The following is a 72089-nucleotide window of genomic DNA, read 5'->3' on the forward strand; positions in this document are numbered from 1 at the left end:
GGGAAGATACGAACATTTTCCTGGCTATCATTAAATCCAACTGCATTTTCATTGTTGAAAAAGGTGACAGTGGCTTTCTATTTATGCTAGACACCCTGTCTCTCAATTGGTTCTGCGTTGTTAAAGTTACCTCCAGCAATTGGGACAAAGTAAATCAATTTAGCAATTGTCTTTAATCTGTCTAAAAATTACCTAGCTAAAATTGTTTAAACTTTAACACTGACTCCTTGGTCAGTGTTGGACAGAAAGGATTATATAGGCCTAATTATCCAGCAGGATGGGGGTAGGGAGCAGGAGTTGAAGGCAGGGGTGGGAATTACTACTCCTTCTCTTCTCTTCTCTTCTCTTCTCTTCTCTTCTCTTCTCTTCTCTTCTCTTCTCTTCTCTTCTCTGCCCTGCCCTGCCCTGCCCTTCCCTTCCCTTCCCTTCCCTTCCCTTCCCTTTCCTTCCCTTCCCTTCCCTTCCCTTCTCTTCTCTTCTCTTTTTTTTCCTTAGAGAATGGTAGGCTCATTTGAATGTCCAAATTTTATAGACCATTGGTTGAAAAATAGACATAAATCATGAAAGAAGAAAGAACAAAACTTCCTTTTCCCCCTTTTGGTGTTGCTTAAAGCAGATGTGGGGGTAGAGGGAAAATGTTCCTCAGGGAATTATTTCCCCTTCCTGTGTACATTCCATGTAGATAGTAGATGGCCCGAGAGGAGAGGCTTGGCCCTCCTCACTTCCACACAGGAAACTGACCTCTACTGAAACAAGCAAGCTCTCTGGGTGTAGGACAGAAAGTAAAGAAGGCTTTATTTAGGGGGGAGGGTGCCTCTGCATGACCTGGAAGAGCTCAAAAGATTTGAGTCCCCAACAAGAGGACACAGGTCTTAAGCTAGTAGGGTGGGGTGATTACAGCAGAGAATGTCATTGGTCAATATGAGGAAACAGAATTGATACACACACACACACACACACACACACACACAGAGCGGGGGAGGGGTAAAGAAGACAAAAGACAACCAGGAACTAGGCAGGAATTGCCATGCCACATTCATGCACCTGAAAAGGGAAAATCTGGTGACTTCTCACACAGACCTCTCTCCTAAGTGTCTAACCACAAGGTGCCTTAACCAGACTTACCCCTGGAACTGACAGGCCAGGTAACCTTTAGGGATGGAGGTGTCAGAGTCTTCTGAAGCATTAGGCACTGACTCATCAAAGAAACCTGGAACTTCTCAGGTTGCTGACTCCTTACAGCCTCCTTGATCACCACACTTTTCTTCACTCTGAGGGGATCTGAGATCCCTGGTGTTTCCAGGTCTTGTCTCTGAGAGCTTGGTGGGACCTCTGGAATTGTGGGGTGTTCGCCAGAGAAGACTGCTCAGACACCGGTTTAAGGCAATGGAAAGTCTTTATTTGCCAGCTGGCAACTACACTGGGTATTCAGGATCCCAGTATAATCCAAGCCTTTTTGGGGGTGAGGTTTTAAGCACAAAAAAAACAAACACTGTGTTGGCATACTTCAGTGAACAAGAACAGTTAGCCGGAATCAGAACTATAGAAGCCAAAAAGCAAGGTTAGTACATTTAGAGACTTTGCCAGAACGATGGACTTTCATGGATTAGGCCTTTGTTTTTTGTTTTGGCAGGTGATACTGTCTTTGCGATGTCTGTTATCTATGCTCTGAGTTTTATGGCTTCCATGGCATTTCCATCATAGAGTCAGGCAGGAGCCTGATAAAGACTGGGGTCTGTTACAACAGTTCGGCTAATGCTTTAGGTATTGACAGGAGCAGTTTGCCAGATGCAGTCTATTAAGTACCTGGAGGCAGTAGCATGTGACAGGAAGAGACGGGGAGCTTTGTGTGTTCAAGACCTTCCTGATCTACACAGAAAGTTCCAGGGAACACAAATAGAAATGATTCTTTTTAATTTTTTCCACAATTTTGTGTGTATATGATTTGAACATATTTTTAAAGATTTAGTGTGTGCGTGTATGTGTGTGTGTGCGTGTGCGTGTGTTATGTGTGTAGGTGTCCACAGAGATCATAAGAGACTTGAGCCCTGGAGTTACAGGTGCTTTTGAGAAGCCTGACATGAGGATTGGGAATTGAATGTAAGTTCCCTGGAAGAGCAGTGAGTGCTCTCTCCAGGCCCAGAATATTGAAAAAATTTTACAATTTGACCATATTTACCCTTCATTACCCTTCATTATCCTCTCTTATCCCCATTCTACTTGTTGTTTTCCCAATAGATCGATTCTTCTTCACAAAAGCCTCTTCCTCCTCCAGATACACATCTACGAATGCAAACGCACTTACATATGCACACACACACACACACACGCACACACAGAGGTGTGCATGAATTACATGAAATTCTTTATAAACTTTCAGACATGTCTTAGTCACTGTTCTATCACTGTGAAGAGACACCATGACCACAGCAACTCTTATAAAGGAAAATATTTAATTGGGCTGGCTTAGAGTTTCAGAGGTTTAGTCCATCATCATCACGGCTGGAAGTATGATGTCACACAGGCAGACATGGTGCTAGAGAAGGAGCTGAAAGTCCTCCATCTGGATTGGCAAGAAGCAGGAAGAGAGAACAACATTGTGATGCCACTCCCTATGGAGGCCACTTTCATTCAAGCTACCACAAGACTCTTTTTGTTCTTCTTACTCGGAGGCTTTCACCTTTTGGACCTCTCTGTTTTATTCTGGAAACCTCGAGATACACCTGCCAATAGTAACAATGGCTGCTTGGCTACCCCGATGACCACAGCCAGGGTGAGGCCAAGGTCAGTGCTCTGGAAGGCAGAGCTCTCTGTGTTGCACTCAACAGTGCTGTCACGAGTTACATAAGATGGAGCTCACCCTAAAGCAGTGTTTTTCAAGCTTCCCAAGGCTGTGACCCTTTAATATAGTTCCTCATGCTGCTGTGACCCCAGACCATAACCTTATTTTGTTGCTACTTTATAACTGTGATTTTGCTACTGTTGTGAATCATACTGTAAATATCTGATTGCAGAATATACAATATGTGAGCCCTGTGAAAGGACCATTTGGCCCCAAAGGGGTTGAGAACCGCCGCCCTAGAGTAATGAAGTTAGGCAGTTGTGACAGAAACTATATAGCCCACAATGTTCAACATACTACAGAGCCCTTTTAGGAAGAGGAGGCTCGACTGTAAAAAGAATCCATGGGAAGGAAGTATTAGAGAAATAGCTAAGGAGTTCAAGAAGGCATGTCTAATTTGGCTGTGGTATCAGAGAGAAAGGATCTCTGAGCTCTAGTCTATCCGAGTTCCAAGACAGCCATGACTACATAGATCAAACCTTGTCTCAAGATAGAGAGGGGTGGGGGAAGGAGGGAGGGAGGGAGGAAGGGAGGGAGGGAGAGAGAGAGAGAGAGAGAGAGAGAGAGAGAGAGAGAGAGAAGATTGAGGCAAGGACAGGAAAGGAAAAGAGGCAGGCATGTTTGGTTTTGAGACAGGGTCTCACCATGTTGCCCTGACTGGCCTTAGCTCTTGGCCTCAAGCAGTCCTTTGGTCTAAGCCTCCTGCATAGCTATGACTATGGGCACCAGCCATGAATACCAGATAGAAGTGAGAATTTAATGAAGAAGAAAACAACATTTTAAAATGCTGGGTGGTGGTTGCGCACGCCTTTAATCCCAGCACTTGGGAGGCAGAGGCAGGCAGATTTCCGAGTTCAAGGCCATCCTGGTCTACAGAGTGAGTTCCAGGACAGCCAGGACTACACAGAGAAACCCTGTCTTGAAAAACCAATAATAATAATAATAATAATATAAAAATAAAATAAAGTAAAATAAAATGCCCTCTCAAAAGTTGAATAAATTGGGAGGCAGAGACAGGTGGATTTCTGAGTTTGAGGCCAGAAATTCTGGTCTACAGAGTGAGTTCCAGGACAGCCAGGGCTATAAGAGAAACCCAAGTGCTGGGATTAAAGGCGTGTGCCACCATCGCCTGACAATTAATTTTTTAAAGGCATTTATTTTGCCTGCGTGTATAAAGGTGTTGAATCCCCTGAGACTGGAGTTACAGATAGCTGTTAGCTGCCATATTGGTGCTGGGAATTAAAACCTGGTCCTCTAGAAGGGCAGCCAGTACTCTTAACTGCTGAGTCATATCCAGCTCCAGAGGGCTAATTCTTATAGCACGTTCACAGGCCTGGGAACCCATTTCCTTTACTCTTGTCAGGTAGTCTTTAGTAAATCACTGCTCCACTTGAAGGAAACCACACACAGAACCTATCTATCATCTTGTCAGGAAGTTGAATCGTTGACCAAGTAACCCCACTCCTGGTACCTTATTCCACACAGATTTCACACTTGTGGAGATGCTCATTGCTATGTTGTTTGTGAAGGTGAAAAACTGCACTTGACCTCAATGCTGATCAGAGACTGATTCAGATATAGCAGGGATCGAGTTAAATATTGTGGTGCATTCCTTGCACCATGCAGACAAGAAGAAAGTGGGTCAGCATAAGCTGAGATGGAATGTTTTTCAAAATAAGTTAGCCGAAAGGAGCAAGGTCTCATAAGTCATATTTTCTATTGCTGTGATGAAACACCATGGCCAAAAACAGTTTGGGGAGGAAAGGGTTACTACACATACATGTTCATATGACACTTCAATCATTGGAGGGTAGTCAGGACAGGAACTAAAGCAGGACAGGAACCGGGAAGCAGGAACTAATGTAGAGGCTACGGAGGAATATTGCTTCCTGGCTTGCTAGCCCACTTTCTTATAGAACCCAGGACCTTCACTCAGGGATGACCCCACCCACAATGGGCTGGGCCCTCCCATATCAATCATGATTTAAGAAAAGCCCTACAGTCCTATGTACAACTGGATTTTATGAAGGCATTTTAAAAATTGAGGCTGTCTCCTCTCAAATGACTCTAGCTTGTGTTTAGTCGACATATAAACTAGTCGGGACACAAAGCAAAACCATCTCTACTGGGTAGATAGTATAAATTGTTCAACATTTACTTCTAGTATCTGATCTTCATATTGCTAGATGAGCTTGTTTGTGTTTCTGTTTGGTGAGTCTGTTACCAGCAGAGGGCGCCCTCTCCACACTTCATGCTCCAGTTAGGTCACTTTCAAAACTTGCTGGATCATTCATTCTGTTTCATCAGGCCAGGAATTCTTATTTTCAAAACCTCTGTGAGCCTGTATGGTTCTTCTGCCCTCTTTTATTTATTTTTTAAAAGTATATGTGTGTGTGTGTGCGTGCATGTGTGTGTGTGTGTGTGTGTGTGTATGAGGTGGTTTTTGTTTTTTGCTTTTGGTTTTGTTTTGTTTTTTTTTGTTTTTTTTTTTTTGTTTTGTTTTGGTTTTGGTTTTTCGAGACAGGGTTTCTCTGTATAGTCCTGGCTGTCCTGGAACTCACTCTGTAGACCAGGCTGGCCTCGAACTCAGAAATCCACCTGCCTCTGCTTCCCAAGTGCTGGGATTAAAGGCGTGCGCCACCACCACCCGGTGTATGTGGTGTTTTCCTGATAGTTGAAATGTTGGGTCAGACACAGGGTCAGTTAAGTGGGTAGTAAGGAGAATAAAATAAGTGGTTAATAAGGGGACTAATAGCTTGATATAATTTGGATCTGGATCTGCAACATTCCAACTCTGCAACTCACAAAGTTCTCTTCAGCCTATAAAATCTTTAACATGGGTATAATTGCCCTGGGAGCTTCATCCCTCATGGGTAATGACTTCTCTTACTGTTTCTTCCTTTCTGTCCAAGGCCATTTACCACTTAACATCTCAAAAGCTGTCAGAGGACTGCCTGGACAAGTTAGGATGTCATAGTCTCCTGAGGGTCCCTTTAGGTGTTCCTCCTGTAAATGATGAACCTTCAGGTAAGGGTGGGTGGCCACATGTCTTAAGGGTATCTATACCTAAACCACGAAGTAGTAACATAAGATATCTAAGACCTAGAAATGGTTGCACACACCTTCAATCTCAGCCCTCAGGAGGCTGAGGCCAGGGAGTTGCAGGCCTTAAACCAACTTGAGCTAACATAGTGAGCTGACAGCAAGCCCAGGATATGGGCAAAGATCTGTTTAAAAGAAAAAAAGCAAGCAAGAAACTTTAGTTTTTGCATGTACAAGGCAAGGAGAAGGCCTAATAAGAAACTCTCACTGATAACTCCTTGATCTTGATCTGGACTTCTAGCCTCGAGAATTCTAAGCAAGCTGTGAGCAACAGTAGCAGCTGGGAAATCCCAGCTGGAATCCTAGCATGCAGTGGTCTGAGACAAAAAGGCTTTGAGGCCTACCCTGAATGTACCAGACCAGCTTGGCTACATAGAGAAACCCAGTCCCAGAAAACACAGGACTGGGGATTTGCCTCAGTGGTAAGATACTTGCCTAGCATGAGCAGTGACTGAATTCTGTCTTCAGCAGGAACAACAACAGAAGGCATTGTGAGAAAATAAATTCGGGCTTTACAGGCCATGGACTCTGAGGTGCAACTCAAAGAGCAGAAGAAAGATACACAGGTAGGTACATACAAGTTATGCTGTCCTCTAGCAGGTTCAAGAAGTCCAACCTGAGAATGTACAGCTTATGATTTTGTTTGTTTGCTTGTTTGATTTCAGGGTCTTGTTCTTTAAGCTAGGCTATGTAGCACAGGCTGATCTCAAACTCAAACTGTTCTCTCTCCCTCTTCTAAAATGCTGGTACCAGAGGTATGAGCTAGCAGGGCAGAGCTCGTGGCTTCTATGGCTACACACTTCCCTGTAGCACACCTTTACAACCCATAAACAATGAATACACTATTAACAGATCAAAATAATATATCCTCTCAGTATCATAAAAACAAGAGGCAAAAAGTCTTTTATATAAACAGTTACCCTCCATTACTCTGCCTGACCTAAAAACACCTATGAAGTTGTTAATGAGTATCCATTAATTAAACTTATTTTGTGTAAGTCTGGGGGGAGTGTTTGTTTGTGCTGTAGTTTTTTTTTAAAGATTTACTTAAAAAATTGATGTGTATGAGTGCTCTGTCTACAATGTACACTTGCATGCAAGAAGAGATCATCAGATCCCAGTGTAGCAAGCCAGCATGTGGTTGCTGGGAATTAAACACAGGACCTCTGGAAGAGCAGGCAGTGCTATTAACAGCTGAGCCATCTCTCCAGCCCCATTGTTGTTTTGTTGTTGTTGTTGTAATGGGTGCTAGAGAAAGTGCTGTCACCCTGAACAGCACTCCCAACCTCCCAAGGTGTTTAAGTTAACTAGGGACCTTAGATAGCATCAAAGTCGGTGCATTTCAGAATGTACCTACTATTGAAACAAAGCTCACTGACACAGTTATTCCGTTATATTTAACACATTTATATTTCCACAATATTTTCTATCAACTTTTCACATCCTTTTCTCTCTGCTACTGCTGTCATGTGTGACTAAGCGCTCGGGTTCTTGCTTTGAATTACCTCAGTGATGGGCTGCAACCTGGACACATAAGACAAATCAACCCTTTCTTCCCCTATGTTGCTTTTTATCAAGTGTTTTGTCAGAGCAACAGAAGTGAAAGGAGAACTCCAAGGCTAAATTTTGTGATCGGGAGCTGTGGGTTGGAAAACTTGGGGGAGGGCCACAGGCATGGAGAGGGTGGAACTAAAGGAAGACAGATCAAAGAAAGCAAGGCAGTTAAGGCAAGGGGGCTGCTTGCTTGTCTAATGTGGGCGAGGGGCTCTTCAACTATAAGATCTGGAGTGTTTGGTAAGGTTGGGTAGGAAAGAATTTTTAAGAAAGAGTTAAAAAAGCCAGGCGGTGGTGGCGCACGCCTTTAATCCCAGCATTTGGGAGGCAGAGGCAGGCAGATTTCTGAGTTCGAGAGTTCAAGGCCAGCCTGGTCTACAGAGTGAGTTCCAGGACAGCCAGGACCACACAGAGAAACCTTGTCTCGAAAAACCAAAAAAAAAAAAAAAAAAAAAAAAAAAAAAAGAAAGAAAGAAAGAAGGAAAGAAAGAGTTAAAAAAAAAAACACCCTCTTAGCCCAGAGGTGGTGGCTCACACTTTTCATACTAGTACTTGGGAGGCAGAATTGGACAGATCTATGAGTTCAAGGCCAACCTGGTTTATAAAGTGAGTTTCAGAAGAGCTAGGTCTACATGGAGAAACCAGGACACAAACACTCTTAAAAATTCTTTCTCCTTTCTTTGTTCTCTTGTTTCTTTGATCTCAAAGCCATGAACCATGCTAGAAAGGACAAGTCCCAGGGAGTGGCTTGGGCAGGAGGTAAGCCTGGACAGAGACTAAGAAGAAGATTCATTCCTGGAGAGCAGAAGATGCTTCTTGTCAGGGACCCTTACAGGCTTTGTCCTGCATTTCAATACTTCCTCAGGCTGAGGGTGGGTGATCCAGTCAAAGGCTGGGAAGAGAGCTAGACTAAAGTTTGGTCCAGTAAAGCGTTTTGACCAGTTCAATAAGTAAGGATATAGGAAGGAGCTCATCGTTTGTGAGATAAGAGCGAGAATTGAAGATCCGTGTGAGACCTCATCTGTAAGCAAAGAGGTTACCTACAGGTCTTACCTAAGTCACTTGAGGACGAGTTAATCTCTGCAAGAGGTGATTGTTGTTTTTAAATCTTCCCCACCTTTCAGGAAGTCAGGGATAGATCAAGTTCCACATTGCTTCAGAGGAGAGCACACTGGGGAAGCAGCAGAATGCTCCAGAGTAATGGTTGTCAGAAAAGTGTCAAGCCTTGAGTTACCTTAGTTTATGCAGAACAATTTTGACCTAAGTCATTCCATTGTGATCATAAATGCCAAGGTAGAATGACTCCATCTTGGTTATACAAGCGCCCAGCTGCCATCTGTCAGCACACCAGGGGCCGAAATCTGTTAAATAATTTATCTGTGCTGATAAATAATTACACACGAGATTATGTCGATTCACATCAGAAGCTCCAGACAGTCAAGCTTCTCAATCACACCAGATGTATCCCTCCCCTGAGATGGTAAAGGGCATACCTTAAGACAGACATAGCAAGCACACTGACATCACCTGGTCACTCGTGAGCTTTATCTAGGAAAACTGCCACAGCAAAGAAACTCTGTTCATCTGTGGACTTAAAGCATAGTTTCTCCTGTGTGATCTACCCAGGCTGGCACGTAAAAGCTTCTGCCACCAGATCTGCAGGCACTTTACAATCCTGTGCCTGTGACCTGGTTTGCAAAACTTAAATGATCCTTTACAGAAAAAAAAGTCCTCGCATCTCTATCGGCTCTCTGCCTTTGCCTACAACACAGCCTGGGTGATGCATTAGCCACACACAGCTTGGTGATGTGTGCTGGGTGAGCTTGTAAAACTAAACTGTAAAACAAAGGCTAGGTTTAACATGAACATTACAGTTAGAATGGCAAAGTTAAGGAGCATTTAGAAAGGTAAATATGAGGGCTTGCATCTGGCTAGTCAAGCTGACCCAAAAAGAGAAAAAGAGGAAGAAGGACTGGACTCTTAGGGAAGAAAAAATCAAAAAATAAAAAACAAAAAACAAAAAACCCTGAAGTTGGTTTGGTCTTGGTAGGTTCCAGCCATCAGGGGGCACCACCCCCAAACCCCAGCCTCAAGAAGTCTTCAAGGCACTGCTACTCTTTCCTCTAATATTTCTCAATACATTTGAACACATTCTTGTATCTGATGCATATGATTAAAACAGACTGAATTATGGATAAGGGCAGCTTCTAAGGCGGCTTTTGCTTCTTTCTGGGAGAAAACCACTGCAAGCTGCCCCAAGGATGGGCAAGAGGAGGAGAAATGGTTGACTAGGGTCACAAGTCCAGGTGTCAGGTAGCCCTATGCTGCTGCACTCTGTTACATCTGCCCTTTGCTTTGGAGGATGCACTTGCTTTCTTGCCTGTTGAAATAACCCCCAATTACTTGCTTGCCCTGCTTGCATCCTGCTGTGAATTCTTCTGGATCAGAAGTTAGAGATGGAGTTCAGGAAGAGACACATCTCCCTTCCCACAACATCAGTAATATTAGTAATTATGTTTGAAGTAACCAGACGGTGGTGGCGCACGCCTTTAATCCCAGCACTTGGGAGGTAGAGGCAGGCAGATTTCTAAGTTCGACAAGGCCAGCCTGGTCTACAGAGTGAGTTCCAGGACAGCCAGGGCTATATAGAGAAATCCTGTCTCGAAAAACCAAAAAAAAAAAAAAAAGTTTTAAATAAAAGAAGTTATGATTGCTGAGGGCTGTGGATAACAAGTAAAATCAGGAATAAATAGAGAATTATAGCCAATGAAATGGACTTAGGGTGTTGAATTTATATCCTTTTAATACACTATGACATGGAGAACAAAAGACAAACATGTCTGTGTCTCTGACATATTCACTGAGGAGTGTACTATATATACTGCAGTTCTCTGGTAATATTTATAAAAGATATTGCTGGGGGGCCGGGAGATGGTTCATCGGTTAAGAGCACTGATTGGCTGCTCATGAAGGCGTTATGCAATTGTTAGTTTCCTCTCAGACTGAAATAGTCCATTCTACAGGGAAGCTCCTTAAGCAGGAAAATAAACGACTCAAATTTGCTGCAGGACGTCCCTCAGACTGACCAGATTCACTAGGTCTCTCCCTGCCACAGTTAGCAATAGAACCTGAGAGCTCCTCTCAGGAAGCCTAGATGCCAAGAAGACTCTTGAGACCAGACTAGCTGCCCGGAAGAGGTTTAGACCAACTGGGGTTGGAAAGGAAACTCCATCCTGTTGAGCTCCCTACAGGCTGTGTGGTGTGCTCCAGGCACCTGTAGTTGTCACCTGTACTGGGGTGAGCTTTGATATCTGTCTTCGAGTCATTTCTGCTCCTCTAAGTAACCCCAATAAAACTTATGGTTTACCAAATTAGACTCTGATTGCATCCATACTTTGGTCTATAATAGGCTCCCAATCTGGCTGAGCAGACATGTGTGTGACATCTCTTCAAGAAAAGCTTATCACACACCAGAGGACCTCTATTTGATTCTAAACACGCACAAGGATGCTCACAACTGTCTGTAACTCCAACCCCTGGGGATCTGTTGTCCTCTTCTGGCCTTTGTGGACACTGGACACTCATATGGTACAGAGACTACAGTCATAACAATCGTACACATAAAATAAATTATACATATACATCATATATATATACATATATATATCACTACTAGTGTACCAGCATGTTGTATGTAGTATAACAGTTGTGCCCCTTAGACATACTCCACACCAATATTAGAAGTTTGCGATAGTGAGTTAGTTTGTGATGCTTATGAAAACAGTCTGGAAGCTCACCTTTCTACACTGTGTACTGGGGTTGGGCACTGGATTTTCTGGAAAGTTTTGCCAGTAGAGGGCACTGGAGGAGTTGGAAGGCTGGAGGAGCAAGGAGGAAGTAATCCATCATATTTCCTTGCTCTTCCTCATGGTGTTAGCAAATTGTGTGTCTTGATGGCTGCAGCGGCTGATTTTGATCTCTGGGATTTAATCCCCCTTCTGTATCCAGCTCCAGGGCTGACCTTCAGAAATAAGGTCCCAGGGCAGAACCACTACCTCCTCAAGGGTCTGAATCCCAGCAGCCCAGGGTTTCCCTCTCCCTAATTGAATGGCAGATGCTTCCTGCAGTTAAGTGTCCCTGCCTCAGCACTTGGTCCTTCCCAGCTTTCCATATCTTTCCCAGCAATTCCTTACTGCCTCTGGAAAAACAACTGCTTTGAGGTCTGTTTTCTGACCAGATCCCAATTCACACATCCCAATACTCCAATCCAGAAACATAGTATAGAAGGATGCATATGTCCTATTGCAGCATTTAAAGCCAAATAAATGATTGCATATATGGTATACTGATTTCAATTGGAAAATAAGATTCACTCTTTTTTTAATGTTTCACTTATTTTTTTATTTTATATGTTTGAGTATTTGCTTGCATGTATCTGTATGTGCTATGTGTGTCTGGTATCCATGGAAGTTAAAAGAGGGAACTAGATCCCCCGAAATTGAACAAGAGTTTCAAGTGATTAAGAGTTGCCATGTAGGGGCTAGAATCCAACTCGGAATCCTCTGCAAGAGGAGCAAGTACTCTCCCACCTTACGTAAGACTTATTCTAAAAGCTGACTCTACACATTAAAGTTAGAATTTCAGGGGCTGACTCGGAGGTGTAGCTCAAGTAATCAAAGCATTTGCCTAAGTCCCTGGTTATCATTACAGTACCCAAACTGAAACCAAACAAACAGAAAACAACACAATGGAAAAGGGAGGTGTGTGTGTGTGTGTGTGTGTGTGTTTCTTATAGATATTGATGGTTCAAAACACACTTAAACTACAAGGAGTAAACCTTGGCAGAGGAAATGAGTTCAGAGAGGATGGGGGAGACAGCCCATTCTCATGAAAACAACTGACAGGCTGACTTTCAGATGTCACATTGTGACATTCCATATTTGCCAGGAGGCTTCACTATGCATTTTCACTTACAATCATTTGTCCCCTAGTAAAGAGAAAAGTGGATTAACAATAGAGAAAAGAAATCACAGTTGCTTTTTATCTAGTTGGAACAGAATGCAAACTATGTGCATTTTGTAAAAGATACTTGTTATATTTTTGTTTCCATGACAAAATAAATTATAAACCTCACACTAGAAAGGGCTCAATGTCCTTTCTCTGTTCTAGACCTAACACATAATCCATTATAAACGGAGCTGGAAGACCTTCCAGATTATCCCAGTTCAATGTCTACCACCAGTGTGGAGACTCACGGCTATCTGTAACCCCAGTTTGAGAGGACCAATGAATGCTTCTGGCCTTAGGGGAACTGTATGCATGCGATGAACATACACACACATAACATGTAAAATAATAATGGAATAAAACTTAAAAATGTGTTAAAACATTACTTTTCTGCATAAATTAGAGCCAGAGTTTGTAAGGCTGTCACAGGAGGGGAAATCTCTTAGGGAAAGGGGCAAAGTTCAAGGAAGGAGTCAGTAACACCTAGTTCATTGTTTCTGCAGGTGGCCAGGACTGAGGTTGCTTTCCCCTGTGAGGCTCCAGGGAGGAGGGAGGGGGAGGGAACAGGGACAAGGCAAACAAAGCAATCTTCCAAGAGTCAACCCCCAGAATAGAAGAAGAAGGGCCCAAGCTTAGCAGAAAGGACACATGGGGCAGAGTTGACATGAACTGGAGTGCTATTGTCCTACTTGGTAGACACTGCTGTCTACTGTTCAACTGTAACACTGTAGCAGGCTGTCCTCAGGGCAAGCTCTTCAGATCTACAGCCCAGGAGGGTGAACTGTACAGATTGGTGCTTCTAAGACAGCCCACCCTTGCTCACCACACTCCTGGATAATGACTCCTATCCTCGAGGGACACAGAGCAAGCTCACCTAAGGCTCACATGCTTGCAAACTTTTATTTTCTGTAATCTGTGTATTTGTGTATTATTTACTGTGTAAAGCATCAGGTGTAAAGTGAGTTAGTACTGCGAGTTAAAATGCGAAAGAGGAACCAGCTTTTAAGTAAAATCAGGATTACCTGGCAAATTGCATCCAAAAAAACTGACATTGTGAATATATTGGATATTCAATAAATTCTGACATTCTGGTGACACAAAATGAGATACAAGGTTTATCTAGAGAATGATAAGGCATGGGCATCTCTAAAGTTTATGCAGTATAAACTCGTTGGCATTTGAACCTTTTACATACTTTTCAGATCAGACATGACAACAGTTGGCACATTTTCTGCCTCAGAGGAAGAAGACATAAAAGTTCTTAAAAGATCCCACTCAGGTATCTTGTCTTTGGCTCAGAAAACCAAGAATTCTTAGGACGCAAGAGGAAGTTCAGATCCTAGCTTTCTTCCGGGACCACTGCAACGCCCAGAGGGCGCCCTCACCTCGAGTCCGGGCCGCAGGTGGGCGAAGTGGGACGGGGGCGTGGTCTCAAGGGTGGGCCCGGGGCGTGGTTTAGAGGGTGGGTCCTAGGGCGTGGCGCTGGCCCGGAGGTCTGGAGCGTAGAAGGCTGAGCGCGCCAGTATCCGCTTGGCGAGCGGATCCAGCGGTCTCTCGTGCGCCCTGCAGGCACAGGCTCCAGGTAACCTAGGTCGGGCCAGCGGTAGGGTAGCCCGGCAGAGTTGGACAGCACCGAGCCGGATTTAACGGGCGGGACGGGCTGTGCCCAGGAGGGAGTGGAGCTGGAGCAGGGAGAGAGGTTCCGGGCTTGGTCCGGGCATCCCGGGCTAGGATGGAGCAGGAGTCCTCTTCCCACTCTCCTTCCGGTCCCTCGGTGGGACTCGGATACACGTGGCATCTAGAAGTCACTTTCTGACCACTCTTTCCCGGACTGGTGTAATGAGTAAGGGCTTAGAAATCTGGGTTGGTTGCAGGCGTGCAAAGTAAAGGCGAACGGTTACAGCGGTGTCTTGGGCGCCAAGGACTTAAACTTCTTAAGCCCATAGCCCATCGTAGAGACCATAGAGATGTTTGTGACTCCCTGTTAGAGCACCAACCGAGAAGCCAGCGCTGGGGCAGAGGCAACTGCCTTAGGGTGATTGCAATCAGTCCTGCCAGTCTGGGGTCCAAGCAGTCGCCGCTCTTCTTCTTGCCTTGGGCTGCAGGTCTGTTACGAAAAGAGGTAATTCTTCTTAGACACGTTACTTCTTTAGTTTTTGCTTTTTCTTGAGTTATTAGTTTTTCTCTTCTTTTTTTCTCCCTCCCTCTCCCCTCCCTCTTTCTTTCTCTCTCTCTCTCTTTCTTTCTTTCTTTCGTCTTTCCTTCTCTCTTTCATCTGGCTCCGAACTCAGAGAGATCCTCCTGCCTCTGTCTACCAAGGTTAAAGATGAGCACCATCACACCTCAAGAGTGAGAAGTCCGTCTCACTTGCAGCTGCTCCCAGTCTCAGTTCTTTCACTGCAGAACAAAAAATGCGCTCTCTCTCCCCCCACCCCCACGCACAACTGTGAAGGATCCTCCTCCTGTGGAGGATACGAACTTGGCTCTGCAAAAACTTAAGTGTCAGATTGATGTGTACTCTTTATCTTTCCTTTTCACTCCAGAAGGGAACTGTTTTGTTACACATAATGGAGCTAGAGGCAAACTGGGAGGAGGTAGGGTTTATAAAGCACCCGTGCGTTGACTTGAGAAGGAGAGTGGGTGGGGCTGTGACCTGAATTTGGTGGTGGTGGTGGGGTAGTAATATGGTTTCTTCCTCTGGCCTGCTGCCCCTATTTAGAGCTGTTCTGAAAGGCAGGTTTGTCTTCTGGAAAGGAAGAGGAGGGGTAAATGGTTTTTTTTTTTAAAGATCAGAGTAAATTATCTGTTAGTAGACAGGGGCCCCTCTGCAGGAGGATTGGAAGAAGATTTCAGTTCTGGAAAGATGGAAGAAAACTACAGGTATTTCTACTTTGCTTCTTCCTTCCTTCCACCTTCTTTTCTTTTTCAGGCTTTAAGGGTGGGAAACCTTGCTTTCTTAGAAACGGCCAATTTAGAAATTATGTGGTAGAAAAAAAAAATAGTACTGTTGGAAAGTCTTTTCTGAATGTCAGATGCAGTTTTGTATTAGTTTGTTCGAGACAGGTTCTCATTGTATAGCTCAGGCTGGCCTCAAAGTCTGGGTCGGCTTCCTAAGTACTGGGATTTCAGGCATATGTAGCACGGCTGGCTCAAATGCTGTTTGCTATGGAGTATGTAGTACTTCAACTGCACTGAGTAATGTAGCCTTGTATATGGACAGATAAGGATCCCTGAGGCTATTTCTAGTATTCATCTTAATAAACGAGCAATGTGCTTACAATTCTGGGTCAGGATGTCAAATACCCAACTCTGCTGAAAAGAGTGTTTGTTCCCAGGTGACTGTTGTTGTAAAGCAAGTGTGGTATACTCTTGTGGGGACTACTGGGGACTATATTCTTAGCTTTGACGATGGAGGTGCGGGTTGATACTCTCAGGTTTCCTTTGGAGACAAATGTCACACGTGTTTATAGGACTGTTGACACTTTTGACCAAATAGATTTCATTTTGTGATGGAGTCTGTACAACCTGCAACTCACTGTGAAAGCTGAGAATGACTTTGAGCTTCTAATCCATCTGTACTCACTTTCCAGGAGCTGGAATTGTAGATGAGCACCACCAATCCCCTTATATGTATGGTATTGGGAAGAAAACCCAGAGCTTTCTTCCTGGCAAGCTAGTACTGTACACATCAAGCTGTGGCCCTAGCTTCTGGCTAGATGTGCGTGTGTGTGTGACAGGAGATTGTTGTGTACTTTATAGGACTTTTACCAGCATTCCTGTACCCACCAGGTGCTCTAAGACCCTCCCCTACTCCAGTGACAATAAACTCATACGGCTTCAGACATTGCCAAGGATTTCCCTGAGGAGCAAAGTAGAACACTGAGGGTGGAAATTGGTTTACATAGGAAATGCTCTAAGTATCAAGTGGACTATTGGTTTAAGTACTTCCTATCAACGAGTAGAGAAGCTATCAGTAAATTAAAATGCCTCAAAATATGAGTCTTTTTTTTTTTATTACAAAGAGCTCAGCGTTCTTATTCCCTGTAAATGGTTTCTGTACCCTGCCAAGTTTTACCGCCACAAAAATTTCAGGTGTTTATGCCGTTGTAAAACTTGGTAAGAGTCTAGCATTAGAAACTCAAAGCTGGAGAAGAAATACTAGGGGATTGGGAGATCCATCAGTGGTTAAAAGGGCAGTTGCTGCTCTTACAGAGAATCAGAATTCAGTTTCCAGAACCAGTGTTGAACAGCTCACAAGTGACTGTAAGACCAGCTTCAAAGGGTCCTATGCCCTCTTCAGGTTTTCTTTCGTTAGCTGCATGCACAGGCACAAAGTTATAAACACACACAGACATGAGCACATAGGCACTAAAATAAATAAATAGATAAATAAATAAATCTTTTAAAAAAGGAATAGTAAACTAATTTTGATATTTCTTTTAATATACTTATTTTTTCTTTCAGCTATTTGAAGTTAGAGAAGTATCTACTGGCGGTGCACATTGAATAGAGAAAGTTGACAGTCTGAAGTAACAGCCCCAAAGAAAACTAAACAAGAATACCGAGTGCACACCTTTAACTCTAGTTCTCAAGAGGCTGGAATAGACAGATTAATGGTTCAAGGTTCTCCTGGGCTACCTAGAGACCCTTCTTCAACAAACACACAAGATCAGCTGAGACTCAGTGTGAATAAAGCCATTGTGGTGGCTCAGCAGGAAGAGATGTCTGCTGCCAAGCCCGACTGCCTGACTTCAATCCCGGGCTCCCATATGGTAGAAGAAAATCAACCTTTAGCCAACAGCATTCTGCTGTGCATTTCTGTAGTCTGAGAACCCAAAAATTAAGGGAAAGAGTACCTTAAAATACCCGTAATAACTGATATGGAAAGGAATTGTAGGCCTTAGAGCAATAAGCTCAGGGAACTAACAGCATAGCCCAGGCTATGAAAGGTGAATTCTTATCCAGGAGTCGGTTGGAGTTGGCCCCTTCAGAAATTAATTTGTAGAACTCAGAACTAGATACATAATTTGGGAGATTGTTTGTTTGTTTGTTTAAAATGTAAAAAACGTAGGCTGGTGGCAACAGAGTATTTAAGGGGCCCCATGTGATGGACTCACAGGTTGTGTATCAAGTGACGTTGGCTCCATTAAAGCTCTCTGTCCATAGCTAAATGGAGGATGGTAACCCTCAATAGCAAATCTCCCAAATGCAGTGGTGCTACCACCGAACACTGGAGTCTCTTGTTTTTGCTTTTCTCTGTGCCAGGAGGGGATCAAACCCAGGGCTTTGCTCCACCTAGGCAGGTACACCTCCTGTGGGCTTTGTCCCCCCTACGTGAGTCATTGATCTGTAATTTTCCATCCAATTAGGAAATTCCAAAGAAATCCCCCCCATGGTTCAATTTTGTGTGTGTGTGTGTGTGTGTGTGTGTGTGTGTGTGTGTGTGAGTAGTAGTAGTAGTAGCCCTCATTCCTTGGGGTTCTGGGTACCTTCATTGCTTGTTCAATCAGGAGTTCACTGAACAGCTGTTTGCTGACAGGTGTTGTTGGTTCTGGGCCTCCAGCTGCGACCATGACTGAATGAATGGCTCTGCAGTTCTTCACTGCATCCTTGAGTCTGTTGGCTAGAGAAAGGCAGACAAGCACCCAGTCACAGGTTATCCTAATCCTAAGTGGCAGTGTTTGTTGAAAAGGATGGGGTGTTGTTTGTTGAGCAAGGGCCCCTTGCATGGTTTAGGGGAGACCTGGAAGGTCTCTTTCACTGTAAGTTGTGTTTGATATTTAACATACCCAAAAAGTGAACAGGAATCAACCAGATAAGTTAGGAGATGGGTTTCTAAGAGAAGAATGTTGCACTCAAGAGGAAAATGGCTGGGATGAAGGCTTTGGGTCATTTGTAGGATCTTGGATATGATGGTAGTAGTCATACCCACTCGTGGGTTTTCAAATGGTCATCCTGCCACTGTGCAGAGTGCTGTTTGAGGAGTGGGTACTGCTGAGACTTGTGGTGCCCTTGTGGGGCACCAGTGTGAGAAACTCCTTTTTACCCCCAGAGAGAGCAGCACCAAAGGCTTCAGCTCCTCATCCAGACATATGGCTCAGCCTGTGCAGTCATGTGCAGCCACCCAGGCCAGTGCCACCCAGTGCCCCTACAGTCACCCAAGGATAGTGTGATGGATGAAATATAATAACAGAGACAATGAGACTTGGTTTGTGGCTGAAATCAGAAATAGAGTGGAGATTAACTAATACTGCTGACGGGGCGGTGGGGGTGGGGGGACAAGATGACTCAGAAGTTTGTGGTGTGAACATCTGAGTGGGGGTGGGGATAGGGAAAGCATTTATGGTGCTGGAAGCACCAGTGTAGGGGTAGAGGTAGGTGGAAGGGCAGGATGAGGTTGGCACCAGGTTAGGGAGAGAAGGTAATTTCCCTCGGGAGCTGTTTTGCTTGTGAAACAACCAAATGGAGCAGAGGAGCCGGCAACTAGGAAGATCTGGGATGGCAGTGTCTGTAGACCTTGGAAGAGTCTGCAGACCTGGGTATTAAAGCCTTCACAGAGAGGAAAAGTCTTTTCCAGCAGCTAAGGACCATTCCTTGTGCTGGGAAAGAGGCCAGTTACGACTGCTGTTCATAAGGAACCGGGTACACATGCAGGCTAGGCAGAAAACCTGGCGTCTGTGGTTTCCGGGGTTGTTTGCTTTTGGGTTTTTTGTTTTGTTTTGTTTTGTTTTGTTTTGGTCTGGTCAGAATTGAGCTGGGAGACATTGTTTGTTCCTGGAAACATCTGGTAGATAAGTGGCTAATAAAGTATGGGGAAATAGAGGGTGGGACCAAATTCCAGAGACAAGGACAGTGGGGCAGGGGTGGTGGGAGGGGGGAGGATGGATGAAGATGCTTTGTATCTGGGACTCAAACTTCATCTCAATTTGCACAAAAGAAAGAAGTAAGACCATTAGCTGAGTTTGTTTCTGAAGTAGTGTATTTATTTCTTGAACTAGTGTATGTTTTTAAAGCTTCTTCTTTTTAAAAATATTAATTTTGCTGTGCTAGGGATTGGGCCCACGAAAGACAAGCACTCTTCTACTGAACTGCAGTCCAGCCTGCTGGAGTATTTTCTGGTGCCAAAGTCCATGACTGAGCTCTAGGAAAAACCGTTCAGAATGGTGTTCAGTGCTATTGAGTTAATTTGTCCTGCGAAGAGGTGACCAGAAACCCTGCTCACCAAAGGTGGGGCCAATGAGAGACTGCAGGGTCCCACCTAAGTCTGTCTTGATGAGCCAGTGGGAACACCAGTGAGGGGTAAGAAATGTGGGTGGACCAGAGAATGGCCTCAGTCCTTTCTGGACCTAGGTTGTGGCCTCACTCTTTGGACACTTTCTGGACTAGTCACAGACTTTTGTTTACACTGTGAACTTCTTAGCTTCCAGCTAACATGGTAATCTAGGGCTTTTTCCTACGTCATTTTGTAAACAGTGAACCGTTTGATAAGTTACTTCATATGCCACCAAAAGCTTGTCTATGGTTACTGTAAAGACAAGGAAGTACCACTCTCCCTTAAGAAGCCCACACCCAATCTTGGATCTATTTGTAGTCTTCCTCTAAGAACCTCTGTGTCTGTCAACTCCTGTGCTTAAATTCCAGTAGTGATCTCTGACAGAACTTCGTGAGCTGCTGTGGTGACCATGTTTAGCTGAGTGTCTGCCCTACATTGAGCCCTGCTTCCTGCTTGGGTGACTTAATGTCAGTTACACCTTACATGGATCTTAGCAATTTTGCCAAGATTGCCAAAGGACAGTCTTGAGTGCCATTCCTTAGAAACTACATTTAAATTTTTTGTTATTGTTTGTTTTGATTTTTTGATTCAGGATTTTTTGTTGTTGGTGGTTTTTTTTTTTTTTTTTTGGTATAGCTCTGGCTGCCCTAGAACTCATTCTGTAGACCAGGCTGGCTTTGAGCTCAGAACTCAAATGATTCTGCTGCATCTGATTCCAGAAGGCTGAGATTAAAGGCGTATACCACCACTGCCTGGCTACACTTAGATAGTTGAGATATAGTTTGTTATTGATCTAGTGCTTGGTGATAAGGCTAGGTTAGATTTGGCTAGGCTAGCTGTCCAAGGAGCCCCAGAGATCTGCTTGTCTCTTCTCAGTGCTGAGATTACAAATGTGTGTCACTATGTCTAGCTTTCTCTTCTTCCTCTTCTTCCTCTTCTTTCTCCTCCTCTTGTTCTTTTTCTTAACATGGTTTCTGGGGGTGGAACTCAGGTCTTCATGCTTGTTGAGCAAGTACTATACTGACCCTGACAGAAGCACTCTACCTTGATGCCTCAGGCTTATAATCAAGGCAGTGGGGTTGGGGGCGGGGAGGAATCAGTGGATCCAAGGAGCTTGCTGGGCAGAATCTGCATCCGTACTTGAGGTTCAGTGAGATACTCTGCCTCAAAAAAGGAAGCAGGGGACTGACTGACTGAAAGATACCTAAGATTGACCTGGTTTCTACATGCATATGTAAGTACATGTCTGTGTACCTGCCTATCCTTACATGTGAACATGTACACACATAGTGCCAGACTGTGAAGAGTGATTGGTACACTGTTTTTTCCTGGAATATATAACATATATTATATAGCATTGTATATAGTAATATATCTAATATAATATATAATATATTACACATGTATAATCTCTCGTGTATCTCATTGTGCTTATAAATGAAATTATTTGCCAACTAGAGTGTATTTATAGGGTGGGAGTATCACTCAGTAGGATACTTGCTAGCATGTGGAAGACCTCAAGTTTGATCCCTAGCTCTGCCCAAAAGTAACATAAAAACTTCCCATGTAAACATATGGCAATGTTACAATGACTTAAACATCTGGTGATGTGATATCTTATTCTATTAGCTACTACTTTTGTCACATGGTGGTCACATGCTGTTGTTGAGAATCAGCCTAAGCCATTTTGCTTGCTTTCTTAAGCCCATCGGTGAGGGGTCTTGCTCTCTGGACAGCAGTGTGAGAACAGGTAAAAGTAAACATTGACAAGCAAGTCTCAGGTCAGTGCTGTTATCAGTGCAGGCTCTGACTAAGCCTTCTGTGAAAGGTCAGCTGTAGGATTCAGCTGGAGTCAGGTAGTCAAGAATTTTCTGGAATCAGCCACTGGACATAGGAATGTGTCTAGGGTACTGTCTCACTAGCCAGGTTTGCTTGCTTTGTCGTTGTAAGGGGAATGTAGAATTGTCGGTATGTATGTCTAACCTTCAACAGTTGGAGCATAAGAGCTCAATTTATTAATTTGTAAGATGGAATTTGCCAGTGGGAGTGAAGTCTTCTTCCTTTCCCTGGGTAATAGAACCATTAGGACTTAGGAAGCCTTGTTGTAGTTACCATGTGGCCTTTCCTAAAACTGCATGAGCCTTAGTTCTCATATACCACAGGCTGTAGGTGGAAACCTACACTTAAGTATGTCATATAGCCTGTGTGCATGTGTGCATGTGCGTGTGTGTGTGTGTATGTGTGTGTGTGTGCATGTGTGTGAGTCTGTGTGTGTGTGTGTGCATGTATGTATGTCTGTCTCTGTGTGTGCGTGTGTGTGCGTGCATGTGTGTGTGTGTGAGTCTGTGTGTGTGTGTGTGAGTCTGTGTGTGCGTGTGTGTGCATGCATGTGTATGTGTGTGTGTGAGTCTGTGTGTGTGTGTGCATGTATGTATGTCTGTCTCTGTGTGTGCGTGTGTGTGCATGCATGTGTGTGTGTGTGTCTGTGTGTGTGTATGTGTGTGTGTGTGTGTCTGTGTGTGTGCATGTGTGTGCGTATGTCTGTCTCTGTGTGTGTGCATGTGTGTGTGTGCATGTGTGTGTGTGTGAGAGTCTGTGTGCGTGTGTGTGTGTGCATGTGTGTATGTCTGTCTCTGTGTGTGTGTGTGCATGTGTGTGAGTCTGTGTATGTGTGTGTGTGTGTGTGTGTATACTTTTGTACTCTTTTGTACTCTTGTACTCTTTTGTACTTTTGTACTCTTTTTTATGCAGGGATCAAACACAGGACCTCAGGTATGCTTGACAAATATTTACTATTGATATAAATTTTATCTTTCTGATAAAATATTTTTGAAGTAAATTATATAAAATGTAATGATCATATAAAGTGTAGCCAAAAAATGCATTAAGAAAAAAAAAAAGCAAAAAGATGGGGCTGGAGAACTTGGTCAGTAGTTACAAGCACTTGTTTTTGCAAATGACCTGGTTTTAATTCCCAGCATCTACCTGGAAGCTCAACTCCTCCTCAGGTACCACCATGCATGTGGTACACAGACATTATGCAGGCAAAACACTCATATACATAAAATAATAATAAAAAATTAAAACAAACTTACACAATTGTCGTTAACATCAAGTGTTTTATTTAGTGTCATAGGTATCTCTAACATTTAGAAGAAGTGTGTCCTTTGTGCTAAATCACTCCCATTGTGAGGGGAGCTCTTCTTCGGTAGACATGATTTTGAAACAAACAGGAAGTTAGTAGTGGTCTAGAAGGATTGCTCAGTGGTTACTGCATTTGCAGAGGACATAGTTCAATTCCCAGCACCTATGCAAAGTAGCTTATGATAGATGGTCTGAAACTCTAGTTCCAGGAAATCAGATGCCTCTAGCCTCTCTGAGTCCCTATACTCACATGCACACACACATACACACTCACATGCAACACGCACATGCACACACACAAATGTGTACCTTAAAAATAGATACATAAGAAGTTTACATTATAATAAAGATTGATAGATTGATCATGGCCATTAATATTTTATGTCAAAAATGAATTCTATTAATTTATCTTTGAATAGCCTAGTTGACCAGTACAGAATTATTTGTTGTTGATAGTAAAAGTTATCTGAATTGAAAAGGGAATGTAGGAAGAGAAGCCATATTTGAATGATAATGACCGCAAGAAAATGTCAGATTTCATTCCTCCCAAAGTGCAGAACTAAGCGGTGACCGTGGAGAGGAGTGTGGAAGGACACGGTCCAGGCTGGGTGTAGCCTCTACATCCCACACCATCATGACCTTTAGAAAGCCATTTAGAACTGGGTGTGGTTGTGCATGCCTTTAATGCCAACATTTGAAGTCAGAGGCTAAGAGATATCTGAGTTCGAAGCCAGCTTGGTCTCTAAAATCCAGCCATGGCGAAAAAAGGAGCCCCTCTTTACAAAGCAAACAAGCAGAAAAAAAGTCATTTAGACCTTCATGGTCTCTTTTCTCATCAATTAAATCAGCACTTGGATCTTTAAACTAGAACAACTTTTTTTCTTTAGGATTCTGGACATGTAAGTTGGTGAAATGCTGTTATGTGTTTCTGGCTTTAAATGTTTGCCTTATTATCTGAAGGACTAAGAAATAAACCCAGAAGCATAGAACCTTGTTTCTTTATGGCAACATTTTTCTTAAATTACAGGACAGCAGTATGTACCCACACCCAAAAGACCCAGTAACTATGCCTGGGACTCTGTTCTCCAAAGTTCTTTTCAGTTTTACAATGACACATTGTTCCAAAAATAATGTTTAATTACCCTTATGAAGTCTGCAATTTTCTCTAGAAGGCTTAGCAAATAAACACTGTGAGTTCCTTGAGAGCTGGTCCTATGAATTATTTATTTTATATTTGGAACCTGGAGTCTGTTTTGAGTAAGGTGCTCAGTGTGGAATTATAATTGAATACACTGAAGAATTTCATAGTAACTTTGAATTACATTGGAGTATCTGGTAGCATGCTGGAAAAAGAAAGGGTTTTCTCTGGGTTGGAGAGATGGTTCAGTGGCTAAGAGTGGACCCAAGTTCACAACCCCAGCACCCATGTCAAAGCTGCATATGCCTGTATTCACAGCAGTAGAGAACAGAGACTAAGGGACCTAGGAACTCACTGGCCAGCAAGCCTAGCCAAATGGTGAACTTCTGTTTCCCTGAGAGACCGTGTCTTAGGCAGTGAGGTAAGAGAGAGGGTGATAGAGGAAGATATCGCCCCTCCCATGTCTTCTTCTCACCCCTGAATGTTGGGGGTTGAGGCTAGCCTGCATTACATAGCTAGACCTGTGAAAGAAATACATTTAAATTTCTTTTTTTTTTCCCCACATGCCCCTTAAAATTTTTTGAAAGTAGACACTGCAGCGTAGAGACCTTAAGGCCTATCTGGAGTCTGAATTATTACTTAAGTGATGGTTTCCAGGGATCCGGCTGTGTCTGGCTGGCTCCAGAGGTCATTGTGATCAGATTCTCCTGTTCCTCATTTGTGAGCAAACTCAAGAGAAAGTATTGAAGCCATATCTGATTGTGAAGAATACGGAAGGGAACCTTGGTGAGGGACCTACCGCATCACAGCTGAAACGGCGACAAATGTCTTAGAGTCTATGCATGTGTTTCGTGGAGTTAAAATAATTTCAGAACGTTGCAGATGAAGTGGTACTATGTAACTTATGGTTCATTTGGAAAGCATTCAAGGTGTACAGAGATTTATAAATACTGGTATAGGAATGCTTTTCCTGGGAATTCCAAAGAAATCCTTTAAAAGAAAGCAAAGCTAGAAGTGTACTAAGATATTTATAGCAAATGCTCATAACAGTGTAATTTGGAATTACCCAAATTCAGCTCCAAGACACAAGTTGTGGTGTAAACAGTAAAGATTCTTGATATCCAGGAAATGAAAAAGGCAGAAGATAATGCCCACAGCCTGTTAGTGTGAGCAAATAGGAGAGTCTGTAACATTCACAGGTACTTATGGAAAGCAGTAGAGAAGTGTGAACCCGGGGCCAGGGAAGGCTCAGTGGCCTTGCCTGTCGTATGCAAGACCCTCGGTTGGATACCCTGCAACCCTCCAAATGGAGTGAATCTGAAAAATATGAAATGGTACCATTGTGAATTTGTTTTTGAGAATATATCATGGTGCTTTGTGAATATTTGTACTGGGGCTTATGTTGGAGTATTGATTCCTGTTTAAAAATTTAAAACTTCCTTCTTTGAGAATTTTACACATGTGTACTATGTATTTTGATCATGTGCATTCCCCAGTCCTCACCTCCAGAGCCCCCACCCTCTACCCCCAGAATTCAACTTTAGTGACCTCTCCCTTTCCTCTTTTAAAACAAATGTAACTCACTGGATCCAAAATCCCTGCTATTCAGACCTCATGGCTGTGGAACCATTGGAGCATGGACAACCCACCAGACTCCTCTAGTTAGCATCAATGGCTTGAATCAATGAATTCCTTCTTCATCCATGCTGGAATGTTGACTGGCTTGACTGATGTCTTCCATATCTCAGTCTATAATTTTTGTTGTTTTGTTTTTTGAGACAGGGTCTGTCAGTGTAGCCCTGGCTGTCCCAGAACTTGCTATGTAGTCTAGGCTGCCCTTAAACTCACACAGATCCTTCTGCCTCTTGGTAATTTTCTGTTTTGTTTTGGTTTTTTGATACAGGGTTTCTCTGTGTAGCCTTGGCTATACTGGAACTCACTCTGTAGACCAAGCTGGCCTGGAACTCATTCAGTAGACTAGGCTGGCCTGGAACTTGGAGATCCACAAGCCTCTGCGTCCCAAGTGCTGGGATTAAAGGCCTTAATTGCCTAGCATAGTTTATAATTAAAAAGCAAAACGCTGGAATGAAAATCTAAAATGCAAATATAAATTTAATTTTAATTAAATTATTTAACTCAAATAAAATTCCTCTATAGGGAAAAAAAGGTGCTCACTGAATAATTTTGAGTATGTGCTTCCCACCTTTTTTTTTTCATTGTGCATGTTTGATATATTTACCTGTATACTTTTTTTAATGATCATATTAGAATATAATAACTAATTATGATTTCGTCTCAGGAACATTTTAAGATGTCATTACATTGAGAAATGCTTGGTTTTGGAGATAGGGTTTTTGTTTGTTTGTTTGTTTGTTTTTGTTTTGTTTTTTTGAGATGGGGTTTCTCTATGTAGCCCTGGCTGTCCTGGACCTCACTCTGTAGATCAGGCTGGCCTCGAACTCAGAAATCTGCCTGCCTCTGCCTCCCAAGTGCTGGGATTAAAGGCGTGCGCCACCACCACCTGGCCTTTGGAGATGGTTTTAAATTTAACAACTGTATCTAAAAGTGAACATGGTGGGTGACGTTTCCCAGTTGGATTTTGAAGCAATATAAAGTCATATGCAGAGGCCAGGTCATGAAGAAGCCTCTAGGGGCTTGGGGATGATACTCTTCATAGGAGAGTTTATGATATCCAACCTGCAGGAAGACTGGAGTAGGGAGTGGGGAGTATGTGGAAATCTAGGGGACACACAGGGAGCCATTAATGATTGCCTGCTGTGTGGTTCCTGGCTATAAATAAAGCCTGTGTTTTGGTCTCTGTCCAGAGTGTCGGCCCTTCCTCATCCCTGACTGTTGCTAAACTAGAGCAGATGATCACAAGGTCCTGGAGAACAAAAATGGCTACTCAGAGGGTTATGATGAGGACTAAATGAGAATGCATATGAAACTCTTGCTCATTACTAATGTAACCATTCCTCTAAGTGGTGGGGATGGTAATGCCTTTAATCCAAGTGCTTGGGAGGCAGGGGCAGGAGCAGGGGCAGGGGCAGGGGCAGGGGCAGGGGCAGGGGCAGGGGCAGGGGCAGAGACAGAGGCAGGTGGATCTCAAACAAACTCTGTCTCAAAAACAAAAAGAAAATGAGAATAGGAGGAGGTGAAAGAAGAAAGAAGAGGAGGGGGAGGAAGAAGAGGAGGAGGATGGGAAGGAGGAAGCAAACGAATCCATAGTTTTGGACATTTTTGCATTCATCTTCAGATGCACATCAAATTCAAAGCCATGCATTATGAGAAGTAGATAATTTGATTTAAGCTTACACCACTGTCCCCATTCCCAGCAGGCCTAAGACACAGCAGACAACCTCTCCAGCCCTGACCCTTGTGAACCTGCTAAGGAGCAGCTAAGAACACTAACACTCAGGAATTTGGCACCTCTGACCAAATTCACCACTCTCCCTTTCTAACTTTAAAGTGTAGAAACAGTGGGATAATCCCCAAGTAGGATGAGAACTCTACCCAAAGAGGAGGCCTGAGGTTTGGGGGTTCTTTATGAATGCCCTTTCTTGTAGAAGCCAACAGTGGGTGCTTTGGATTCCTGCTCTGTTCCTTGACTCCCTGACCCACTGCAACTTGGGCCATGTGGGTACAGAACTTGAGTTTCTTTGTCTGGAGGCAGATTCATTGAACAGAAAAGCATTGAAGAGGCTGCCCTACATGCATAGTCAAAGCATGCTAGCCTCAGCCCCATGATCTCTATTTTTAGATGAGGAAACTTAACACTCAAAAGGGGTTAAGGTTCCTACTGTCTGTTAGGAAGTGGGAAGTTAGTTTATATACATTTCTCCTTGCCTTCACCTCTTTTGGCCCAGTGTCTTCTAATAGTGAGTGAAGGGCTTCAAGGATGCAGTGCCCATGTGATTCATGGGAGGGACCATGGGGAAGACAGTGAGCTGAGATTTCTAACATGCCAGGAGCAAATAGGAAAAGAGCTCTTGTCATTGCTAATAAGTAGCCTTGTACTGTCATTCAGAATGAAGAGTATGTCAATAATCACATTTACCAAACCAAAGGTATGAAACTTGGAGGCAGCCTCTCAAACGGTGTTTGAATTTCTGGAGCTAAGGAAGCAATGGGGTGATGGGAGGATTTGTGGTGGGGTTTGATCAGAGCCTTGGGCCTGTCACATGACAAACAGAATGGGCTGAAGTTTCTTCTGGCTTAGTTTCCACAGCAACAGGAATCTCTGCCGAAGAGCTGCTACTGGTTATCTTCATGTCTTAGTGAGAAAAACCTGGAGTGGACAAAATGAACCTGAGAGTATTTGTTTCTGTCAAACTGTGCTGCCATAGTTACACTTATAGAATAACATACTGGGGCATTCAGAAAAGAGGAATAGACGTAAGACACCCACAGGCTGTCACTTGGAAGCGGCCAGGAGATTCTTTTCTGGCTTTTTGGCCTGTGATGATAATGAGGTTGAAGATTCCTTTTAGACACTATTTTCTCTGTATGTATGAGCAGATATGAGTCTGTTGGGTCTGTTGACCAGCTCTCCAGCTGCCTGAGCAGCCTAAGAGGGAGGGGCTATCCCTGTGAAAGGCGGAGTTACTCACACTTCAAGATGTTGGGGTAATACTACACCAGCTTGGCTGAGGAAGCAGAGCAACCTTTGAGACAAGGATTCTGCAATCTTTGTTCAGAGCAAATCTGAAGTTCTGTTTTCATTTTTTTCCTTCCTTCCTTCCTTCCTTCCTTCCTTCCTTCCTTCCTTCCTTCCCTCCTCCCCTCCTCCCCTCCTCCCTTCCTTCCCTCCTTCCCTCCTTCCTTCCTTCCCTTCTTTTTTAACAGGTGCTGGTGATTGAACCCCAAGCCTTGTACATGCTAGGCAGGCACACCTATTGCTGAGCTACAACCCCAGCTCCTCTCTAAACTCTTACACCATGGAAGTAGAGCTGTCTGTCCTTTTCCCCCTGAGAATAACCTTACTTCCTACCTACCTGTGTTCTATTAACAATTCCTTCCAGTGTCTGAGTAAAAGTCACTTAAAATATGCTTCTGAGTTATGTGCTTTGGGACTGAGTGTAGTTCAGTTCAGTATATTGTCTTTGCCTAGCATGAGTAAGGCTGCTTTGGGCTTGAGCCCCAGCACTACAAAGAGGTAGGTAGGTGGATAGACAGACAGATGAATGGTAGACCGACAGATACGTGCTGCTGTCCTGCACTAATTTGGCTACTCTTGTACCTTGTACAACTGGGATCTGAGAGAATCTGTCCTTTTGTGTCTTTGTATTTTAGTTAATATAGTCCCTTTGGAGTCATCAGTATTAGAATGTGACTGCTTCTTTTAAGGATGAATACCATTCCACTCTGTTAACAGAACACATTTTGTTTCTTCTTCTAGCTTCTAATGTGATGTCTTTTTGGTACTTGGTTGGGTACTTATGGGCTTCCTTTGGCTTTCAAGGAAGTATGTGAAATGTACAAAATTGCCATAGTGAAAATCACGTGTATTTCTAGCACAAAATTTTAGGTTGAAAGAGAGCTTTGGTAAAGGATATTAGTAATGGAGAAATAAAGCTAGGATGAGGGAGGGGAGCTTTTGTTGTGGAAAACACAGTGTTATATTAAACCTTGAAGTCCCCTTTGAATTGAGTGGGAAAACCTGCCCCTAATTCCCCAGTTCCCTCTCATCCTTGGCTTTGACTGTTCTCTATTGTAGTGTCTATATTCAATGGAGTCCAAGGGAGGTCTTGCTGTGATAAGAAGCTCTCTGCAAGTGTTCTGATGCCAGCAAACTCTCCTCAGGAGAAAGACTCATGCAGGCCAGCACCAGCTTTCTTTCATCTTTGATCTTTCTGTGTGTGTGCGTGTGAATGTGTGTGTTTGTATCTGTGTGTGTGTATGAGAAACAAACAGGCAGATATACACAGAGACACAGGCATCTGGAAGACACAGCCTATTTTATGGTTTCTCTGTACTTCCTGCTTGTAAAGAAAACTTTCAGAGCAGTGTCTTCATTCTTCCTTAACTACCTTCCAGTTAGGAAAAGGTCTGAACACTTCCATTATTATTGGAATGGTCTATGTAGACCAGACAGGCCTTGAATTCACAGAGATCCAGCTGCCTCAGCCTCTTCTGTACTGGGATTCAAGGGCCCAGCTGCAATTCCTCGTTTTACAGGTAAGAGATCCTGAAAGATCCTGGGGCAGAGCAGAGTTGACTTTGGAGCCAGGTGGCCGTGCTTCTGCAAAGTGGCCTGCTTCTCAGGTGTGCACGTTTTGTAAAAACTTTGTGTGTGTGTGTGTGTGTGTGTGTGTGTGTGTGTGTGTGTGTGTGTGTGTGTGTGTGAGAGAGAGAGAGAGAGAGAGAGAGAGAGAGAGAGAGAGAGAGAGAGACACTCCGTTTGACCCTTCTACCACATGCATCTGGTGTGCAAAGAAGCAAGTCAAGTTGCACAACCTGAAGATAAACTACATTACCTCTTACTCACCTTCCTGTTGGCTGACTGTGCACCAGACTCTACTTCCTTCCTGTGTTCCTTGCCTGAGGTCTCTACTTCCTGAGCAGACATAACATGAGGGAATGCCTTATCTCCTCAGACCTCAACCCTCCCCTTTGTTGAGATTCAAGTCACCTGTGATTGACTAAGCCGAAGCCAGCTGGAATTCCTTTCTACCACCTCACCCCCTTCTTTCTTCTGTGCATCCCCTGGGGACTGCTTCATCTTTCCTGCAAACTGTGTGGGCAGCAAAGTCAGCTTCCTTCTCTGCTGGTGTTCATGGCTCTGTCTTTCGGGGATTGTGCTGAGACAAGGGGAGGAGGGAACACTGCCCACTAATGGGTGAAGTGTGAGAAATTCCCCAAGTGAGGTTTAGTCTCAGTTCTGAAATGAGTAAGAAGTATTTCTGTAGATTTCTCCCTGCCTTTAGTTCAGCCGTGAGGACTGGTTTTTCTTCTGTAGGTGATATATAGTTGAAGCCTAATTTTGTTTCATCTCAGTGAAAATTAGTTAAGAAGGCATTCATGTGTCACTAATGTGCACCAAGTAGTCTAGGATAGAATAGTATAAAGTGTTATATATAATTAAACAGAGGCTAGAACTGTACCAAGAAAGCGGTGACAAAAACGAAATCTCCATCCCTATGCTTCTTCTCAAGACTTAGGACTTACACAGGCTCTTTGCTTGCTTGCTTATGTATTTTTGTTTTGTTTTGTTTGTTTTGTTCTGTTTTGTTTTGTGTAGTCCTGGCTGTCATGAAACTCCCCCTGGGGATCAATCAGGTCTTGAACTCACAGATTCCCCTGCCTCTGCTGGTATTAAGGGCATGTTCCGTCACATCCAGCTGAAGCACCTAAGTTTACAACCTGATAGGCCAACTTTATATGTCTCAATTTTTAAGATGTAGTCTTTGAGGGTAGAGAGGTGGCTCAGTGGTTAACAGTATAGTCTGTGTTTCCAGTGGATTAGAGTTTGGTTTCCAGCACCTACATGAGGTGGCTCACAACCACCTATAACTCACTAGTACCAAGGGATTTAATGCCTCTGGCCTCTGTGGACACATGTATAAACCCATACACACATATACACATAATTAAAGCTTAACGGTACATTTTTAAAAATAAAAATGAAGTCATTCCCTGGTGTAGATGTAACATGGGAATTTAATTATTTTTTAAAAACTTATTTTAAGTATATTACTGTTTTGTCTGCACATAAGTGTACCACATGCATTCAGAAGCTGGAAGATGGATGTCAGGTCTCTTAAGACTGGCATTACAGTTGTTTTTACAGTATGGAGACAAGGCTCCTGGGCCATCAGTGAAGAAGTTCTGTGTGAGTAGCAGTAGGAGCAGAGGATAGAGGATTTGCATTATATATATATATTTAAGTTCATTTTTTTTTGCTTATATGTGTGTGTGTGTGCATGCTGCACATCTGTGAGGGTGGGTGCCCATGTATCATAATAGGCATGTGGATGTCAGAGGACAGCTTTTAGAGTCAGCTTTCTCCTGCTATTGCATCTGGGTATTGAACGCAAGTCATTATTAGGTCTGCACTGCAAGCCACTTTACCTGCTGAGCCATTTTATTGGCCAAGATTGTTTCTGTTTGTTTGCTTCTTCCTCCTCTTCTTTTCCTCCTCCTCTTCTTTCTCCTCCTCGTCTTCCCCCACTTCTTCCTCTTTATCTTCCCTTCTCCCTCCCTCCCTCCCTCCCTCCCTCCCTCCCTCCCTCCCTCCCTCCCTCCCTTCCTTCCTTCCTTCCTTCCTTCTTTCCTTCCTTCCTTTCCTGCCATTTGGTGTGCTTTCATTTATGAGAAAAAATCAGGATCTGATATAGGTTAGGCAGGCCTTGAACTCTTGGTTCTCTTGCATCTACCTCACAAGCACTGGGATTATACAGATGTATACCACTATGCCCAGCTTTGTGAAATCCTAATGTTGACAGAGCAAGTATATGATAACGAGGTAATAACAACAAGATGATTTTAAGTATTTATTTTATTTAGTGAGTTTGAGTGTTTGCCTGCTGTTGCATGAGATATTTAAAATGGCGGCATCCGATCTGGCTTGTAGTTACAGAGCCACCATGTTCCTGACTAGGCTAGGCCTGTGGCCACAAGCGGAGGCAGCGTATTCTCAGCCCTCACTCAGCTCAAGTGGCCAGCTCAGGTGGCCAGAGACACTGGCCCTGCCACCCACAAGATGCCAGCGTAGGAGATGGCTCTGCCAATCTTCCATGCTGTCTCCACAAGGCTGGGCTGAGCTTAGACCATCCTGCCATCCACACAGTACCCGGTATGAATGAGACTCTAATGTGTAAAGATTATCTAATATCTTTATATATTTGATAGTACTCAATAACAAGATGGCCATACAATTAGAGGTGTTACCCAATACCCAACCTAGATATATCAACTATGTTTGACTGCTAGAAACACGAGGACGTCTACTGCCATGTTCCCTGTTCCCCTTTCTCTCTCTCTGTCTCTGTCTCTCTCTCTCATTCTCTCTCCCCTAGCTCCACCTCTTCCTTCTCCTCTTCCTCTCCTTACTCCTCCTCTTCCTCTCCTTACTCCTCCCACCTTAGCTCCTCCCAAATTTCAGAGAAAATATGCCCCTACAGCCTGCATACTTGTGCACCATGTGTGTGTTTGAAGCCCATGGAGGCCAGCAGAGGACACTGAGTCCTGTGGAACTGGAGTTACAACTGGTTGTGAGCTATGATGTGGGTATAGGAATTGAACTCTGATCCTTGCCCTTAACTGCTGAGCCACCTCTCAAAGCCCTAAAATCAGTTTTAATACAGACTGAACAAACATCCAACTCTTTTGCTCTACCTACTGCAAGCTTCTGTTTAGGTGGAATAGATATCATTGATATTAATAATACTTATGGTATTAGAAACCGCAAGGGGTGGGGATTGATGAAGAGATGGGTCAGTAGTTAAGAACAAGTTCAGTTCCCAGTGCTCACATCAAATGGTTCACAACCACCTGCAACACCAGCCTGAGGGCTTCTAACACCCTCTGGCCCTTTGTAGACACTGGCACACACACATAGTTAAGAACAAATAGGTATTTAAATATACTTTATGTGAAAATAACAACAGTAAATCTGTCACATCGAAACAGAAGTCATCATTTTTGAAATCTTTTTTTAAAGATGTTAGCTGGCAAGAAGGAAAAAATTAGGACAGTAGTGCTTTACATATTTAAGCTGAACTTAAAATAGCCGCATTGTAATCTTTGTTTCCACAGCTATTCTGTTGAGAAATTGCATATCACAGAGCCCCTGGTAATATCTATGAAGCAATAGAGGAAGGATGCCTAGTGCTCGGTGTTCTGCAATGCTTTAAAGACTTAACGAGTACTTTTATTTTCTGTCTACTGTAAGCTGGTGCTTATGTTTGAAAAGGCTAAGTGTTAGCATGCCATGATTTCTCTTCTGTTTTGTGTTTCCAAATTAACATTCTTTCTTTTTTTCTTCTTTCTTCTTTGTGAGACAATGGCTTGTTGTGTCACCCTGACAAAGTCTATTAACTTGTTGTGTAGACTAGGCTGGCCTATGAAACTCAGAAGGATCACCTGCCTCTGACCTCAGAGTACTGGGATTAAAGGTCTGAGAGGATAGATAGATGCTACACTCTTACTTGTTCAGCAATCATCTGGTGATCAGCTATGCCTGGCACTGGGTTTGACTGTCCTTTCTTTACCACGTAATCAGATTTTGGCTGTAATATTCTAAATAAATACTCTTTTCAATGGACCCCAAAAAAGGCTACCCAGTGCCACTTATAAAAAATGTCTGTGTTGCTTAATGTTTTGTTTCCCCACAGCGGGAGCCTCAGAAAACTCCAGACAAATTTTGAGAGCAGTAGATCCATGGCAAGAGATTTCTTTGTAGTTGGAGTCTCTTTCACTGAATCTAAGCAGATCTCAGTGAGTGACATACAACAGTGGGCAGGTAATAGAAATCACCTTCTAAGAGGACTGGGAAGGGCAAAGGACGTGCATTCCTAAAGGAAGAGGGGCTGTGACGGTGCAGATAACAAGAAAGAAGAACCCCGCCCACGTGTCCAGTCCTTGCCCTCAGCCGTCTCTTTTTAGCCGTCTCTTGGCCGCTCCTGGTGGCACTTTGGGCTTTCTCACTGGAGTCACAATCCGGAGACACTTGTATGGCTTGGTTTTACACACAGGAGTTGGTATCCTGCTCATGTCACAGCAGTCTCTGAGAGAGACTGAGCACAAGAGTATTGCCTGGGATGAGATGCTAACTGGAGAGATTTAGGCCATGCTTCCTGCTGCAGTGGGATACAGGGTCTGCCCTGGATGCCCATATGGTTATATAGGTGTGTGCATATATTTTGTGTACATGTTTATTTTATTCTTATCTATCATCTATCTATCTACCTACCTACCTACCTACCTACCTACCTACTTATTTGTTTTTCAAGATAGGATTTCTTTGGGCTGTCTTGGAACTCACTCTGTATACCAGGCTTCACTCAAACTCATCAAGATCTGCCTGCCTCTGCCTCTGCCTCCTAAGTGCTGAGATTCTTTAATCTGGGTGCCACTGCCACCCAGTACATGTGCAGTTTTTAAGGAATATTTCTATTGCTTTAAAAATTGTATGGCAGCGTCAGTGATATGACTCAGGTAACATGCTTGCCTAGTATGCAGAAAGCCTTGGTTTGTGTTGTGTGCAATCACCTCTCCAAATTCTTGCATTGGAACTGATGAGATGGCTCAGTGGGTAAAAGTTCTTGCTGTCAAGCCTGATGACCTGAGTTTGATCCTTGGGACCTACCTACATGGTGGAATCAACTTCTATAAGTTATTCTTTGACCTCGATGTGAGTACTGTGGCAGGCAGGTACATGCACACATAACACCCCCCCAACACACACACACACACATACATGTGAGAATAGAAAGCCTTTTTGTTGTTGTTTTTTAAGATAGGGTCTCACTATGTAGCTCTGGCTATCCTGGAGGTTACTATGTAGACCAGGCTGGCCTTGACCTCCCAGAGATCTGCCAGCCTCTGCCTCTTGAGTGCTGGGATTAAAGGTGTGCACCACCTTGCCCAGCTTCTTCTGTCTTGCTGTAGAGGCCAAGCTGAACTGGTACTTGAACCTCTTGTCTGCCTTCTAAATGCTGGGATTATACTTGTGGGCCACCATGCTTGATTCTTTTTTTTTTTTTTAATTATTAAAAATGGACTTGTCGGGTCTCAGACTCTTTGCATATCTAGAAATGAGCTCAAGCTGGACTCTAGAAGGATTTCTGGGGTTAGATAAAAGCCACTGTTGATTAGAAACTTGTGAAATGGCTTCTCCATCCCCCAAAGAGTTTTTCATCGCCGCTAGTCCTTATAATCCAGGTGACTTGTCTGCCCCTTCCCTCTCTGTTGTCCACTCTTGCTGTCTGCACCACTCCCCTGCTTCTCCAGCCCTGGCCGTGTCCAGTCTGTGCTTCTCTCTTCTCTGGTCTCTTCCAGATGCCTCTGGATATTTTCTCTCTTATTCCCAATAAAAATCCTTCCCCATAATGCAGTGGATATGTCAATGGTTTACACACAGTCATAATGAAGGTCTAGCCTGAGCCACAGCGTACATTTCTTAAAATACTTACTGTTCCAAATTTTCCTCTTTATGCAGTGGTCTTTCTGTAAATTAACTTATACTTGTGTGTGGTTTGGGGGATGAATATATGAGTGAATTTTTTTTTTTATTTTGAGAAATAGATGTGTGTCCTGGTTATATCAAATAGATTGTGGTTTTGAAATGTCCTCATCTGCATTGGCCGTCTTCTTGTGTTTCTTGCATATTCCAAGATGAATCTGATCTGACAATCAGTGGTTTGCCGGCCTTGCTTGCATCTTCTGTAAAAATAGCCCTGCCCTGGCTTTCACCCGTAGCCCTCCCTGACTTGTTCCTGACTGATCCTTACATACTGAACTGTGGAAAATAGTCATTTCTTGGTTAAATAAAGGTAGAAAGAGGCCTTTGTTTTATAGCAGCAAGGTAAACCTGGCCTCCACAGGGCTTTGATTAGTTATGGGCTTTGTTGAGCAATGTGCCCCTTCCACACTCATTTCCTGTGGCTTACTGCTCCTGACCTTGCTTTACTGAACTTCATCTTTCTCCTTCCCTTTGCCTCCCCTCCTTTCCCTCTTCTTCCTCTTCTCTGATATGGGGGATGGATCCCACAGCCTAGAGCATAATTTTATTGGATTTTGGTTGATAGTGTTTACATTCTAAGACCCAAGATTTTTGGAGCTAAACCATGGGAAGCTAGGTAAGTGATTGCCAGCACTCTAGCACATACCCGGCATCTTTGAACTCCACGGTTGTGTTCCTAATTCACTTCTTTTACTTTGTTTTCAAAGTAGCTATCAAATTCAGCCCAAAAGCTGCTGTTGTTTAAACTGTTCTGCAGTATTTTCACTCCCATCTGTTTATCTTTGTGAACCTATCCCTCTTGGGGCCTTTCCTGCTGCTATTTGCTCTGTCACAGTTCTGGGATTTGTTCTCCCAGAACTGTGTTAGAGCTGAGCTTGGGCAGCTTCTTGAGAACAGGTTCATGAAGTAAGTGTGCTTTCTACTCGAGTTCCTTTTATTCTCTTGGTGAATCTCCTGGTTATGCTGTGTAAGACTCCTGTGTTTTCTCATGCTGTCCCATGAATCATTTTGTCTACATAACTCCTTCTACCCTTTCTATTGAGTGTTCTCATTTTTGTTACTATGTCATTAATGTTCAAGAGTCTATTTTTATTTGCTAGGCGTTCTGTGGTTTCCTGTTTGTTCTACTAACCTATTGCTATAAGAAAACCACTTCGACTGCAGCCCCATCTGTTTTATTCGTTATTCACATGTTCCAGGGTTTAGTTAAGACCTCAACAACAATGACAGTCATTTATCCATTTGCTTGTGGCACCTGTAATGACTGGAGCTGATGGCTGGGATCCCACCCTCTAATACCTCCCTGTGGCTTCTCATAGCATGGAATCTATTTTGAAAGAAACTTCTGGTGAGCCCATTTTCCAGGGCAGCAAGGTGGAAGTTGTGTGTTACTACATGGGCTGACATTGGAGCTCAGTATCATTCCTGCCAAACTCTATTGGTCAACTTTATCGTGTGTGTGTGTGTGTGTGTGTGTGTGTGTGTAGACTGGGATGATGGTAGGCTGGCAAAGTTACCTTATGGAAGAGCATAGGAGAATACTGTTCTAGCAGCTTTCTGACAATGTAATCTACCTCATAGTTTTTCAATTTTACTCGTTTGTTTAAGGGGTGTGTATGTGTGTGTGTGTGTGTGTATGTGTGCGCGCGCCTCCTGAGTGACTCATGGTGCATGAGTCATGGTGCATGAGTCATGGTGCATGGTGGAGGACCGAGGACAACCTGCCGAAGTCAGTCTTTCCCTTCCACCATGTGGGTGCCAGGGATTGTCAAGCTTGGCAGCACACACCTTTACCTGCTGTGTCTTCTCACTAACCCCATCATCTATTCATTTTTGAAGAGATAGTGTCTCTCTGAGAATGCTGATGGTAGTTTTCTTCTTCCTAAAATCTGTTTCCTTTGAAGTGTTCACTGTTAAGAAAAATATTTTAAGCCTCATTGCCTCTTAGTCTAGATTCCCTGGTAGATAAACTGCCCTGCATTGGTAACCAAAATTCCAGGAACTGATAGGGCAAACAGGTGAGCTAGAGCGAGATCTGTTCCATGTGCTTGGGTCCCTCTGGTTTTTGCTGGGGAACCTACACACCTTTCCTGGGCCACTTCTGCAGAAAGGAAACCTTGGGTCTTGGCCAGGATTGAGACTCAAGTGTTTCCTAAACAGCTTCCAAAGCTCTTGAAAGGTGCACCAGCCTGCACCAGTCCCCAAACCTTTTGAAGATCCATAGTGTACATAGGGCTCATGCTTTCTGTTTGCTGTGGGCTGGGATCCACATGGCTTCTCCGTTATTTGTCTTTATTCTTCCAGTTTTGGGGGGTTTGTTTGTTTGTTTGTTTGGTTGGTTGGTTGGTTAGTTGGTTTTTCTAACTCCTTTCTTCATCCAATGTTATTTGTCTTCCTTACTACTCCATTGAGGACCAAGATGCTTCTTGCCTTGATGAAGGTGGTTATTTACTTTATGTTGTAACCCCGAGAGTAAGTGTATTGTCCTTGAGGCATGTCATTCTTCTCTTGTTCTCTTTCCTTTACCGACTCTCCTTATTACTGGCACAAAAACACAACACAACAACAAAAAACCAAGGGTTTGTTTTTAGAGCTCAGTCTTGTGCTGTTTAAGTCACACGTTCATAGCTTCTGTTTTCAGGGTCTTCTCTCTCTTCTCACTTTGGAATTATTTTTCTCCAATTCTTCTCAGTTCTATTTTCTACATAAATTAAGAATCTCTAGCAAGGCATAGTGGCTTGTGCCTTTAATTCCAGTAGTAGATGGGAGGCAGAAGCAGGTAGATCTCTGAGGTAAAGGCTAGCCTGGTCTATAGATTGAGTTCCAAGACAGCCAGGGCTACACAGGAAAAACCAAAACAGGGAAAATCAAAACAAACAATAACAATAAAAAGAATCTTCAGTAAGTTGTTAGCATAGCATTCATACATGTTTCTCATACATGTTTCTCTCCAACTTCTGTTTGTCATGGAAATCCCTTCTTCTGTAAAGTTGTGTTTTCCTGTCTCCTCACTTTAAGAGAATGTTCTACTAGTTGAAGTTGGGATGAGTAGTGAAATTTTTAATGAACCACTGTCTCCATTTACCATGGTGATAAATGTACAAAATCAAAGGCATTATTAGTTTGTTTAATTGTCCTCCAAGCCACTGAGAAGATATATTAACAGTCTGCATGCTTATGTGTGTGTACACCACTACTGCTGTGTTGTATTAACTTGTGTGGATTTGGGTTAATATCTAACATCCTTCTATTTCAGCCAAATGACTCTGTTTATTATTCCTTTTAGAACATTTACATTAGCATAATTTAGTGTTTCTGGGACTGTCCTAATTTCTTTTATATATATATATTTTACTGTTCTAATTTCTAATGTCTTCACTGATCATTGAACTTTTGATGACAATCATTTGTGGATTTTTTTTTATCTTGTTTTATTTTGTCTTTCTTTTTTTCGAGGCCTGGTCTCACTATATGGCTCAGACACTTGTCCCTAAAGGACTCCTATTAAAGGCACTGACCACCATACCTGGCAGTTTTTGAGTTTATATTCACTGAAGCTCAGTGAACCAGGGGGTACAGTTCATTTTAGTAGATGTCTATGGAACAGTTTTAGGTTTTTAGAAAAATTGCAGAAAAAAGTAGTTTCCATACCACACACTATTTCTCTTGTTATGAACATCCTGCATTTGTATTCATGTGTGTGTGTGTGTGTGTGTGTGTATGTGTGTGTGTATGTGTGTGTATGTGTGTGTGTATGTGTGTATATGTGTCTGTCTGTTTGTCTGCTTGCCTGTGTCTCTGGTTATGTCTGTGTCTTGTGTGTATATGGGTCCCCTATTGGAAAAAGGGTGCTGTATCTTTTTTTAATTGGAGCTCCAGGTGGTTGTAGCTACCTAACATGGGTGCTAGGAACCAAACCCCAGTCTTCTAGAAGAGCAGCAAGCACCACCCCCACGTATGGTGTATTTGTTATAACTAACACCCCACCCCGCCTTTTCCTCAACATCGAGGATTAAACCCAGCACCTCATACATACCAGCCAAGTGCTCAACTGGTGAGATGCACCCTGGTGCTCAGAAATTAGTTGCTGATCATTCCCAAGGGGTACGTAATGTCTCTTAGCCACAATCACATGGAGTAATGTCTCTGGTCATTACCAAGCCCCACTTACTTACCCTCTCCCCCTTCTTCCACATCTCTGACAAATATTGATCTTAGTACTCTCTCTCTGTAGTTTTGTCTTTTCCAGAACACCAAGCATTTGGCATGACACAGTTTGCATTCTCTTCCAACTGGCTTCTTTCTGTTTCACTGAGATAACTAACTTCCCTTTGTCAGTCCGTTATGTGCTGCTGTCGAGTGGATATTAGCCAGCAAGTGAGGCTGACTCTCTCAGGAGGAGCCTCCTGTTACCACCCTCTTGGAGCATCATCTTTGTTTCTAGCAAAAACAAAAAACAAAAACAAAACAACAACAACAACAACAACAAACCCTTTTATAGTACAGGTTAAGCATGTCCAGAAGTGCTTCTGTCCATCTCTGTAGTCTCTGTGACCTTACACTGAGCCTATTTAGGAATGGTCCCACCCAGACATCAGTTGTATAGTCTCATGGAAATGACTGCTGCGCTCAGGAACTTCCTCTCCAGGTCTTTATAATCTTGGCTGTGTGTGTTTCCACTTCACAGTCTGTGAGCTGTGAACTCAAGGCTCTTAGTTATGGTATATCTCAGTATGTGTATCTATTTACTTACTGAAGGACATCATATGTCCACATTTTGGCAATTTTGAATACAGCTTCTCAGCCATTATTGACCATTTCTTCCCTCACCCCTCTTTCTTTCTTCTGTTCTTCTGGGAGTCCCCTGCCCACCTTCCAGGACACTTTTTTTTCTTGTTGTTTCCTGGGTCTCAGAGACTGTCTGTGTGCCATATTTGTTTTCTTTGTTCCTCAGACTAAATGTTGTCACTTAGCTTGTCTTCAGCCTCACTGCCTTTTTTTTTTTTTTTGTCTTTATGATTTATTTTATTTTGTGGATGTTGTTTTGCCTATCTTTGTCTGATGGTGTTGGATCTCCTGGAACTGGAGTTACAGCCATGGGAGTTCTGGGAATCGAACCCAGTTCCTCTGGAAAAATAGCCACTATGCCCAACCACTGAGCTACCTCTCCAGCCCCCGACTCTTTCTTTTTGATGTCAGCTCAACCCTGCTTTTGAATCCCTCTGGTCAGTTCAGGCATTGTAATGTGTCAAGTCCGTTTAGTGATTGTAAGTAACCTGGCCATTTCAGACTTCGGTTAATCATTTATTAAGAACTAAATTTTTTTTTTTACTACCATTCTCAATTTCTTGATTTGGTAGCTATCTCATCATATTTTTGTTTAATTCTTAAGTTGTTTGAATGGATATATCGTAGTTATTTGGTCTGTTTTGTTTGAATGGATGTATAGTAGTTATTTGGTCTGTTTTGTCTGAATGGATGCGTAGTCTGTTAAGACCAGTGCCTGGCCGCCTTTGAAGATAGAATTGACCACTTTCCCCCTATATATGGGGCTGATTTTTTGGTCTCTGTGTATGCCTTGTAAGTGTCTGTTGTATCTGTGCGTCTTGTGATAACAGTGTTGATTCTGGAACTCACATCTTCTACCCTTCTTGTGACTACTATTTGTTAAGTGCCCTTTGTTTGTTTTTCTTGTTGTTGTTTTTTAAGAAGCTGTATTGTTGTGAGAAGCCACTTAAGTCTCTAATCAGCTCTGTAATCCCAGCACCCTAGAGACTGAGGCTGGAGGATTACAGATTCACAGAAGGCCTTGGCTGCACAGTTAGACTTTGTTTCAGGAAGAGAAAAAGAAAGGAGGAAGTCTCTGTCTAGTTAGCTTCCTGATCTGCGAATGGCTGGTCAGAGGAGCTCTTTTCTTCTTCCCTAAACTAAAATGGGGCAAGAATTACTTAGAGGAATATTGTTTATTATTGATATTTGTAAGTTAATATTGATATTTTCAAGTTAATACTTTATTTTGAATTGTATCTATTGGATATGGTTATGCGTGAGCATGGACCCTGAAGTTACAGGTGGTTTTGAGCCACCTGTCACGGTTGTCTGGGAACTGAACTCATGTTGGCTGGAAGAGCAGCAAGCCCTCTCTCAAGGCATCCTCCACCCCCACCCCATTGTTGATATGTTAGTAATAGAAACTTCAAGTATCGGCAATTGTAAGAAAATGATGTGAACAGCTTACTTACCTGTGAGGTTGTTGCTAATATGTCGGTGAGCATTGGGAAGCCTTCATAGCAAGGACGAAATGGGTGGGATTTCCCGGTTAGATTAGACTGTTAATCTATCCCCTGACACTCATTTCCGGAATGTTGCTGGAGTTTATTTTAGAAAGCTTAACACATGCAGCTTACTTAGCATACATTAGGCCCTTGCTTTGGTTCTCAAAGGAGGAGGGAGAGAGAAAATAAGAAAAAAAAAGTCTAACCTAAATCCCACATAGTATTAGAAAAAGAAGTAAGACTAGAGGCCTTGGTGAGCCACGTGTTTGATGGAGGGGCAGCGGATAAACACACTGGAATAGCTGCTTCCTGGTCGTGTGCGTATGACAAGCACACACACCATTAGCGCCCCTTCCCTCCCCTCCCTCTCTGTTTGACAGACTGTTGGAAAGCCTGCTGGGACATGTCATCATCGCTGGATGCCTGGTGCTCAAGAGAAACTTGGCAGCACAAGAGCCCCTCTGAGCAAGTACAGGATGTCACTGGGGATCAGAGCCTCGACAGATTCAGACTTCCTGTGGTTCTAAATGGTAAAATGAAGTCCGAATGTTTTTCTTTTTTCTTTTTAAAAAATTATTTATTTACTTATTTTATTCTATTTTTTTTAATTTATTCACTTTTCATGCTGCTTACAGGTCCCCCTCCAAGTCACCCCCTTCCACAATCCTTCTCCCTCTCCTTTCTCCCTTTCTCCTCTGAGAGGATGGAGGTCTCCCCCCATGGGTACCGGCCTACCCTGGCACATCAAGTCTCTGCTAGGCACATCCTTTCTCACTGAGGCCAGACAAGGCAGCCCAGCTAGAAGTATATATCTCACAGACAGGCGACAGCTTTTGGGCTAGCCCCCAGCTCCAGTTGTTAGGGGTCCACATGAAGACCAAGCTGCACATCTACTACATATGTGTTTTTAGGAGTGAGTAGGAGTGGATAGTTCCAGCCCATGTATGTTCTTTGGTTGGTAATTCAATGTTTGAGGGCCCCAAGGATCCAGATTAGTTGACTCTGTTGGTCTTTGTGTGGAGTCCCTAACCGCTTTGGGACCTGCAATCCTTCCTCCAATTCTTCCATAAGAGTCCTCAAGCTCCATCTACTGTTTGGCTCTGGGTCTCTGCATCCCCACCTGAGTTCACTGCTGGGTGGAGCCTCTTAGAAGACAGCCATGCTAGATTCCTGCTGTATATGTTCTTTTGGGTCTAAGGTACTTTACTCAGGATGATATTCTCAAGTTCTATCCATTTACCTTCTTAATGTTATGCTATACTTACAGTGACCAGTGATTTATTTATTTCTCACTTTATCTTACTAGTAGTAACAGGTTACTTCCTAATGAAATATTTTCAAGAGGCATTGTTTATTTTGGTGTCAGAAATTTACTCCAAGCCAGCCATGGTAGTCCATGACCAAAAGAAAAAGAAAAAAAGCTGGTGTAGTTGTATAGTTTGCCATCTCAGTGCTGAGAGGCAGATAAAGTCAGGGCCAGGGACTCACTGGCTAGCCAGCCTGCTGTACTTGGTCATCTGTAGGCCAATGAGAGACTCTGTTGCAAAAAGACATGTCAAAATGCAACTGAGAAACAATACATATATACAAGCATATGTATACTCATTCTTCCACATGTGTGCCTGAATACACATACTATCTGATGCTATTTATTTAGTATATATAGTATACTATATAATATATATTATCTAATATATAATATACTAATTGTATATAGTATGCTATAATATACTTATACATACTAATATACAGTATAATATACTATGTAATAATATAAATATACTTATATTTATTTTATTTTATATTTTATATAAATAATTAAAATTTATAAACATAATATACTATGTGGTATATATAAATATTTATTATTTATTTCACATATAAGCATTTTATATATTAAAAGTTGTTTGGGCTCTTGGTATTTGAATTTAGATCTACCATAAGTTGGTTGGTTGGTTTTTACTCAGGTAGCCTCAAACTTATAATGTATCCAGGGATGACTTTGTTCTTCTGATCCTTCTGCCTCTACCTCCAGAATGTTGGGGTTATGGATGAGCTCTGCATCTGATTTTATGTGGTGCTGGCCATTGAATCCCATGTTTTCTGCCTGCCAAGCAGGCATTCTACCAACTAAGCTACACCCCAAGCCCAAGTATTGTTTTTTGTAAGGGCTTACAATCTGTCAGAGTTTATGTGGGAGATGCAAATCTGTATTGTCCATTGAACATATTATCACCATGGAACTACATTTAGGGGTCAACTCAACACAATCACCAATCTGGCTTCAGTTCAGCTAGGCCTTTTCAGTCCTTTTTGAATACTCAGCAGAATTGTCTTGCTTCCAGGGTTTTCATATTCACAATTGTTTTTAAGCTTTTCTCTAAGTGTGTCACCACTCTAAATCAGCAAAAGGCAAGATGGATCTGACCCTTGCACCTGTCTCCTGCCTGGTGATGTCCTTGGGAGGAACTTATGATATTAAGATAGAGGTGCTTATTCTCAAACCAGCAGAGTACTGGCATGTGCACAGTTGAGATGTTACAGCCACAACGTCCACTTGTGCTCCTGAACTCCCATATATCTCCAGGTCAGGTTTTCCAGCTTTGGAGACAGTCTCTCTTTTTGTAGTTCTGGTTGTCCTGGAACTCACTACATAGACCAGACTTGCCTCTGGCTCCTAACTGCTGGGATTAAAGGTTGGTGCCACCACATCGAACCTCAGATATCTATTGTAGGATATTTTAGGATATCCTTATACTAGGTTTGATGCTTATTTTTACCCCAGTTTCCGGCTTTAATATGAGAACAATAGGTCTATTATGAAGCCATCTCTATTCTCTAATTAAGTCAACCTCTTTTTTTTGTTTGTTTGTTTTAAACAAAATCTGGCTTCATAGCAAAGGGGATAGTTTTGAACCCGAGAAGACACTGTAATGATGGCATTTACTAAATATGTACTTTGTTATCTTTTTTTGTTTTGTTTTGTTTTTAGCTCTGTCCTGTGAAGTGATATCTTGTCTCTCTGATAAACTGGCGTTTTATCTGACCACAACACATCGTTGGCATCCAAGGCCTAGACGACTGTCCCACCACACCAGGAAGCCTCTGACTGTTCTTTGAAATGCTGAGAAACTTGTTTCGGAGGAGACTTTTTTCTTATCCTACAAAATACTACTTTATGTTTCTTGTTCTCTCTCTAATTACCTTCTCTGTTTTAAGAATTCATCAGAAGCCTGAGTTTGTTAGTGTCAGACACTTGGATCTTGCTGGAGATGATCCCCATAGCAATGTTAACTGCACCAAAGTTTTACAGGGTGACCCAGAAGAAATCCAGAAGGTGAAGCTTGAGATACTAACAGTGCAATTCAAGAAGCGCCCGAGGTGGACACCGAATGACTATATAAACATGACCCGTGACTGTGCCTCTTTCATCAGGACACGCAAATATATTATGGAGCCCCTTACTAAAGAAGAAGTAGGCTTTCCAATTGCATATTCCATAGTGGTTCATCATAAGATTGAAATGCTTGACAGGCTCCTGAGGGCCATCTATATGCCTCAGAATTTCTACTGCATTCACGTGGACAAAAAAGCAGAGGAATCCTTTTTAGCCGCGGTGCTGGGCATCACATCCTGCTTTGATAATGTCTTTGTGGCCAGCCAGTTGGAGAGTGTTGTTTACGCATCCTGGAGTCGGGTTAAGGCTGACCTCAACTGCATGAAGGACCTGTATAGAATGAGTGCAAATTGGAAGTACTTGATCAATCTTTGTGGTATGGATTTCCCTATTAAAACCAACCTGGAAATTGTCAGGAAGCTCAAGTCCTTCACAGGGGAAAACAGCCTGGAAACTGAGAAGATGCCTCCAAACAAGGAAGAGAGATGGAAAAAACAATACGCCATTGTTGATGGGAAGCTGACAAACACTGGAGTAGTCAAAGCACAGCCTCCACTCAAAACCCCTCTCTTTTCAGGCAGTGCCTACTTCGTGGTCAGTAGGGAATATGTAGGCTATGTGCTGGAAAATGAAAATATTCAAAAGTTCATGGAATGGGCACAGGACACATACAGCCCAGATGAGTTCCTCTGGGCCACCATCCAGAGGATCCCCAATGTCCCTGGTTCTCTCCCCTCAAGCCATAAGTATGACTTGTCTGACATGAATGCTGTCGCTAGGTTTGTCAAGTGGCAATACTTCGAAGGCGACGTTTTCAATGGCGCGCCTTACCCACCATGCAGTGGAGTCCATGTGCGCTCTGTGTGCGTTTTCGGAGCTGGTGACTTGAGCTGGATGCTGCACATGCATCACTTTTTTGCCAATAAGTTTGACATGGATGTCGACCCCTTTGCCATCCAGTGTTTGGATGAGCATCTGAGGCATAAAGCCCTGGAGACCTTAGAACATTAAGCACTGTTTGGCTGTCCTGGGGAAGATGAGGATGTACAAACTGTACCCTCATCTGTTTCCCTTCTCTCCTATGGGGTCCTCCTTGGGGCAATGACTTTAAAGTCTTCCTGTTGGGGAAGCTGCATGAATCCTACAGAATATAGTGACAAGAGAGATTGATACATTAAGTGTTTTAGAGTAAATGTGAGGACCAACTTAGGATGGATCGAGTTAAGGGAAGATTTTATGGACAGAGGGGGTCCTGGTGATTGTGAAAGAGGCCAATGAAAAACATCAGCCTCAAGAACTAATCAAAGAACCCAGGTACTTAATCTAAATGACATTTGACTTGTGCCAAAAGTCTCTTGAAATTTTTAAACACAATAATTTTCTTGACATGAATAAATTTCTAGCAAAAACCAATCACAAAGATATGATCTTATCTTCTATGGGGGTGTTTTGGAATAGATGTTTGGTTTTACTCTAACTTATCCTTATAAATAATTTCCTTCCTGCTGTGATTTTGGGTAGTGAGTCTCCACACATTATCTCAGGGAGCTTAAAAAACATGTTTGGCATGAATAGCTCTGTCTTAAGTTTTGCTTATAACTATGCATACATGTTTTCAAAAGCAAGGTGGAGAAAGGACTGTTTCTAGTTCACTGATTTCTATGAATATTCTTCAGTTACTAAGAAGGAACCAGCTGGGTGTGTAGCCTGAGCCTGTGACGAAGGGCGATTGTTTAAGCTCGTGTGATAACGGCCAGGCTGGGCAAGATAACAAGAACTTATCTCTTTTAAAAGGAGAAGACAACTCAGTTTTACAGATACATATTTTTTCTTTATCTTGTCTTCCCAGACTGTTCACATGTCAAGCTGCACACACATTGCTGTTTTAGGACCCTATATCTGTGTTTTGGGTCTTTGATGTGACCCAGTCACCTGTAACTAGTACAGAAAACTAGGAAGGGCCAAGTAGGCATCCAAGGGAAGCAGAGAATCTACTACAAGTTTAAAGCCAGCATTGGCTCTGTCCCAAGAAATTAAGGCTTCTGCCTACTGGATCCGATTGTGTCTCAGGTGGCGGCATTCTGGCCTTGAGGATTCATGTTATCTGCCCACTGGGTTTTCTTAATCTGCTAGTTGCTAGTTTCTTCCTCTCTTGTGGTCTTGGTGAGGGGGAAAGAAGTAGACAAGTATGCTTTTGTCCACATGAAGTATTTGAAAAGAGCTGTGTTTTCACTAAAAGACAAACAATATGCCGGGCGGTGGTGGTGCACGCCTTTAATCCCAGCACTTGGGAGGCAGAGGCAGGCGGATTTCTGAGTTTGAGGCCATCCTGGTCTACAGAGTGAGTTCCAGGACAGCCAGGGCTACACAGAGAAACCCTGTCTTGAAAAAAAAAAGAAAAAAGAAAAGCCAAAGATCAGTAGATAAGCTGGGTTTTGTGTTGGACCAATAGAAACCATGGACCACCAGCAATGATGGGTGCAGCTGATGCCCTCTATACTGGCTTCTGATTTCTTTTCTCAATTTGGACCCAGGATTTACCAATGGTTCTTTTAGTAGGAAGGCTCTTACTTATGAGATGAGACATCTTTTAAATCTAAAACCAGTGGTACCTGGTGACATGTCATTTGTGTAAACCGCTGTGACTTAAGCAGTTTTTCTTTTTCCATCTTGAAAACACAGGGTTAAAACAGTAGTCTAGGGATCCAACAAGCAGCAACCCCAGCCTGAGGTCAGCGGTAGTCAACACATCCAGCCTGGTCTGCTTTATACTAGATGAACTCTTGAACTTTACAGAACTGGAAATTCATTTTTTAAATTACAAGTTCTTTTTTTAAAAAAATCAACTATTTGATATTATTCATCTAAACATTCTTATTATAGTGGGGCTCAATTTTAATTAAAAGGGAATTTTTGGGATATTTTTTTTTTTTTTTTTTTTTTTTTTACTTTTTGCCTCACTACAGGAATAAAACTAGGATTCTAAAATTCCAGAGCCTCAAGTCAATGCTGTGAAGCCTCCACACTTCGTGTTACCTCACCTTTGTAACATTGCACTTGTTGAACTATGTCTGATGCTGTGGTGTCCCAATGCCTGCCACAGGGCTTGTATAGTGTCTGTTTACTGTGACTCAGTGGATTTTATTCTTAGAGTTTTTCCATATGACTTAAAGCAAAAGAAATTCATACAATGGGATAAATAATTCAAAAGAACTAAAAAGGGAACCTGGAAGTAAAACCTTAAGACACTCCAGAAGAGTACAATTCCAGTTCATTTGGAGAGATACAGGCTTTGTTTACGTTGAAGTCATGTTTGTTAGTAAACACTAATTTTAATGCTATTATTGATGTCTTTAATAGAAAATTTTTAGTAATCACATTCACAAATAAAATGGGATTCTAGTTCTTAAGTCAATCAAGATTATATGTATCATTTGTTAGAAATAAATTAATTTTAAAAGATTATTTTATAGGCAATTGCCTAGGCTCTTCTGAAGCCAAGGTTTAAAATACAGAACAAAACAAAATAATGGTTTCAACCTTGAAACCTGGGAACATTATTATTTCTAAACATGTGTTTGTGTCATTTATCTAGTAGAGTTCATTTAAGTGTCTTTATTTCCTCTTCCCATGATTTTGGTTGGAAGAGGTTGTGTAGAGTAGGTGGAACTGAATGTTTTTAGTTGCTTAAATCATCATCATGAAATATAAAATGTAAAACTATTGATGTTTTTGAATGAATCAGTCATATCACCAATAAAATCCATTATTGAGAAACCAATGCTGTGTCTGCACAATTATTCCTTTCTTCTTAGCTCCACCAATCATAATAAAGGTTTCTACATTTGTGAAATATATATATTTGTGTATTTGTGAGCATTGATTAAAAAAGCAAGTCAGAGATGTCTGAAATTTTTTTACCAAGGTAAAAATGTCTGAAAGGAAGAAATGGCAGAGAAAATCATATTACAAAATAAGATGAAAGACTAGAAGTAATGGTGAACTCCAGAGGCAGGAGGATCACTATAAACTCATGACCAACCTGGTGTCTAGAGCTAATTCCAGACCAGTCAGGGTCATACAAAGAGACCCCGTCAAAAAACAAAACAAATCAGGCCAAACAAAGAGATGAAGACAAGGACCTTAGGAGCAGGCTGTGAGTTGCATTTCTCAGACGCTGGACATGCTTCAGCTTGTGTCCTCTGATGGAGAGAACAGGTTCCCACAGGTTAACTTCATGGCTGTAAAGTTCTGTGGCACTGTAGTCTGTCTGGCACGTATGAGAGTCTTGATTTGATTTCCAGCACAAAATAATATCTTTGACAAGTTTACAAAATATTCAGGTTTTCAGAAAGCTCTGGAATCCATTTTGCTGAGAGCATCCAGACTGTTCAACGTATCAGACATGATGGTATCTGGACTAAGCTGTCAGTATTTGGGGAGGAGGGTCCCTTTTTCTTCTTGCTGTCCCCCCTACATTCAGAACTCAGCAAGTTACAGATCGTAGACATTTTTAGATGAAACAGATTCTAGAAAATAACAAAAATTTCAGTCTTCAAAACCTGAGAACTTGTAAATTTATAAAAGACTACTTAACTTTTTTTGTTCTTTCTCTTTTTTTGTTGTTTTGTTTTGATGCTGGGGAGCATATCAAGGCTCTCACATGCTGGGCAGGGTAAGGTATCACAGCTACTCCCCCAGTTCTAATTGATCAATCAAATTAATTGATGAGTTGATTTGGGTGTGATCTCATAATATATGCCATACTGGCCTCAAACTCCTGATCCTCCTGCCCCAACTCTCAAATCTTGGGGTTACAAACAGGTGCCATCACTCCTGGTTTCAGATTTCTTTCTTTTAAGGTGTTCGTGTATTCATATGCGTGTGAACTACTGGATAACCTCAGGTGTCATTCTTAGAAGCACTAGCCACCCTCTTTTGAGAAGGGTCTTGCTGACCTAGAACTTAACAAGCAGCTTAGGCTAGCTGGCCTATACAGGCCCCAAGACACCTTGCTTGTCCTCTGAAGTGCTGGGACTGCAAAAACCATTCTGTCCTGCTGGGCATTTTTACATAGTTTATGGGGCTCAAGCTCAGATCCACGTGCTTGGCGGACAAGTACTTTACCAACCTAACTACATCCCCAGACCCAGCGTTCTCCCTCATCAAGTATATGCTAATTCAAACCAGATTAGGTATCAAATTAGCAGTTTTGGTGCCACCGAGTATTTTCAAAATAGTCATTCTCTATGATTATCTTGAGGAAAACTACTTATGATGTGACCTTCTAGAAGAAAAAAGATAATGAGCAGAAAGAAGTGCTTGGGGTTTTCCCCAGACTGTATGTTTTTGAGTCATTTCCCCAAGCTCCATAAAACTGTTGGCTGTCAAATCTGTATTTGGAGCCTGTTCGTCATATGGTTTGCTTTAGGGAATCTTCTCCCCCTATATCTTGCATGTTTACTTAAGGCGGAGGGGCCCTGCCACCTCCTTGCTACTCCAGGAAATGTTTTGGATTCAAGCTGTGGAGCTTAGCAGTGTGTTTTAAGGCCTTATGCTTTCGTAGCTATGAGATGTCTCAGTTGTATAGGTCAGGAAAAGCAATTTCCAGAAGCAGCCAAGAGCGATGACTTTGCTATCGAGGGGGGTTGGGGAGAAGTGCTGGGCGGTGGTGCTACTTTATGGAAGAGCCATCCATGCATACTTGCCTTGATTCTGTAGGCCAGTGTCAATCTGTCCTCAAGATCCCAGAGTGCTTAGGTTGGTGGCAAATTAGGTGCTAATTTGCATTTGGCTCCTTAAAATGTACATATGTGGGGTTGGAGAAGTGACCCGGAGGTTAAGAGCAGTTCCCGACCTTCAGAGGACACATGTGATTCCTAGCACCAATGTTGGTGTCTCAACAGTCAGACTTAAAGAGCTAGACCACCAGAGCCCCACTGAGGCTGAAAGATAAAGCTTTATTTAGGGAAATGAACATCCAGGCTGTCTCCAAAAGAAGGGAGAGCAGCTCCATGGATGGGAATTTTTATAGGTTTTTATTGAAGTTTTATAGCTAGGGAGATTTTAGTTGAGAAGGATAATGGTAAGGGGAAAAGAACCATAGTAGCCAAAAAGGACTTCTGTAAGCAAACTTTTATGAGGAGAGCCCCTGGCGATTAGGATAGCAGAAGCCTGTGGTCAAGTTGTTCTTGTGAGATAAGGGGTCAGCAGACTTCTGAGAAATCCAGACGGCCTAGTTTGCATTTTTCTGAAGGGATTGGTTCCCACATGGTGTCATTGGTCTCAGTATCTTAGAATACTCCATCTTAGGGTAGCCTAACAACAACCTCCTATAACTCCCAGCAACAAAGTACTGACACCCTCTTCTGGCTTCTTCCGACACCCCAGACACATGGTGTTTATGCATGCAAATACAAATAAATGAAAATAAAAACATCTTTAATATGCATACACATACATGAATTTATTTTATTTTGTATCAGGTAAGAATTTGATGAGGTACTACTCACCAATGCAAACTAGATGTTTGTCTTCAACAGAACGAGAAACCATTCACTGTCTCCCAAAGTGTCCATGTGAACATCTCGCCATGGGGGTGACTTTGATAAGCAGTGTTGGTACATCGTGTCTAACTAGAGAATTTTGTGCTGCCTGTGTAAAGGATTTCCCGCCTTTAAGATTAGCTGAAAATAGAAATCAATGTTGTTCTAAGAAACCATTGGAAAAAAATTCAGAACATGAACACCACTGATTTAAATATTGCTAGATGTTTATAATTTACTTTTGTAGTCTTTAGACACATTAAGAAAATATCCTGGCCCAGTTAGAATTCTCTTATTTGACTTGGTTTAAAAGAAATGCTTTCTCATTAGAGAATTTTTTCCCTACCCTTCCACTCAAAGAAGAACACCTATTTTAATATGTTCCTTGAAGCCCATTTAGTGAATAATAACTGATGTTTATTGGGTATTAGTTTACTGCATGCTCTACATACCTTGCAGGTAAGGTTACTTCCTTTCCTGGCATAATCGCCTGTACTACTCTAGGTACAATCTGCAAAGGAGTTAGTTAGGCAGACAACTCAGAGGACATCTGCTGTTTTCAAACAAAAACATCAATCCGTTTCGTTTCAGCTCTCCTCCCAAAGCTGCTGCTTTGCTTTGAGCATAATGCTTCTTTCAGGGAGGCTTGTATGCTTGGCTCTTCCTCAAAACACCACCACACCACTACCACTAACCACCTCTCTCTCTCTCTCTCTCTCTTTCTCTCTCTCTCTATCTCTTTCTCTGTCTCTCTCCTTCTCCCTCCCTCCCTTCCTCCCTTCCTTTCTTTTAATAGCAAATGCATTAAGAAATCACATAAGTAGAAATGAATATTTCACTACTTTTGAAGTTGTTGAAAATGAACCCTTAAAGTGCGTGTAGAGATCAGAGAGAAAAAGGAAGAATCGTGGTAAATACCGAAGCATGATTCCTCTCTCTCATTCTCTCTGTCTCTGTGTCTCTGTCTGTGTCTGTCTGTGTCTGTCTGTTTCTCTGTCTCTCTGTCTCTCTGTCTCTCTGTCTCTCTCTGTCTCTCTCTGTCTCTCTATCTCTCTCTCTCTGTGTGTGTGTGTGTTCCTTGTGTGTCTGCAAATGGAGGACAGAGGTCACCTATCACCTGTTCCCTTGTTTTTTGAAATGGTAGCTTTTGCTGAATCTGAAGCTAGCTGGTTTTGTTAGACTGGCCAGCTAGCCCCAGGTGTCTGCCTGTCTGTACCCAGCACTACTGGGGTTCCTGCATTTTAAATGGATGCAAACTCAGGTCCTCTGTATGTGTGAACCTAAGCAGCACTTGACCTGCCAAGTTCTGCCTAGCCCTGGCAGAGAGTCTTATAGACAGGAGTGGCGAGGGGACTTTGGGAGCTATTGAGAGAATAGCTCTTCTTTTAAGACTTGCTAAAAACATAGGACAACTGAGAAGTAGGTATCCCTATATAAAACACATTAAAGTTTCAAGCCCCCAGTCCCAGGACAGCCTGTGTTTATCTTACTCACTAGTAACAGCAGCATGTCCAGGAAATGCGAGGGAATAGGGGGTTTGTGTTAGGTTAAGCAGTACTGGGCTGGGTTTTCTGTTTCTAAGTGGCTTAGCAAATTGCTGGATTTGCCAAGGAATGTGAGGGGTGGTGGAACCTCCTGAAAAAACCAGCTTGGGGGGTTGGAGGCCAGAAGAGGTGAGTAGGCCTACAGAAAAACTTGAAGTTGAAAAGAGAGAATTTGCACCTTGCCTCCAAGCTGTTGAGGTATAATTGACGAACAAAAATTATATGTGGTTAAAGTGTATAGCAGGATGTTTTGATAGATGCTCACACTACTAAGTGGTTACCACAGTCAAGTTAATGAATGTATTCAGCACACCCCACAGTTGCCTTTGTATGTGTGGTGAAAACACTGAAGATTTACTCTTAAGGACCACTGAGATGGCTTCATCAATAAAGACACTGGCTGCTAATCACTAGGTACTGCATGATAGGAGAGAATTGACTTGCCCAAGTTATCCTCTGACCTCCAAATACTCAGTGACACAAACAATAAATAGTAAAGTTTTTAAAAAGAGAAAAATCTACTCTTAGTAAGTTTGAAGCACACTGTACAGTAGTAAGCAGAGTTACTCTGTACTTGTGACTTGTACCTTAGGACCTAAATCCCCCACCTTCTTTTTGTTTGTTTGGGTTTTTTTGTTGTTGTTGTTGTTTTGTTTTGTTTCATTTTCCTGCTCCTGCAATCAACTTTCTGTTGTTTGCATGAGACTGTCTTCACATTGTACTTTCAAAGAGGCTGGGAAATTGTCCTATGTCTGGATTCTTTCGATTTTCGTAGTGTCCTCTGGCTTATCTACATTGCTGCAACAGCATACTTTTCTCCCCACCCTAGCCTCACCCCAAGCGTCCACCCAGGGATGAATAATAGTATTGCCCTCACAGCATTGTATTCATCCATTTACCTGGCCATACTTATAACTCATAGAGTCCTAACTAACCAAATATAGCCACCTGCCACTTTGACAGTCCAATGAGAGAGAAGAATGACCATAAAGGAAGAGAAGGATTTATTCAGCATGGCCTGATGGGCATTGCCAGGGACCAGTGTCCTAAGTTCCGTCTTCTAAATACTAATAAAGCTTCAGGATTTCACAGGGGAGGCAAGAGCAGTGAGAACGATATTTGCACGGCCAAGTAATCTTGGTTGAACAATGTTCTGGTAGATTACATGATCTCAGGTCTTATGCTGGAGATCGGTCTAGCATCAGATAAGTCATGTTTTCTTGAGTGGGGCAATTCAGTGCTGATCCTGAGAGGATTGCTTCTGGCTAGGGGACACTCTTTCTGCCATCAAGTTCAAGCCTACAGAGTTGTGACTGCTGAAATTAGAGATAAGCTGGGAAGGACTCAGGGATATATCAGATCAGAAGGACAGCCCTGGGATAGGGAATGGCTGGATGCAAAGGGGAGCAAAGGACTGTTTCAAAGGCCTTCCTCACGTCACAATAGATCTCAGCTGCTGTGGCTATGACTGCAGTAGCTAAGAGTCCAGGGATTTCACCAGGACAGACTTCAGTCTCTTTGATGGCTATCCACCAGTTGGGATTTTTCAGTTTTGGGAAATCCTATAATGCTGCTGTATATATAATTGGTGTGTCAACTTGGACTCTCACTAAACACATAGACGAGCTAGCTCTCCTTGATCCAGGATGTTACCAACATTTATCATTTGGCTGTTGTTTGCTATTTTCCACAGGCTGGGAGGTAGTCACATGTGTTTTTTACTTCCCTGACAATTTGTGAAATCAAGCATTCTTTCATGTATCGGTTGGTTATTAGTATGTCTGCCTAGGCTTGACCATTGTTATTACTTCTTTTTTTTACTAAGTGGAGCTGAGCACAAACAAGCTAGCAGAGGAGGGGCCATGCACTTGTTCTCCCTCGGCTCTTGACTGTGATACTGTGAGTTCCTAGCTTGACTTCTCTGTAAGAATGACATGGACCCTGGAACTGTAAACCACATAAGCCTCCTCCCCCCTTCCCTTATGTTGCTCTTTGTAAGAGTGTTTGAGCACAATAACAGAAATGAAACTAGAAGATAATAGTCAGGCATGTTGGAACTTAGGTTTCTTTCCTTATAGTTTCTTTGTTTGCTTGTTTTAACAGTGCTGGGGTTAAGCCAAGGGTCTTATGAATTCCAGGTAAGCACGACGCCAGCTAAGCTATATCCCAGCTGTCTAGTAAAAAAAAAATTAAAATTAATACCTGTGTGTGTGTATGTATGTATGTATGTATGTATGTATATGTTTTCTCATTTCTTGACACAGGGTCTCTTATGTAGTCTTGACTGTTTAAAACTCATTAAGTAGACTAGGCTGGCCTCAAACTCAGAGATCCACCTGTCTCTGCCTCTTGAGTGCTGGGAATAAAGATGTACGCACCAGTGTCCACTGAGCCTCATGAGTTTTGATGACTCAAATGATCTATCCAGATTTTCAGTTTCTTCATTCCACAGTTTTTAATAGGCTATATGTTTTTTTAACTTTGTTCATTTCTTCTATAGTACCCAATTTGTTGGTATCTCACTAATCACAGTAGTCTCCTATTTACTTTTGAGTTGCTGTAGTATTAGAAAATAGAAAAATGCTAAATATCCTCTTTTGCCAGGGTTGTCAGGGCTTAAGATAGTGAGGCAGGAAAAAGTCACATGATCAAAACCAGCCTAGAATGAGTTCTAGGCCAGCCTCAGTTACATAGAGCCTATATCAGAAAACTAAAATAAATAAGCAAGTAAAATGTACTCTTCCCTCTGAAGAATTAAACACCTCAGTCTATGGAATGAACTTGTAGTCACCAAGAACACACAAAGTTCACTAAATGCCTACAAAGCCTAGAGGGGTAAGATGGGTGAACTGTGTACCCATCTTACCAAAGGGTGCAGGGCGTGGGCTTCTAGACAAAGGATCAAGGGGTGTCTTGCTCTGCAGATGAAGTCTCCTAGGTCACAGTCCTCTGTGGTTATCTGCTGGCCAGAGGTTAGACCTCTCCTTTTTTGAGAGGGTATATGAGACAATGAGGCCTGTGGCTGTCATTGTAGAGAGTGTAAATCTCTCTTACAAAGGACAGCTTTTGGTAGAGCCTCTCCTGTGTCCACTGAAACCTGCACTTCTTCTCAGTATGAAATAAGAGCCAGCTCTGCATGCCAAAGAAACAGGTTCTGGGTAAAATAACTAACTTTCTCCCACAGGTAAAGTTTCCTCTTTCAGGCCTCTTATTTTTATTTTTTCCTTTTAAGATTTACTTAAAATCTTTTTATGTCACCAACTACAGAGAATGATCAGCTTTACTAAGGAGAAAATAAAAAGTAAACAATATACAAAGGAATGTCCTCACACCCCTGAAAACCATTCTTCAAAAGTAATTGGATTAGACTTCTGCTGTTCTCTTGCATACCTTTTCCCTGTACACAGAGACATAGCAAAATATACAAAGATTTTATTTTTACTTTTTATGTATTTGTTCATTTGATTACCTTTTTCAGTTTTCATTTTTGTTTTATTACTTTAATCTTTCTCATATTCTCTCTATCTCAGTGTATATTTAATTTACATAGAAAGGTGTCCTTCTATATTATTGAATAAACAAAGCAGGTGTTTTGACCTGGTTTCAGAAGACTGACTTTCTCTTTCTGGTTTAATTACTTCCGTGAAGATTTCTTGTTTGTTTGATATTTTTGAGACTGAGGTCCTTATGCATCCCTGGACAGTCTGAAGTTTTAGGTTAGGCTAACTTCAAAATTGTGACCTTCCTACCTCTGCTTCCTGAAGTTTGAATTATAAGTTTGTACCACTGTTCCTGGCTTGATTGTTTGCAGTAAGAAATTGTGGTGATTTGTTTAATACTTTACCTTTAAATATTTCATTGTATTCTTTTAATCAAAACCAGTTAAGTTCCTTGTAACAACCTAGTAGCATAAGTACATGTAAATAAAGCCTTCGGCCCCATTACCAGAGCCTACATCTATGCACAACCAACGTTAACACTTTTACAGGTACCAATTACAGTTCTCTCTAAATTTATAAGAAATACAAAAGTATTTATGTATTTACTCTGTCTCTAAGAATGGGGTTCTAGCACACACATATTTTTAAAAATTGCATTTTAAAAAAAAATCAATGTTTCCCAACCATTGTTTCAGAGATTATCTAAATCTTGTCAATGTTATAAAAATGCCATGATAGGAGAAGAGTCATAACGAGCTCAGAGCTGACTCAGGGTAGGGCCCACATGCCTGGAATTCTTCAACTTACAGTGTTGGAAGACAAGAACCCAGGAAGGAGATTGGTCTCAGTTTTGGTCAGAGATGCTTCTTTTGGCAGTGGGTAGAGGTTAACGAAGAGGTCCGTATCAGGTCAAAGTGCCATGTATAAGTAGCTGTGGCTGCTCATCTCTGGATGAATCATGTATATCAACCTCCAAGGCTCAGGGAACATCACAGGAGAGGGGGATGGGAAATGGAAATCTGGAGGATGGATGGGAGAGCTGTCAAATGAGAGCTTCCTGACACGACATGGCTGTTTATATACGTCAACTCCTAGCAGCCATGGTAACCTGGGTATGCCCTACACAAGATCCATCCAGTCAAAATTCCAGCATGGATGGGCAAAGAACCTCCAAGGCTGTCCTTAGTAGAGTCACCATTGTTTCTTGATGGTTTCTAAAGGAGGGAATGTGGCCACTGGTAAATTATCCATGTCCCAAGGGATGGTGCCACACCCATATGCAAAATCTATCAACCATACCTGCTCCTTAAATATAGAGATTATTTCCAACGACACTGATTCCCTAGAGTGACAGTTGGCTTGGTTTTGTTCTCTACTTTAGTATATTTTTAGACTAGGCCTTGCTCAAAATTTCAGAACACGGCAGATGCTGCTTTGCCAGAATGTCACATGAACAGCTTCTCATCTACTTCCTGATGGCGTCCTCATTCTCCGCCACTCCATGAGCCCTGCTTCACTGTGTCTTTCTCTTGGCAGTCTGGTCTTGAAAATTCACACGACAATGGTGTGTTAAACTCTAACAATTAGAACATCCTAGTTGTTTTCTAGCCTCAAACTATGCATTCCTCCTACAAACCAGTTCCCTAGAAACCACGTGGTCAGGCTCACCTTAGCAGCATTCCCACTGCCAGGGTCAATTGTGTTTATTAGTCACTCTTCTTGCTGTTGAAGCCAACCCTAGGAAGAAGCATCTTAAGAGAGTAAGTGCACGTTGGCTTATGCTCTGAGTCCATCACAGTGGTGGCATGGCAGTGTGTGAGGCAGCAGGTCTTGGGGATCTGCTTCCCCACAACTCAGCATCCCAGGAAGTCCGAATCTTATCTCCCTTTACTTTCTTAGCCTAGTTTAAGGTTACTAAATTTTGTGTATTTGAAACAACAACAATAACAAATACTCTTAGTTTGGGTTTGAAAGACGGCTCAGAAATTAAGAGTACTGACTATCCTTCCAGAGGACTCAGATTTGATTCCCAATATACTCCTAGTGGGTCACAAATTCCAGTAACTCCTGTTCCAGGGAACTGACACTCTCTTCAGGGTTCCCAGCTACCAGCTATGCACATGGCACACAGGCATACATATAGGTAAAACACCCATATACATAAGGTAATGTAATTAGAAAATAAACATTAAAAAGTAAAATCTCTTTATTTCATCTTTTCTAAACTTCACTGATTTTTATTCTGATCTTTAGTTTTTTTAATCTGCTAATTTTGGGCTTAATTTGTTCTTCTTTTTTTATTTCCTTAAGTTATAAACTTAGATTGCTTCTTAAACCTTTATATTTTATTGTTTCCTACAGGTATACAAAGTTTAATTTGTAAAATATAAAAATTGGGATTGAAATATGGGATACATACACAGACCAGGATACTTTTTTAAAGGTTCTCTTGGTTTTTTTTTCTTTTTTCTTTTTCTTTCTTTCTCTCTTCCTAGTTTTTTTTTTAATTACACATAAATATGTGCATATCAGTGTGGAGACTAGAAGAGTCAGATTTCCTGTGATCTGCCTGGTGTGGTTATTGGGAATTGAACCCATTTGGTTATTGGAAATGGAACCCAGGACCTCTGGAAGAGCAGCCAGTGTTCTAAACCACTGCGCAATCTTTTTAGACCCCAGTGTGGCAGGTTTCTATTGCTATGATAAAGGCCATGACCAGAAGCAATTTGGAGAAAGAAAAGTGTTTATTTCTGCTTATAGTACATTTTGGATAGAAGTTGGTGTGGGAACCCAAGTCAGGAAGCAAAGGCCGTTGAGGAATGCTATGTTCTGTCTTTCTCTTTATGATTTGCTAAGTTTGCTTTCTTATACAACCCAGAGCCACCTGTTCAAGGGCAGAGCCATCCACGTAGACTGGACTTTCCCACATCAGTTGTTATCCAAGAAAATACCCAACAGATTGCCTAGTTGTGGCATTTTCTCATGCGGGAAAATGTCCCTTTTTCCAGATAATTCTAGCTTGTCTCAAATTGACAATAAGGACAATTGGCCCTTTCTTCATCACCCCCAAGTTTTTGTATTAATAATAATATCACAACATAAAACATAAATAGCATCAAATGTCCCACAGTCTGTAAAAAATAACTCAATAAAATACGTTAAATCTCTGTAAAAATCCAAAGTCTCTGAACTGGGAGCTCAAGATGGAAGAACCAGGGCACAGATATAAACTGAGCAAAGTCATCCCAGATGCCAACAGTATAAACAAAATCCTTAGCGCTGTGTTTCACATCTAGGCTCCTCTAATGATCTACTGGGCATGGAAGAGCTTGATCAGTTCTGTCTCTTGGGTTCTGACATTCCTAGTCCACAGCTTGTCCAGTTGGCTCAGGACAGCTCCTCCCTATATCTGCCTGAGCCTACTGGACAAGCTCTGTCTTGTTAGTCATCACACAGTCCTGACATCTAAAAAAAAAAAAAAAATGCTGGCATCTCCCCTGCAACCAGGCTGTACCCTTACCAACGACCTCTTTAAGCCTTTCTTCCGGGGCTCTAACCCTGCCACAAAGTGCCAAGTCTCAACTGCTCTCCAGGATCCCTTCATGCTTTCTGGCAACTCTTACACAATGCTAAGTTTAGCTGCTAGCATGAGATGTACTATTGGTCTTCTCTGGTCCCCATCATCTGGGCTGACCTGGAAAAGAAAATCCTAAAATATTTCAACTCTGTGATGCCAGTCTCTTCTTAATCATTAATCTCTCAGTTTCCACTGACTGGCATCAACTCTCCCAGTTCCCACTGACCGGCATCAACTCCCCAGTTCCCACTGACCGGCATCAACTCTCCCAGCAGAGCAAAGATTTCACTTTAGAAGCCCTGGTCTCTTACTAATCACAGCGGATTCTTCATTCCTGGCTGACCAGAAACACATTCTTCATTCAAAACATATCACATGAATGTCTCTGACACATGAATGTCTCTGATAGAGTCTTTGCTTCCCTCTTAAATGTCACAGCCAAGCCCCCATCTTCTGCATTGCTCTCAACATTCTTATCTTCTAAGCTCCCCCAAACAGCGTATTAAGCTCTGAGCACTCGATAGCTTCTCCAGACCACAATTAAAAACATTTTCATGATCTTTCCTAAAATAACACAATCAGGTCTGTCACATCAATATCTCATGATCTTTACTCAAAAGTATTTGCAGCCATGCACCCTTTGTCTTAAGGAGGTCTTTGTGGGCAAAGCTTGTAGGTGGCTAGAAGTCAAGGTCTGTCCAATAAAGCTGCTGTCAATTGTGATGGGCTTGTGCACATATCAAATCACCTCTAACAGATTGTATAGGCTCTAGTTCACAAAATTCTCTGTCTATCAGCCCCAAAGCATCTTGGCACTTGCACTCTCCCTCACAGAATGCTTCTTTCATATTCCCTTGTCATCAAGTCCTGATGATATTTTATCATCCCTCACCTGGGCCACTGCCAATTTCTGAGTGTCCTGTTTGTGCTGGTTTCCTGAAAATATCATCATAACAACCTGACCCCAGACAAAGCCAAGTCTGTTGCACATTGCACTTGTCGAGGTGGTGTATTCAGAATTTTGGTATCATTCCAGTGGGACAAATGCCCAGTTGAATGTCTCATAAGGCTCTGAACCCTGGTTGAGGGAGACAGAGCCACTGTCAATGTGGAATCTTGGATAATGGTTATGATGGAATGGTTAGGATTGGAGAACACAGCAAGGAAAGAAGTATAAAGCCAAGAGATTTATTCATTTAGTTAGAGGCAAAGTCTCACTATTTAGCCCTGACTGGTCTGTAGCTCAGTGTGTAGATCAGGCTAGTCTCGAACTCAAAGATCTGCCTGCCTCTGCCTCCTCTATACTGGGATAAAAGGTATGCACCACAATGTCTTGCTAAGCAAAGGGTTTAAACTGTCTCTGAAATCAACCATCATCTGATGCTGTTTATAGGTCTTAGAAGATGTTCCTGGAGTGAAAAATGAAGTTATATTTAGGTTGAACTTTCCAGGCAAACATTTTGAGAAGCAGTACAGAGTGCTGATGAAGACGGCAAGCTGTGGGTACAGGTGAGTTGACATCTCAGTTCTGTTCCTCTACTCGCCCACTGTTCAGCTCTAACAACAGAGGCAGGAGCAGCAGCAGTGCATATTTACATTCTAACCATTAACTTAACTTACTTAATCCTCACCAGGGACCCATACTGTAAACTTTGCTTTGTCTACCTTCCACAAATACAAGAACTGAAGCAGATCAGGGAGATTGAGTCACTCATCCTAGTAACACAACACCTCTCTACTATCAGAGTGAACTCTAAAAAGCAGGCATTCAGAATTTGCATAAACTATTTCAAACACTTTCCGTTGTTTAAAAAATAGTCATGCAATGCTTCCCCCAGAAGACATGTGTTTTAAATGAAAATCTCAGTTTCCAGCATAGGATACCTTTCTGTGAGATACTGGTCAGGGAGCTAACTAATGTCTCCCCAAACAACACAGACAATTGCCATTGCTCTTGGTTGCTGACCATAATCAGATGGTAAGACTTTATTGCTTCAGACCCACATACTTCAGTTGCTGGACATAGAAGTCAAGCTGAAACTAACCTGGAAACATTCTCTACTGGCTACTTTCATAGTGCTAGAAGGTGTTTTGCAGACCACTGAGGGAAAAGAAAAGCATCAATGAATTTACCCAGCAGCAGAACATACTACAATAGTGACCTGCCAGGCAAGATATGCCCTCTGGAGAAACAGTGGCTTCACCGTTACAAAGGTAACAGACTACTTTCTAATTGACTTTGAGGACTACTCCACAAGAAAGAATTCATGCCTGGTATTGTACCTGGTCAAAAGTACATGACTTGGAAGGTCAAAGACCTAGGAGAGAATTCACTACTGTTGTTTTGCTATGTAGACATGTAAATATCGATCTTCATTTTCATAGATTAGTGCTGCTCTTAACATTGGTCAGAGAAATTTCTTTCTAAAGTGAGCAGCTGTAGGTGCAGAGATTCAGAGCTGGTCAAAGTGCTGAGAACTAGTGACTGTTGGGTGCTCAGACTTAAAGGAATCTATTTCAATTCCTTCAAAGTCCCAGGAACATTGTGGAAAAAGAGCTGAAGGCTGGGGAGGATCGCCGAGAAATGCTTGCTGTCTTTTGGACATGGTAAGGGATTTATAGCCATTAACTAGCAGCTGTGGTTATTGCCAGTCACCACTCCAGCATGGATGGGGGAGGGGTCATGAGGTTCTATACCTAGCTGAGAAGCTATTGACAATTTATGACTACTGGGGGCTGCGGTAGGGAAATCACTTTTCTTTATGCTTCTTCTAGGTTTAGTGAACTCAAGTGGATGACTCCATAGCTGTGCATGAATAGGAAATACTAATTAGATTCAGTGGATTATAGCAAATCAAAAAGAAGGACATGAAACTTGGAAGGGTCGTGTTTTAGGGGAAGGCCCAGGGGGAGTGAGAGGAGTGTGTAGGGGTAAGAATGATCAACATACATCATATACATATGTGAAATTACCAGAGAATAAACAAAAAAATGCTTTAGGCCGGGCGGTGGTGGCACAGGCCTTTAATCTCAGCACTTGGTAGGCAGAGGCAGGTGAAATTCTGAGTTCGAGGCCAGCCTGGTCTACAGAGTGAGTTCCAGGACAGCCAGGGCTATACAGAGAACAAAAAAATGCTTTAGAAGAACTAAGATCCCAATTTCTTCACATGGTTTACATGACCTCCCTGACCTTGCCTTTGCTCTATTTTTCTGGTCGTTTTTATTGTATGACATGTTCTGTCCACCCTAGGACTGACTATAGGTGGTTCTCTGAGCACATGATGCTACTCTACGTCTCTATGAACAGTGTTCATCTGGGGCTTTGTGTCCCTGGTACCTACTCATCACCTATCTGATAAAACAGCAGCCTTGGAAATACTCTTTTTTTCACTCTCTGTCCATTTGCTATATCCTCATTTCACATAACTGAGAGAAATAAGATGCTAGAGCTACTGTGCTCATCTCTCAGGATGCAGGAGGATTCCCAAACAAGGAAAATATGGGAGACACAGATGGTGTCACCAGGTTATATCTTGAGCCCTGCATAGCTCAGTCAAGCCTCCTCACTTGTGGGTCAATAAATAATGTTTTTGTTTAAGTAAGGTCGTATTAGACAGCTTTCAGTCACTTTGACAAAACACATGAAAGAATTTGAGGCATGGTTTAATTTGGCTCACAGTTTCAAAGACTCTAGTCCACAGTCATTTGATGTCATTACTTTGGACCCATGGTAGCACAGTACATCATGGCAGGAGGACCTGGAAGAGAAACCACTTACCCTATGGTGGCTGCAAAGTGAAAAGGGGCCCAGGGGCTTAGTGTCTCTTTCTAATTATAGCACAACTACTTAACTTCCTTCCTAGGCCCTACTTGTGGCAGATAACTAAGTCTTTAACGTACCTTTAGGGACATCAAAAATCCTAAACACAGCAACATTCAACTGCTATTTTGAGTTTTGCTTATTCATTTTAAAAAAAGAAAACATTTATTTATTTATTATGCATATGTATGTACAATTGCACACCACAGCACACTTACAGAGGACAGAGGTGGAAGTTGATTTTCCTTTCACCATGTGGGGCCTGGAGATCAAAATCAGGCCACAAGGTTTGATGGAAAACATCATAACCCATCTAACCATCTCACCATCTTGCTCATTTGTTTTTGAGACAGGATATCAATCATTATAGAGCCCAGGCTAACCTCAAAGTCCTATCTCTGTCTCCTAAATGCTGGGATTACAGGTATGTCCCCCCAGTGCCAGTTTTGACTTCTTCAAAAAAGTTAATCCACATCACTAGTCTTTAAGGTTTTTGAATAGAACATCCTTTCAGCATCTAGTTTGAATGTCTCCTCTATTTTTTTCCTTTCTTCCCATTACTGTCCTCCCTATCTTCTTGCATGAAAGACCTCTTTTTTCCATACTGTCCAGGGATGAATTAATTATCTTTATCTAAATTAGATCATTGAACTCATGTACATACAAGTGTCATGGGTATATTTTACTTAACTGAATTTATTTTTCAGTATAGTTTCAAGTTCCAACAAAAAGTAAGTAGAAAGAACAGAGAATTTTCATTTTCCCATGTATCCTCTACTCCCACTCCAGCTATACACAAAACTCTACCAGCAATGTTCTGCACTTGAGTGAATTGTTACAAGTAGTGAGTCTTCATTGACTTAACCACTGTCAGCAAAATCCAGAGCTTGCATTGCAATTCATTCCTGGTATTGCCCTGTCAGTGGATTTGATCATATACAATGACACATATTCACCAGTTTATTTTACAAAACAAAATATTTATATTAATTTAACTTATGTATATGACTGTTTTCCTTTGCATAATACGTACATCTTATGTGTATTTGGTGTCCTCAGAGGTCAGAAGATGGTATCTGATATCCTAGAACTGAAGTTAAGGAATGGTGTGAGCCACCACATGGGTGCTGGGGACTGAACCTGGATCCCCTGTAAGAGCAAACAGTGCTCTTAACTGCTGAGGCATCTCTTATCCTCATATACCCACAAATTTAACATTAGACAGAATACAGATGCTTGATTTATGGTACTGCATCATAATAAACCTATGGTGAGTCTAAATGTATCATAAATCAAAAATATATTTAACATACCTCACTTACTAAACACCCTCACAATACACTGTAGAGCACCAGTTATTAACCCTTGTGACAACGTATGTAAATGCCAAGTCCTACATGGCCTAGAAGGGATGACATTTCCCACCCCTGAAGCAGAGCCAACAGGGCATGGGCCTCCATGAGTGCTGATGGTTGCTGTGGGCACTGGAGGAACTTGTTTGTATAATAATGTGCACAATTTACTTGATGCTCATCCTTTGGGAAATATTCTTTCTGCCAATGTTATGGGGGGGGATGTCCTTTTTGCCAAGGTTAATGACTCTTGATAATCAGAGACAGCATGAATCCAGGAGGCAAGGGTGTGTCTAATGTCCTTAGAAAAATGGTAAATGCTAAGACCTTCAGGACAGCCCTTAAGGCTGTGAGAAATAACTCTGAAAACACGAGTTTAAGAATGTATAATTTCTCAACTGCAAAATATAAGGATACAGTATGAATTATATGAGGAGCTTCATGGACCAAAAAGAACAAAGGCAGCTACACCATGAGCCAGCTTGTCAGAAAGATACAAAGACAGATTCCCAAGTTAAAGGTTAGTTTAGGACAGTGCTAGTTTAGGTCCAGGTGTGGCAGGAATGGTGATCTCAGAGCTAGATTCCACACAGCTAGCTTATTGTCTGCGCTTACCAAACCAGTCAGATCTCTGATCATTTGCCATGTTTAAAAAGGTGTACTTGCTGTTTTCTTCTAAGAATCAAGGGTCTAAGGTCATAAAATGCTAATAATTAAAAGAGAACCTGGAGTAGATGTTTGAATTAATATGTAAATAAAAGACTGGACGTTGGTCTTTGAAAGCTGGGATACCATGATGAGATCTATAGAGAGTGAACACAACTCTTTAGAATTTTTTTTTTATAGCAGCCACCAAGATAGAACTGCTTGGAGAATGAACACAGCTCTTTTAGAAACTTTCCTAGAAATTCCAAGAATTTTTTATAGCAGCTTTTCTGACTTTGCTCAGAACACCCATGAGCTATCCAGAGAGCTTTTAGAATTGTCTCTAGCAGCGAGCTGTCTCAAGCAAGGAGCTGTCTCAAGCAGAAAGCTATCTTGAGCAGACTACAAGTCAAGAGCTATCTACAGAAAGCTGTCTAGGGAGCTATTTCAAGGAGACTACAAGGCTGTCAGCTTGCACCTCATCATTTGACTTTGAGTCATTCTTTTTGCTCTTTTCACCGTGTCTAAACACCCCGCTTCCTCGGGACCCCTGACCAAGCCAAGGCTGGTTCTTGGCAGTTAAGTTCTACAGTCTTCTCTGTAGTGAGAATTTTGTTTTCTTAAAAAAAAAAAAAAAAAAAAAAGCCCAGTTATGTTATGTGACTATGTTTTTGTTTAATTCCAGGCATGGAGTGCTTCAGATGGTCCACAGCAGCTGACTTATTATTTGTCTCGTGTTTTGGCAGGGGCATGGTTCTGTGAGCTGAAGATATCTTGAGAAGGTATAAAACGTCCAGACAGAGGCTATTGCTGCTTTCCTTGCTGCTGGTTCCTGCTGTTGCATTTGCTATTTTGCTGCTTTTGCTATCTTGCTGGATTGCAAGTTGGAGATATCCTGACAATGAAGACTGGACTTGCCCTTAGGAACTCAACTCCCTAATCACCAGGAACTAGTCTAAAGAGATCTACGTTCCCTTTTCCCTCTAACCTTTCTTGCCTACCTAATGTGGGGGATTGGAAGGGATTGAGGTAGAGAAGGGTGGTAGATATAAGAATCCAATAAAGTAGTCAAGAAGTACGGTGACACTACTCTTTTTTTTTTTTTTTTTTTTGTAAAGTGGTAAACTAGCTATGAATCATGGCACCTCTGTAGCTCACCTATCAAGTGGCAGGTACATGGACAGATTCCTGGAAAGGATTTTTCTCTCTCCTGTCACACTAGCTTATTTGTTCTCTAATCCAAGACACGCTGCTTTAAAAATCAAGTTTGGGCGTGTACACACACAGCTAGCTCCTCTATTCTCCTTATCCATCCCTAGTCCTCTTTTGAAACTCATGCAAACTGGCGTCCAGCACTGTAGGAAGCAGGTTTACTGTGACCGTGACCTTAGCAGTGACCTTCTCAGTGACATTTCTACATACAACTTGGGAAAAGTACAACAGGAACTTACAAAGGTCACTGTCATCTCCTTCCTTCTCTTCTAGTGAATAAAATGAGCCTATCCTGCCAGGGATCCATATTTTGTTTCTTGCTCTCAAGTTAACACATTCACATGCTTAAGTAGCTAAATTGCTAAAGTACAAATCCCAACAGAACTATTTGTGGACAGAAAATAAAAATGCCAGGACTCTAATTCAGATGCAGCATTGATTATCCAGTGAGGTTTCATTTCACCTAAAAAATTATATTTAAAAAAAAAGCTTAATTTAATTAAGCATTTCAAAGTTATTAGAAATTCTCTGTTTTTCTCATCTGTTACAATTTCTAGTTGGAAAAAATTTAAAATGAGATTTTTTTTTCTCTAGTAAGAGTAATTTCTCAAGATTAAGCAAATAAATTTACTTTATTAATGGGCAGGTGTTTGGTGAGTACTTACTGTTTATTTTACTCCATTCTAGGCCTGGAAACACAAAGATGAAGGTGACATAGCCCTTCCCCAATGAACAAAATCAGCCATTGATTTAAAATTTTTTACTTTGCGCAGTGTTTTATTAAATGTCTTTACAGAGCAGTATTCAGCCTCCAGAGGTTGATGTAATATTCTACTATGCATTTTACGCTACAATACAGTAAAAGCTTGGCAAAAGCACAAAATTCACATCTGAGAAAGGATTGTTATGGAAAATGAACAACAAATACTTAAGATCTGGTGATAAGAAAAATTAAGAACCTAAACTTTTAAAATGAGCAAAAGACCCAACATGATATTTCAAGAAATATTTACATAACATTATGTAACTGGTAAATAATCCTAGGAGATGTGTTTAAATATAAACAACAGTAAAATTCCGAGGCAAACCTATTAGAACGTCCAGAGTCCAGGACCTGGGCAAAACCAAATGTTTGTGAAGAGATGGCACCAGCAGGACCCTTCATTCACTGTCAGTAGAAACTCAAAATGGTACAGCCAAGCAAAGTCGGACAGTGCCATCCAGCAATCACGATCCCTGGTATGTGCCAGAATCAGCTAAAAGTGAGTGGGAGATGGCTCAGTACAGTGCTTGTCATACAAACATGAAGATCTGAGTTCAAGTCATAGAATCCATGTTAAAGCTAGGTTTGGTAAGACATAATTGTATTCCCATTGACGGGAAGATTCAAGTATTTGAATATTTGGTCCCCACTTGGTACTCTTGCAATACTTTATAATCTCACTGATGTTGTATGTGTGTTCTCCTTCTCCCTCAATCTTCACCGTTGGGAGTTGATCTGTTGCTATGTATAGAAATGCTAAATTCTGAATCCCAAGATCTGGTTGCTCTCCATATGAGCACATACTCAAGAACACTGGCTTTTGTTCTGTAAATCTAGCTCCCCAATTTAAAACGCCCCAATTTAAAGGCTAGAGCCTGTGATTGTAGTAGAGAGAGAAAGGTTGGATGAGGGCTCATGCCCTTGCTCCTAACTTGGAGGATTTACATGTTGTTATTTCATGTGCCTTATACCCCATCCGACTGAAATGACTGATTATTAAATGTAAGAGTATGCTCCCAGGGCTGGGAAGATGAGTGAGAAGGGATAAAGGGAGTGATGGTTTAAATGAGAAGTGTCCCTCATAGGCTCAGAGATTTGAATGCTTGGTCTCCAAGTGCCATTGTTTGGGAAGGTTTTTGGAACCTTTAGGACCTGAAGCCTTCTGGAAGTACAGAAGGTGGTGGGCTTTGAGGTTTTATAGCCTGGCCCCACTTCCTGTTCTCTCTGCTTCCTGTGTGGATGAACATGCGCTTACAGAGTTTCCTGCTCCTGTTACCAGGCTTTCCCGCTGCTGGGCCTACCTGCTGCTGCTGTGCCTTCCCCATCATGATGGATCAGACTCCTGTAGGATTTGTAAAGCTAAAATAAACCCTTTATCCCTCCACTTTTGTCAGAGTCTTTTATTGCAGAAACAGAAAAGTAAGTGATATACAAGGTGAAGCATATTTGCCACTTAAACCTGGTGAGCTGAGCTCAACTGCCAGAATCCATGGTAGATGAAGAGATTGGATTCCTCAAGTTATCTTCTGACCTCCACCCTCATGCTCACAAGCATAGTGCATACAATGATGATAATAAATTAAAATGTAAACAGAACAGGCTCCCTGTCTGGGCTTGAGATGAGGCTATGCTGTAGAGCTCTTGCTTAGCGAAATGTGAGGCCCTGCAGCCAATCCAAATACCACATGCAAAACTCAAGGAAAACCAAACCACAATCCAGAAAGAAAGAAATGTCGTTTTTCCAGTTTCTCACTGGGTTTAATTAATCAGTAGTAAATTAAGTCACTTCAAGACTTCAGAGCTTTAATGGGCAGAGATAATATGGAAGATGAGACAAGTCCCTCCAGAGGCAATGTGCTGTAGGAGGAAAATTCTCAGACATTGTTTTAGAGGAACTGGGTTTAAACGCCTGCCATGCCACTTAGGAGGTGCGGGTCTTTGAATGTGGCTGTATCTTTGATTTTTGGTTTAAAATGGGGTCATACATCAAACTGCTCAGGCAACAAGCACCATACCTACTTCATAACAAACACTTGCTGTCTTGTCACAATATGGGCTGTAGAGAAGCCACTGGTGCTGATTGCTAATGTCAGTCTCTCTTGAGGCCCTCTTATCTGATTGAGGAAACACCACATGGGGCAACACTGAGAGAGCACAGCACCAGCTCAGAAGGAAGCACAGAGACACAAAGTGGCAACTCAGAGTCGAGGTTCTTGAGAGGAGAGAAGAGGGCAAAACGACCAACAAAAGCGTGTGCAGACGGAAACGGAGGCAGATGTGTGCTAGAAATAAAGAGCGTTCCAGCTCTATAATAGAGAGGACGGCCTGTCCTCAGAGAAAAAAAAAAAGAAAAACTCAGAAAGTCTCCAGACAAACCATCAACCAGCCCTGGCTATTTCATGAGGCTTATGCTTCCCCTTCAAATCAGAAATGGGTCAAGTGCAGTCACACATCTTTCGACAATATGATGATCAGCGGTGGTTTGTAGAAGAGTGGTCCTGTAAGACCTACTACGTGCTAGTCACACCAGAGTGTGCAGCATCCACAGTGATGATGCACAGCACACACTGTGTGACGATGGGACTCAGCTACTATGTCTCTGGTTCATGTCATTACTAAAATTTTTATCAGCATCTTTGCACATAGTCATTCTGTTTATAAAAAAGGAAAGTTTCCTGCTAATATTCAGTGGGATGGTCCTACGTCTCGGGTTTCTGATGGTTAACTGGATTGTCTCAGTTTCTGTAAACCCGGGCTGAAGGTGACACAGGAAATGGCCTAACACGTTTCTCAGAATGTATTGCTGTTGTTCAGATACAAGTATGAGAGGGCAGTTTACAGCTTCATGCTTCTTCCTGTCTGAGCAACCCTCGTTCCCTTTGTTCTTAGGCTATGTTTCACATAAAACAAGAACTTAGAAACAGAATTATAGCCACAGTGGCCATCTGCCCCAGTTTGCCTGAGACTGAGGGCTTGCCTGTGCTAAAACCCTACAGTACCAAGCAAGAATGGTTTATCATGGTACACCATTCTTCCATGAATTGATGAATAATAATTAAAAAAATGATTTAGAGGGGAAAAAAGATGTATACACAAATTTCTATCAAACCAAGAATCAAAATGAAGGTAGAAACTTAGCAGCCTTAGCAAAAGAAGGCACAAGAAGCTGCAGAAGTTACCACTTCACCTCAGTGTTTTATAAATCTTAATAGAATTGGAGAATGTAGGGAGGGACAGAAGGAGAGAGGGAGAGAGACTATCAGGATGTCATGACT

The 72089-nt window shown here is 42.2% G+C and overlaps 1 protein-coding gene across 3 annotated transcripts; it reads left to right on the forward strand.

Moving 5' to 3' along the window:
- Positions 1-14039: 14039 nt before the first annotated feature.
- Positions 14040-47329, forward strand: Gcnt1 (glucosaminyl (N-acetyl) transferase 1). Of its 3 annotated transcripts, none has more exons than XM_028770158.1 (3): positions 14040-14087; positions 42900-43049; positions 45512-47329. In XM_028770158.1, exon 3 carries the CDS (start codon positions 45641-45643, stop codon positions 46925-46927), a length of 1287 nt encoding a protein of 428 aa, XP_028625991.1. In that variant the 5' UTR covers positions 14040-14087; positions 42900-43049; positions 45512-45640; the 3' UTR covers positions 46928-47329. The 3 variants fall into 3 exon arrangements, with proteins under 3 accessions (XP_028625991.1, XP_028625992.1, XP_028625993.1); XM_028770159.1 differs by lacking the exon at positions 14040-14087 and adding an exon at positions 14521-14627; XM_028770160.1 differs by lacking the exon at positions 14040-14087 and adding an exon at positions 19763-19804.
- Positions 47330-72089: the final 24760 nt, after the last annotated feature.

This window comes from Grammomys surdaster, unplaced genomic scaffold (genome assembly GCF_004785775.1).
Source record: "Grammomys surdaster isolate TR1022 unplaced genomic scaffold, NIH_TR_1.0 198, whole genome shotgun sequence".
NCBI classification, from domain to species: Eukaryota; Metazoa; Chordata; class Mammalia; order Rodentia; family Muridae; genus Grammomys; species Grammomys surdaster.

What these genes read in the sequence shown, in the direction of transcription:
- Gcnt1 (XM_028770158.1), top strand. Translation starts at nt 45,641, where the DNA reads ATGCTGAGAAACTTGTTTCGGAGGAGACTTTTTTCTTATCCTACAAAA.